Here is a 71,324-nt window from a genome sequence, read left to right on the forward strand (position 1 = left end):
AAGCTCAAGGAGGAAGGGCTCCAGAGTAGCGCCCAGATCCTCCCAGAGGGGCCCAGGCCTGCTGCTTCCACGAAGTCTTCCCTCGGAGTCCAGCCACCTTGACAACATCTTAGGTAGCAGCAGGCCATCCCAGTTGCAAATGAAAGTACCAGACCATCAGTGCTGGCTCCCTAGAGAAGCCAGGGGAGGGAGGCCTTCTGGCCTTAACAAAGTGCAAGGTTTGGAGAAGTGGAGAGGGGAGGGGAGGGGAGGGGAGGGGAGGGGAGGGGAGGGGAGGGGAGGGGAGGGGAGGGGAGGGGAGGGGAGGGGAGGGGAGGGGAGGGGAGGGGAGGGGAGGGGAGGGGAGGGGAGGGGAGGGGAGGGGAGGGGAGGGGAGGGGAGGGGAGGGGAGGGGAGGGGAGGGGAGGGGAAGGAGTTTATCTGGGAAGGGGAGAACTCCAGGACACCTTGTTCTTCACTTCCTCTCCTTCTCAGACCCCGCCTTCCTTGTCGAGGACTGCGGCAGCCTCTTTCAAGTCTAAGTAGATTTTAATTTTTTTATTACGTTACAATGGAAAGTATTTGTTCTTTATAAAATAGTATATGTAGATGGGTGGCTTAGAGCCTGGGCTCTGGAATCAGGCTGCCTGGGTTAGAATCCACGTCTGAAACCAGCTGTGTGATCGTTGGACTAAGTGGACAAATCACTTGTGCCTCAGTTTCCCCATCTGTAAAATGTCGACCCGGCTCTTAGGGTTGTTGTGAGGACTAACTGAGTTAATTCCACATGTAAAGTGGCTATTACGGGGCCTGGTCTACTATGGCTCTGTACAAGTATTAACAGTTATTACAGATACAAATTATAAAATTTAGTAAGATAAGAAACCCCTAGGAACCCATAGCTCGACCCAAGAACTAGAATATAGCCATAGTTTGCATCTGGCCCTGTCCACCTACCCTATACCTTTCCTGTGTCTTGGAGGGATCCACTATCCTGAATTTTATCTTTATCATTCCTTTGCTTTAACGAAAAGGGTTTTTATCATGCGTGGGGTGTATACCTAATCAATATATTTTTAACTTTCCTTATTTGTGAGCTTTATTAAAACGGTAGCCTATTATAGGCAGTCTTCTGGGGCTTCCCCTCAACCTTAAGTTTCTGAGATCCACACATGTCATTGCATAAGGTGGCAGTTTGTTTTCATTGCCGTGAAATATTCCAGGGTGGGGAGCTGACCACCCTTGATTTCTCCCTGGCCACTCCTGACCCCTCCTGACCACTCTGCACACTGCAGCCAGGGAGAGCTTTGGGAAGCACGAAGCTGACCGTGTCTCGCCCTAGCCTCAAAGCCTTCTGACCCTCACGCCTACCCCTGGCAGCCCTTCTCAACCCCCCAACTCTGGGCACCTGGCTCTGTCCTAACCAGGATCCAAGGCCAAGTTTTCCCATCTGGACACAGCCCTGAGCTGGGAGGGGTGGCTGGCTGAGGAGGCACAGGCTTGGTCCCAAGTCCTGGCAATGAGTCTGACTGGCTGTGTGACCCTGGGCAGTTGTCCTGCCCATTCTGGGCCTCAGTTTTCCCACTGGTGAGGTGAGTGGGCTAAAGTGGGTAATCCTTCCTCTTCAGTGTCCCAGTCCTTCTGCCTGGGGTGGTGCTTGCCTCATCTGAAGAGTCTAAAAGTGGGGTCAAGGTGGGACAGTGAATGTGTGGGGTGAGCCCTGCTCAGCACCCCTCAGCTGGGGCCTGGAATGATGCTCCCACAGTGTTCTGGGGCTCTGCTCACCTGCACCTTCAACACTAAAATGAGTCCTTTAAGATTTTGAATGACTGCATGGAACTTGGGCCATGGATGGAACCTAGGGCTCGGAACCTGGAGGCCTGGGTTCCAGTCCCAGCTCAGAGAACAATCTCTTATGCAACCTTCCTCCTTCTGCAAAATAAGTATGCAAAATACTCATGCTGGTCACATGTGAGGAAGAACTGGGTCTGCATCCCTCATAGGTAGCCCCTTTCCAGACCTGGCCAGAGAAAGCCTGCCCCAGGGGAGGAGGGCAAAGTCTTCAGCCTAGTTTAAAGTTTATGAAGAAATTAGTGATCCAAGTGCAAAGCAAAGCACCTTCTTCAGTTGGAGGAAAACAAAGTGTCACATTGTTCTCAAGTTGCCTGGCAGAAGGCCAGCCCTCCTCCCACACCCCTGCCTGCCCACATCTCACCCTGTCCTACCTGCCCCCCCCACCCCCACTCAGCAGGTTCTGAGTGGGCTCCTCTGGAGGGGCCATCTGGAGGGTCACTGGGAGGAGGAGTGACGCAGGCCAGGAGGTGTGGTGAGGCAGCCTTGAGTGGAAAAGGCGGAGGCAGGCCTGACGTAAGGAATTCTCTACCTCGGTTCTATAATTTCTGTTCAGCAAAAAACCACTTTGGAACTGGGAGATTGACCAAAAAGCCTTAATCACAGAGATCGCTTTGCGATTCAGAGCTGAAAGAGTCTAAGCATCACTATTAGGGTATCACAAGGGTCCTAGTCCTCATCTGTGTGCTGATCCTGACCTTGACCAGATGAGCCCTGACCCAGCCCTACACTGGGTTACAACCCAGATCTCGGGCATAGCCCTAACCTTAACCTCAGTCCGAGGCTCCACCCTGGCCCATTGGAGACTCAGAACAGAGCTCATATGAGCCCCAACATAGGACAGAGATGGAGTGCTGACCCCAGGCCCCAGAAAGAGCCCAGACATGGATCTCAGAGCCCAGGTGGGAGTCCCAGACAGAGCCGAGACAGGGTCCCAGATAAAGCCCAGACATGGGTCTCAGATAGAGCCCAGACAGAGGTCCCAGACAGGGGTCCCAGACAGAGCCCAGGCAGGGTCCCAGATAGAGCCCAGACACAGGTCTCAGACAGAGCCCAGACAAGGGTCCTGGATAGAGCCCATGCAGGAATCTCAGTCAGAGGCCAGAGATGGGTCTCAGACAGCCCAGGCAGGGGTCCCAGAGCCCAGACAGGGGTCCCAGAGCCCAGACAGAGCTCCCAGACAGAGCTCCCAGAGAGAGCTCCCAGACAGAGCCCAGACAGGGGTCTCAGACAGAGCCCAGACAGGGGTCCCAGACAGAGCCCAGACAGGGGTCCCAGACAGAGCCCAGGCACGGGTCCCAGACAAAGCCCTGACCCTGGCGCCTAGGCAGAGCCCTGACTCCAGCCCCAGGGAGAGCCCTGATCCCAGTCCCAGGCCAAGTCTAACCTGGCCTTAGGCAGAGCCCTGGCCCCAGGCCCAGACTGCATTATGGTCCCATTAGCCTCACCAGAGCTCGATCTGGGGTGGTGTGAGGGTGAGGGAAAGGCTGCAGGTGGCCCAGGCCCTTGCAGAGCACAGCTATGAGAGGTCTTCTCTCAGAGGGCTGAGAAGGGGGCTTTGTCTGTAGGGCATCTGGGACTTATTTTGAGGTCGTGCTCACAAACTGAGGGCCTGTCCGAGGACCCTTAATTCTTCTCTAGACTCTACCCTACCCCAGAGCGAGGACAAGGAGAGGGGCTAAAACTCAGCCAAGGATAAGAATCACTCTGGCCTTGGCCTGATTACCCTCTTTTTTTTTTCTAGCCCACCCCAGCCAGTCACATCCAGGCCAAATGTCCAGAAGCAGGTGCTCCCCCAGGGCTGTCCATCAGCTATGGGGACCCCAGACCTGTTCTGGGTGCAGCTTAAGCCTGGCATCTCTGGAGCGGCCCTGAGACAGGGGCTGCCTTCAGTGCCTGAACCGGCCGGCTTCCATCAAGAAGAGGGGGCATCAGACACAGCCAGAAACGGCTTCAAACCGGTTTGCATTTTCACCCCAGATATACTGAATCAGACTCTACATTTTAACAAGATTTCCAGGTGATCCTTATGTATAACTTCCTGGGAACTTGTTAGAAATGCAAATTCTCAGCAGAGGTTTGAACCGGACTGAACTGGTTCAAAGCCCTGGCCAGGGCTGAAACCTCTGGGGTTCTGAGCCCTGGGGTGTTCTTAATGCTGGCTGACAGGCAGGGCTGTCTCAGAGGAGCTGCTATCCCAGCCCTCAAGGAGCGCACCCGCTTGTGGTGAAGATAGACTGGACACCAATATCTCCGGTACCTGCTGGGTAATAGGGAAAAACCTTAGCAGCAGCCACTGTGGTATTCTAAATTTAATTTTAATTGTACCAGGAGTGTATAAATGAATTTTTCTTAAAAATTAGAATATTAGTGTTAAAGCTAATGTTCTATTTGATCATTCCCCATATCCCATCATCTGTCTCTTCCTCTTTTCCCAATTTTTATGATTTTGATGTGGAACTTCCAGACTTAAAGAAATACTTCTGCATACACACATATAGATTAAAAAAAAAAATCTGCAATTTGCTTTTGTCTACTAAAATACATATGCTATAAAATCACCTTTATTGAGGAATCATTTGCATGTAATAAAGTTAATGTATCCAGTTAGATAAATTTCTGCATGCTTGGTTGCTAACAGCCGCTTGGTTAGAAGTTCAAGTCCACCCAGATTCACCTTGGAAGAAAGACCTGGGGATCTATTTCTAAAAAATTAAAAAAAAAAAATTAGCCCTTGAAAACCCTATCGAGCACAGTTCTACTCTGACACACATGGGACCACCAGGGGTCAGAGTTGGCTCTATAGCAACCGGCTTGGCAGAGGAGTGTAAGCACCAAGGTCTTCATACAGAATATTCCTGTCACCCCCCAGAAGTTCTCCCCTGCTCCTTCACAGTCAATTCACAACCCTCACCCTGGGGATCTGCTTTCTTTTGCCACAGTTTTACCTTTCTTAAAATTTCATATAAATGGAATCGTACGGTATAGAGGTTTTTTTTAGTCTGACTTCCTTCACTTAGCATAATGCTTTTGACATTCATCCATGTTGTATGCATCAGTAATAGTTCCTTGTATGAGGAACCCTGGTAGCGCAGTGATTAAGCACTCGGCTGCTAATTGAAAGGCTGGCCATTGGAACTCACCAGACGCTCTGCAGGAGAAAGATGTGGCAGTCTGCTTCTGTAAAGATGACAGCCTTGGAAACCCTGTGGGGCAGTGCTCTGTCCTATAGTGTCGCTATGAGTCGGGATCAATTAGATGGCAATGCATGTATTCCATTTTGTGCATAGGCTGTGATTTTTCTTCCCCTTCATCAGCAACGAACATTTGAGGTGTTAAGAATGAAGTTCTGTGAACATTTGGGTACAAGCTTTTGTGTGAACAAATATCTTTCATTCCATCAACCTTTATTAATTGGAATTCTTCTGTAAGGAAGAGTTGTCCCTTCTCCTTTGTCCCTATTTATTCAATCATTTAACTTGTCTTTTGAGTAGCCTCTAGGTGGGTTCGAACACCAACTTTTCGGCTAGTAGTAGAATGCTTAACTATTTGCATCACCCAGGGGACACCATAGTAACAGTTACTGCAATGTTTGTTGCAAATATTTCTGTCAGTCTGTAGCTTGTTTTAGTTCTTATCTATGTGTTCTTTCTTGCTCATACATTCTTTTAATGTTGCCATGGAGCAATGATTAAGCATTTGGCTGCTAACCAAAAGGTCGGCAGTTCGAATCCACCAGCTTCTCCTTGGAAACCCTATGGGGCAGTTCTACTTTGCCCTATAGGGTCACTATGAGAGTTGACTCAACAGCAATGGTTTTTTATGGTCAAACTTATTAATCTTCCCTTTTGGTTATTTACTTTTTATACAAAATTTCATCTATTCTAAGATCATAAAAATAAATTTATAGTCTTGACATAACCTATTATTTTTTTGTTTTGTAGTTAGGATTTTAAACTTTCTAGAATTGATGTTTTGTAAATGTGCGCTATAAAGCTAACCTTAATTTTTTCCATACAAAGAATCAGTTGTTCCAGCCTTATTTGTCGCTAGTCTGTCCTTGTTGCACAATCCCATTAATAGTCGTCCGTGTGAGCTAGGACCTGTTCAAGGTGCTTTATATGCCTTTCCTTGTCTACATATGCCATCAGCTCCACAAGAAAGGTGCTAGTATTACCCTCATTTTTTTATAATAGACTTTTTAAAGAGCAGTGTTAGGTTTACAGAAAAATTGTGCAGAAAGTACAGAAGTTCCCATATGCCCTCTCCCCCTTGCACAGCCTCTCCTATTACTAACATCTTGCATTAGTGCAGGGCATTTGGTACAATTGTTGAGCCAATATCAATACGTTATTACTAAATAAAGTCCATGGTTTACGTTAGGGTTCACTCTTTGTGTTCTACAGACCTATGGGTCTTGACAAATGTATAATGTCATGTGTCCACCGTTACAGTATCATGGTTTCACTGCCCTCCAAATGCCCTGTGCTTCACCTATTCATCTCTCCCTGCTCTCACTGAGCTTCTGCCAACCACCGATCTTCTCACTATTGCTATAATTTTGCTGTTTCCACAGTATTCTATAGTTGAAGTCATGCTCACCTGCATTTTTCAAATGGGGAAGCTGAGACTCAAAAAGGTTAAGTAACTTGCCCAAGGTCACATAGCTAGTAAGTCACGGAGGCAGAATTTGAACCCAGAGTACATAGAGAGAGCTAGAGATGGGAGTCCCGCAACTCTTGGCTATTCCAATAGAAAATGGGTTTGGGGAGAGAGCTAGGGAACACCTGCACTTAGATCTGGATTTCTCAACCTTGCCACCGTTTGTGTTTTGGACCAGATAGTTCTGTGTGTGTGTGTGTTTGTGTGTGTGTGGCAAGGAGACCACCCTATACATTGTCGGATGTTTAGCAGCATCCGTCACCTCTACGCACTACATACCAGTAGAACTTGCCACTCTCCTCACCCTACCCACTCCCAGCCTTGACAATGAAAAATGTCTCTAGACATTGTTAAATGTCCCCTGGGGGGCAAAATTATCCCCAGTTAAAAACCTTAGACAACTCTATTATTCAGTGTAACTATCAATATCAGCTATTAATCATCATTAATGCTAATGGTACAAATTATCAGTGGTGATTTATGTAATATGTATCTTTGGGTTGTTGTTGCCTCTTCGGAGCTGAGGGTCAGAAGGTTCTACCCTTCCCTTTCAGTTACATCTTCTCAGCCTTCTGCGCTTCCAGTCTGTGGGGCCTCCCTCTGCCTGCCAGTGGAGGGGCTCTGCCTCGTCCTGAAAACATGCCAAGCCTGCACTGTGTTCACAGCAGGTACGTGGAAACGCTGGGGCAAGGGTAGGAGAATCAGGGGCTGGAGGGTGGCTCTTCTCAAAATATTTGCTTTTAACACTTCTTTGGCAATGAATAAAAATAGAGAACAAAAGCCCTGCTGTTGTAAAAAGATACCTAGATCCAGATGTGGCGGGGGCGAAGCATCCTGCATCATTTATGATGCGAGTCAGGCTGTAAACATGTCGCTGTCACGAGCAACGAGTCCCGCCACCTGTGAGTAAAGACCTGCACACAAACATCGGGTCTTCTCAGGCACGGGGATGTTCAGTGCCCTCAAAGATACAATCTTCTTTCAAATTCCAAAAATGTTTGCAAGACCCAGGGTAATTTAGAGTGCTGTCTTCAGCCTGGCCGGTTGGGATCCTGCATCTTAAAGTCTAAAACTCTGATAAAAATGGTCAGGCATTAGAGAGAAATGAAGTCCCGATACATGCTACAATATGAGTGAACCTTGAAAACATTATGCTGAGTGATGAAAATCTATCACAAAAGGATAAATATCATATGACCTCATTTATATGAAATATCTAGAACAGGCACATGTATAGGGACCAAAGTTTATTAGTGGTTACAGGGTGGGAGGGGTCCCTGAGTGGTGCAAAAGATTTGCACTCATCTGATGGTGAAAACAGCTACGCGCTTGACTACTAGCCCAAAGGCTGGTGGTTTGAACCCACCCAGAAGTGCCAAGGAAGTCAGGCCTGGCACTCTGCTTCTGCAAGGTCATAGCCTTGAAAATCCTATGGAGCGGTCCTACTCTGCACACATGAGGTTGCCATGAGTCAACAACAAAAACAAAAACAACCAGTGTAAAGGTTGGTGACTCGAATCTACCCAGTGGCACTGTGGAAGAAAAGACTGGCCGTCTGCTTCTGTAGAGACTACAGCCAAGAAAATCCAATGGAGCCGTTCTATTCTGTATCACATGGGGTGGCCATGGGTTGGTTTTTAATGGGAGGTGCAGGAGGGAGGGGGAAGGGGAGTCATTGTTTAGGAAGCAGTGAGTTTCTGGTTATCGTGAAATGTGGCAATGGATATTGGTGATAGTTGCACATTACTAACATAATTAGTGTCAGTAAATTGTATACACGAAAAATCTTGAATTGGCAAATGTTGTGTTATACATATCTTTACAAAAAAAAAAAAAAAGAGAGAGACCAGGCAATGAAGGCTCAAAATGATTCTAGTGGCTGTACAAGCCCTCCCATTCCTGCACTGGAGGACCCCCATTCAGCTTGGCCTAGCTCCATGAGGGACCCCTCAAGGCTCAACTCTCCCTGCTACCACAAGGATTTCTGGGAGACAGGTAGACAAGCCTTTTCATGGTGATGTGAGTTCTAGAGCCTTGATATTTCCAGACTTTACCCCACCATCCAGGCTGGCATCCTAGCGAGGGAAAGAAATGGGGTCCTGCCGCTCTTACTCTTCTTGGCCAGCCCATGCCGGAGGTACGGATCACCTCCTTTTCTCAGCTTATTCTTCCCCTCTGGCCCCTGCTGTCTCTCCCCCAGCTCCTACGTCTGCTGGGTCCCCACAGCTCTGAGCTCTCTCCAGGGCTGAGGCTGGGATCACCAACCAACCTGGAGGCGCCCCGAAGGCAGGCCCAGGTCTCCTTCCTCTTCTCTGAGGCCCTTTCATTTTTTAGGGGGGTGGTCTCTCCACTGTGTGAGGTCATCAGTGGGTCAGTGGTAGAATTCTTGCTTTCCATGTAGGAGACTGGAGTTTGATTCCTGGCCAATTCACCTTATGTGCAGCCACCACCCATCTGTTATTGGAGGCTTACATGTTGCTATGACACTGAACAAATTTCAGCGGAGCTTCCAGAGTAACACAGACAAGGAAGAAAGGCCTGGAGGTCTAGTTCCAAAAATAAGCCAATAAAAATTCTATAAATCGTAACAATTGGATCCGAAACCAATCATGAGCTTAATGCAGGACTGGGCAACATTTTTTTCCCTTGCACATGGGGTCACCATGAGTTGGGGGCCAACTCAGTGGCAACCAATAACAACTCCACTGTGTAGACCAACAGAGAATTGGGCTCAGACAGAAAATGGTTAAGAGTATTGGCTAACCGGGTCAGGGAAGGTAATTGTGGATGTCACCTCTCTGGGTCTTTGTCATTAGGACAAACACACAGGCAGACTTGCAGATGATGTGGAAGGGGTGGAGGGCTCAGCCTCTCCCTGCTGGGGATACCTTGTTCCAGCCTCAGGGCCAGGGCTGAGTTGGACAAGATGCCCTGCAGCCCTGGTGAATATTCAGCTGGTTCTGTCCCCTTTGCTGGCTCCTGCCTATGCAAACAGCCACCTGGGAAGGGGGGCAGAGGTGGTGGCAGCAGCTGAAGCAGCAGAGGATAGAAGGTGGGAGAGGAAAGAAGGCAGAGGCTCCCCAGGCTGACGGAGCCACGCTAAGCCCACTATGGACAGGCGGCTGTGGGGTGCTTCCATCCTCTGCTTGCTGAACCTCTTACCGACCGTGAGTACCTGGCTCAGACCCTCCTGCCTCTCCCACTGGGCTCCTGATCTTGGAGCCCAACGGCCAGATGGGGGCCCAGCTGGAGTCTGCCGAGACTCCACTGCCCACACCCAGCACGGGGGTCCCTACCATGCAGGCGCGGGCCCTGGCTTGGAGAACTCCTGACACAGGGGCTCCGTCCTTCCCTTGTCCAGGCAGCCTATGCTACCTTGGGAAGCCCGGGCCATCACACCCAAGGTATGCCTCAGAACTGGGGAGACAAAGTCAGCACCAACTCCTTACATCCCAAGCTACCTGTTCCTCTCAGCTTCCAGTTGCCCTTGAGTTGAATCTAACTCATGGTGACCCTATACGTGTCGGAGTAGACCTGTGTGCCATAGGGTTTTCCAGGCTGATTTTTTTTGCAAGTAGTTCGCCAGGCCTTTCTTCCAGGGCACTTCTGGGTGCACTCGAGCCTTCAACCTTTCAGTTAGCAGCAGAGTGTGTTACAAGTTTATACCACCCAGGGCCTCCTCTCAGCTATGCATCCCCACTTCTTATACGCACTCCTCCTCTGATAAGGTTTTCAGGTCCCTCTGTCTCCCCATGACTCCTTGAACTGTGCTCCAGCTCTGATGTTTCCCTCTAGGAGTGCGTGGCCAGAGCTGGCCCCAGGACTGAGTAGGGCCTGAGTAGTATTTGGAGAACCAACTGCTCCCCTCTGGCATTCTCACAAAATGGAACCCTGGTGGCGCAGTGGTTAAAGTGCTTGGCTACTAACCAAAAGGTTGGCAGTTTGAACCCACCAGGTGCTCTGCGGGAGAAAGATGCGGCAGTCTGCTTCTGTAAAGATTACAGGATTACAGCCTTGGAAACCTTATGGGGCAGTTCTACTCTGTCCTTCAGAGTCACTACGAGTCAGAATCACCTCCATGGCAGTGGGTTTGGTTTGGTTTTGGGTTTTCCTCTCACAATATGCCCTGGAGAAGTGTTTGGTGCCAAATATTGCTCTGAGGCCTAGAACGCTGGAGAATAGGCAGCAGGACAGAGGGGCCCCTCTGTACGTCCTGCAATTATCCTGCGTATTTTCCAGGATGTTCCACCATGTGACAGCAGGGACCAGGAGGGTAGCCACAACGTACTGGGTGGGGCAGCCCCAGCTCCCAGGAGCTCCTCAGAGCCATATGGACTGGGACCTCCTTTTCCCCTGTTGCCTCAGTTCCCCTGGCTTGTTGGGGGGAGGTGCCACCCCCAGCGCCCTTGCTGCACCTGATGCCAGAGACACAGGCCTCGGCTTGAACCCTGGCCCCATCAAACTAGCTGTGTGACCCCGGGTAAATTCCACCCTTCCTGAGCCTAACTTGCTGCTTTTGTAAAGAATGAAAGTGCTACCTACTTGCAGGGTTGTTGTGCCTTTGGTGAAAGCTGGTTTGTCAAGGGCTAGGCATAGGGTGCCATGCATGGACCTTCCATGCCCTCTTCATCTGGGCTGAGGGCAGCCTCATTCCTCTTACCTGTGCGAGCCCCACACTGAAAGCTTTACCTTTGGAGGGGGAACCGAGGCCCTCTGGTGGTCATTCAGCAGCCAAGGCTGGCGTCTCCCAGGGAAGGCTCCACTCTCCATAGGCGAGGCCAGTGTTGAGGAAGATGGAGTGTGCCTTTGGGATAGAGTGGGATTCAGTATGTGAGCTGGGGTGAACTGAGACAGCCTTTGGGTCGCCTTCCCAGTCCCCTTCCCCCGACAGTCACTGCTTTTTAGCTGGCCCTGAGTCCCCACATCCGGGTGATTAGTTGGGCTTCCCAGTATTTTCCTGCTTCCCTGAGGAAGTGTGGGGGCCAGGGCTGGACTACCCAATAAGCAAGGTATGCACGGGCCCAATTGTGCCTTCCCACCAATCTGCAGTGCACAATTTCACCTGTGAAATTCCTCACCACAAATTAGCAAGTAAATACAGTTAAGTGCGTGTGTACCTTGCTCAATGCAAGCTGGTGTATATTGTGCTTACCTGGTTAATTTGCCTGGTGGGGGCTGCCATTCCTTCTTCTTGGTTGGAAGCTGCCCATCAATACCCTAGTCCCTCTGGCCTCAGTGGCTCCCCACACAGGCTCTGATATGTTCCCAGAAGGACTGGGGCTCCCAGATTGGTGACAAAGGAAGGACAGGCAGAGACTACGGCTCTCTAAACACCCCAGGGTTACAACTAGGCTGCTGGATAAGAACATCTCAATGAGGCTTGCCTGCCTCCAAACCTTCCTGCATTCCTGTGCTTAGTATGTTCTGGGCAGATGAGACCGGGCCGCATACAGGCCTGGGGTCACTGAGTCTTGAAGGGAAACCGAGAGCAGTTTGGGCATCCACCAAAATGGAGACACAGAGCCTGGACGGTCGGAGACATCTGCAGCCTAAGGCCCCACAGGACTACACAGGAGATGGCAGAACTATTGAGCAGTTGAGCCCAAACTCGGTTTTGGAAAGTGGGATCAGCAGATCGGGGACTGGAGTGGCCCCCTCTCCAGTGACAGGGCTGGTAGGGGTGGCCCCACTTGCTGGGTTGGGCCTCTTCCTCATCTCCTAGCCCACAGCTCTGTAGCAAGGTCCTTGGATTCCTCCTGGGTGGTCACTCACTGTCCACCGTCCCAACTCTGGTTTCAGCCCCTGTCTCACACCCCCTGCACTCTTCATGATACCTGTATTTCAAACCAGACTGTCGTTGTTAGTTGCTGTCAAGTTCGCTCCAACTCATGGCAATCCCATGTAAAAGAGAATGAAATGTTTCATGATCCTGCTTCATCCTCATGATCGTTGGTATGTTTGAGTCCATTATTGTGGCCACTGTGTATTTGGAGTGTCTTCCACCCTAGGGGGCTCATCTGTTGTAATCCTTAGGGTCTTCACGGGCAAAATTTCAGAAGTAGATCACCAGGCCTTTCTTCCTAGTCTGTCTTAGTCTGGAAGCTCTGCTGAGACCTGTCCAACATGGATGACCTTGCAGACTACTGGGCACTGCAGTTGTTGCTGTAGTAAGAGGAGAGCCCCAGAGAATTTTGAAGTGGTGCACATAACATATTCAATACATTTATTAATCTTCCTAAGTTTCTATTCACTTATCATCTGTCTGTCTGTCTATCCATCCATCCATCCATCCACCCACCCACCCACCTATCCACCCGCCCACCCATCCACCCAGCCATCCATCCACCCACCCATCCATCCATCCACCCATCCACCCGCCCACCCATCCACCCGCCCACCCATCCACCCAGCCATCCATCCACCCACCCATCCATCCATCCACCCACCCACCCACCCATCCATCCATCCACCCAGCCATCCACCCAGCCATCCATCCACCCACCCATCCATCCATCCACCCACCCACCCATCCATCCAGCCAGCCATCCACCCAGCCATCCATCCACCCACCCATCCATCCATCCACACACCCATCCATCCATCCATCCAGCCATCCATCCATCCACCCACCCATCATCCATCCACCCAGCTATCCATACATACATTTACCCAAATATTCATCCAATACATCTTATATGTCCTGTGAGCCAGGCCATGTGATTAGGATTAGGGGCACAGAAATTCTCTGTGCTCAGGTTATTTGGGCCAGTGGACCTTAAAGGAGCGTCTGATGGGCTCGCCTCATCCGGTAACTCTTTCCTGCAGGCACTGGGTCTTGTGCACCCAGAATGTGACTTCCTCATGCAGTTGAGAGAGGATGAGCATGTGTGTCTTCAAGCAGCAGAGAGGATGCCCAACACCACCCTGGGTATGGGGCTTGGGAGGGAAGTGGGGGCTGAAGGGTGGGAGGAGGCTTCTCTGAACCCTTGATTTCTTGCAGCCTCACCACTCAGAATGCTAGAGGAGCCTTCTCATGGGCCGAGTTGACATTGCCCTGTCTCTCAATCTAGGCTGCCCTACCACCTGGGATGGGCTACTGTGCTGGCCGAAGGCAGGCTCTGGCGAGTGGGTCACTCTTCCCTGCCCAGATTTCTTCTCTCACTTCAGCTCAGAGTCAGGTAAGGAGTGCTGGGCATGGTGTGTGTGTGTGGGTGGGGAAGGAGAAGGTGGTTTCCTGTGGTCATGGCAGAACGTGGTGGACACATCCCTGGCTTGGGAGGCAGGACAATCTGGATTTAAATACCAACTTCCCCTCTTCCAGTGTGACCTTAGGCAAGTCAGTCAACCTTCTGACCCTCACCTTCCTTAGCTGTGAACTGGGGAGAATAAGAGTACTTGCTACCCAGGGCAGGAGAATTAGTGTGGCGAGTTTAGGTTCTGGGCCCAGTACCCAAAGGCACTGGCCCAAGGCTCTGTTGGGGAGGACAGCAGGGCCCCTCTGTCTGACTGCTCAGATGATACTAGTTGCCCAGAATGGATCCTGGCAAAGGAGGGCACAAGGGCACCCCCACTCCTCTGCCTCGCCTCTCTGGGTGGGTGTCTGGGAAGTTCAACCCCATCAAGGGCCAAGGGCCTCCTTTCTTCACTCTAACCTTAGAACCTTGGAGGCCTAACTCACTGCTTTCTGCTCCCCGCAAACTCCCCTGCAGCTCATCTTCAAGGGAAGGATTCTCTCTGCTTAACAGCTGGCAACTCTGAGGGCACAGAGGAAAGGGCCTGGAGTGTGTCCCATGCAGGCTGGGCCTGGAACCCAGGCCTTTGCAAGGAAGGTCACTTTCTCTGCTCCCAAAAGGGTCTGTCTATGCGAGTCCTTCCAGGGTCACTCAATGGTGTCCTGGGGAGAGGGGAGGAATTACAATCTGAGACTCTGTTTCCCTCCCTCTCCTTTCTTCCCAGGGGCTGTGAAGCGGGATTGCACCGTCACGGGCTGGTCGGAGCCCTTCCCGCCTTACCCTGTGGCCTGCCCTGTGCCCCTGGAGCTGCTGGCTGAGGAGGTAAGAGGCTCCCGGCTTCCTGGACCCTTCCTTGGTGGGTGTTTGCATGGGTGATGGACTGTACAACTGTGGGGGCTGCCATTCCCTCTGTAGCCAACATCAGATTGGAATATTAATTACAGCAGTCTTCCAGCAGATGGCAGTAAAGTGCCAGGAGGAGAGGGATCCTTATGCTAATTTGCTCAATGGTCAAGTGTAGGTCACCTTCTTACCGTTTGTTTGGAGAGGAGGGGAGGCTGAGGGCAGGTGGGAAATGCACTGTTCACGGTCTTCTTGGTGTACCCTCTCTATGTCCAGGCCTTTGAGTGCTTTTTTGCCCTGAGCAAGTTCCTTTCCCTCTCTGGTTGGTTTGCATGGCTACGGTTTGAGTTAAGTAAAGGAAATTCAAGTCCAGAGTGAGCCCAGAAATGCTCTAACTCCAGCTGGCACTTACGTGCGCATAATCTCATGTCTCTCTCCCCTCAGCCTCTAAAGGTAAGCATAGCCTGACTGTTTTTCAGAAGAAAAAACTGAGTCAGAAGGAGGCCGTGACTGCCTGAATCCCACAGGAGAATTGGAACTGGAGGGAGCACCAAGCCCTGCTCCTGCCTCCAGGATACACCCTCAGTTTCTTGTCTCTGGGGCCAGGCTGGGCTTTGATTGATCCAAACACTGGGCAAGGCGAGAGATTTTCTCTGCCTGCCTGCTTGCCTGTAGCTGTCCCCTAGATTTGGGGACGCTCTGTTCCCAAACCGGTGAGCAAGCTGGATGTCAATAAACAAGCCCAATTTCCTCTTGAGCTTTTGTCATCTGCCAGAGACATGTAGTTTCTTCTGCTGCCTCTGTTGGCCCCCAGAGCAAGAAGCACCTCCAGTCCTGCTCCTCTCCCACTCCCTCACCTCAGGTCAGGTGGGAGGCAGGTTGTAAACAAGAGCTTCAATGCACAGAGGGGGCTTTCAGTGGGAAGGACATCCCTGCCACCAAATGGGGGCGTTTTGCCTGATCCCTCAGCCTCCCTTTTCCAAAGGCCCAGGAGCTGAGACCTGCTTGTCTCCACCCTCCCCAGAAATCTTACTTTTCCACGGTGAAGATCATCTATACCATGGGCCACAGCATCTCTGTTGTGACACTCTTCGTGGCCATCGCCATCCTGGTTGCTCTCAGGTTTGCTATTCTCTTCACCTGCTCAAGAACTTTCAATGACTCCCTATTACCCAGATGACCAAGTCCAGTTCCTTGCCTGGACATTCAAGAGATTCCCAGATCTAGGCTCCCTGTATATTTCTAAATTTTCCTTCCCTTTCCCCAGCATACAAACCCACCTCTTCACACACCAGATCTCCTTCCCAGTTCCACATCTTTGCTCACACTGTTTCTATTTATTGGGAATGCTGACTTCCTTCTTTCTCAATGTATTTATATCTGTCAAAATTCAAAGCCCAGCTCCCATCTGCTTCTCAGAATCCTCTTTGTCTCTTCCAAAGGTATGCAACAGCTTGTCTTGGCTGTTCAAACCCTCTGACCATTCCTCCTTGAAAGCCCCAGCCTTCAGAGTCTGAACCCCTTACTCCAGCCCTTGATCACACCCAGCCTGTGCCTTCCTCTGTCCCATGGGGTGAGCCTTGTCTCTCTGATCCAGGGGACTCCCACGGACAGTACCCTTGTCCTCACATCTGTCTCCCAGACTCTGAGCTCCCTGAAGGCAGGATCTGGTTTCTTCCTCTGTTCCCTCAATGAGACTGAGCCCAGGGCTCTGGTTGATCAGCTGTCCTGCAAAGCTAAGACTGAGGCCTCCAGTTCAATTCAGCTTACTTCACTTCAACTCAACTCAACCCAACTTCAGTTCAATTCAATTCACTTCATTTCAGCTCAACAACTCAACTCTGTTCACCTCCCAGCCCTGCTCAGCCTGCTAAACCAGGCCCCTGCTGTGAGCATACCAGAAGCCTCTCTCCCACCTGGCCTCCTGTTTCTCATCTTCCCACCCCCTCCAGGAGGCTCCACTGCCCTCGCAACTATGTCCACACCCAGCTGTTCGCCACCTTTATCCTCAAAGCAGGAGCCGTGTTCCTGAAGGATGCCACCCTCTTCCACGGTGACAACACTGACCACTGCAGCTTCTCCACTGTAATGGCCATGATGGGGGTGGGGGGGGTGGGGGGTGGGGGAGGGTTGGATTAAAAACCCAGATGAACCTGCCCAATACTGCCCTGTCTATTGGCTCACCCTGAGACTGTGCCCTTGCCGGTTCCCAAACAAGGAAGCGCCCTGTCCCCTTCTGCCCTCTCCCCAATCAGGCCCTAAGTCCCTCTTCCTAGACCACCATGCCAATCCATGCCCCTCTCCACGGCCTGATCTCCACTCCATATCCTTTGGTCTGCTTTACGCTCTGCATTCTGTACTCCCATTTAGGCCCTGTTTTATTCCACGGGTCTCTTCATTTCATCCCTCCAAGGAGCACTCACTGTACTTGTGGCTGAGGGTGGGGTTAGGAGTGGAGAGAGAGCTGGGCCCCTCCTTCAGGAAACACACAGGGCTCCCCGGGGGACACCATGCACACAGATGATGGGACTACCAGGTGCAGGAAACTGAGAGCTGGGAGAGAACAGAGAGGGTTTCAGGGAGGAGGCAGTTTGGGAGCCAGGTCGGCAGCAATGACAGGGAGATGGGGAGAGAGGACACACCAAAGGGAGGGACCAGTGCGAACAAACTCTAGGAGGCTAGCGGACTGGGGCATGTCTGAGAAACCGACAAGTCAGATTAGGAAATGGGTGGGAAGGAAAAGAAAAGATTGAAAAAACACACACAAAAAAGGAAGTTGGGTAGAGCGCAGAGGCCCAGCACATAGCATGCACTCTAAGAATGCTGGAAATGAGCAGATAAATGAGTGAACACACTCACCAATGACCTTAATTAAAGTATTAACAATAATATATATTGAGCCTTTATTATGTGCCAGACATTGCATTCAACGCTTTACATATATTATCTCCTTTGACCTTCAAAATGACCTGAAGAGGAAAGTCTGACTTGAATCCCATCTTGTAGAGGAGGGGCCTGGGGCACAGAGAGCCTGGCAGTCAGCAAGGTCACCCCACAAAGGGCCAGCTCTCAGAGCGGCTGGGTTCTGTGAAGTGAAGCCGTGGATGAAGGCACGGTCCACACGAGCAAGCTTGTGGGACTGAGCTGTACACCAATCAGTGCTCTTCGATGTTGCCAGCTCTAGGGATGGACTCTAGTCCCTGGGAGGTTCCAGCCATTAAAATGCTTAGCTGCTAATCAAAATGTTGGTGGTTCGAGTCACCCAGAGGCATGTCGGAAGAAAGGCCTTAGTGATGTGCTTCCTAAAAATCAAACACTGAAACCCTGTGGAGCACAGTGCCGCTGTGATACACATGGGGTCGCCTTGAGTCAGAATCAAAGAATCAACTTGAAAGTCACTGTTTTTTTTTCTTGGGAGAGGGGTTTAGGGGTGGACTTGAGCTCAGGAAGGATGGGATGAAAGGGAAAGTCATAGCAACTCTTACATAGAGTTTCCATTTAACCCTTATGACCAGGCCGTGAGGTAGGTGGTGTTTTTCCTTCTAGGGATGAAAAGCTCAGGCACAGGGAGGCTCACACTGCTAATGGGTGATGGGGTTTGAATCTAGGTTGTCTGGGTCCTGAATCTGTGCTCCTGCACACCACACTGTACTGCCCCACCCCTCTGGGGCCACCTGAGGGGGAGGCGGCCTGGAGGTTCATGGTCTGAGTGGAGTGTCTTGAGTTGGGGCCTAGTGGGTGTCCCAGCTCTGAAGCACCCAGTCCCCCACCCTCAGGCTCTGTGCAAGATCTCCGTGGCTGCCTCCCATTTTGCCACCATGACCAACTTCAGCTGGCTGTTGGCCGAAGCTGTCTACCTGACCTGTCTCTTGGCTTCCACGTCACCCAGTGTGAGGTGCCCCTTCTGGTGGCTGGCTCTTGCTGGCTGGGGTGAGCACTGAGGGCTGAGTTTGGGTGCAGTGGGGGAGGCAGAGGGCTGGGAAGGCCAGGGAGCTCACACAGAGGTGCCTTCACCTCACTGATGATGACTCTGAGGACCAGAGAGGGGAGGGAATGGGCCACAGCCACACAGCAAGTACAGGGGAGGGGAGCACGCTTCCGGGCTTTCACTGGTCTTGCCTGCGTGGCTGGCCAGGGGCAGGAGGAGGGTAGGCCTCAGAGTCTCAGATGCAGACACTTCACTTGTGTCCCCTCTGTGGTCCCCACAGGGTTTCCAGTGCTCTTCATTGGGACCTGGGTGGGCTGCAAGTGGGCCTTCGAGGATATTGCGTGAGTCTGACCTGTATGGAATTGCATGGGGCAGGGAGAGGACAATTGGGAAATCTGGCTCTTCTCCAAGTTGGAAAGAGGAGGAGGAAACATGGGTGCGGCCCTCAGGGAATTCCCAGGCTGGCGGGGAGCAGGGCTTGTAACCTGGGGCGAGAGAGGGGGCTTCGATTCTCAGGGCGTGGGCTCAGAGGTAGCAGTGGGGGCCTCCTGGAAGAGAGAGAGTGTTGGGGGCCAGGAAGAAATCAGCAAACACGAGTTCATCCACCTTGGTGGAAAGAAAGGGTGAGCCCAGCACGTGAGAGTGTCCCTTTGGAAGTGGGGTGGCTAATTGGCTGAGGGAGGAGGTAAGAGAGTTGAAGCTGGAAGGCTTGAATGCTAGAGAGAGGACAGACAGTCTGAGGCCAGCAGGTACAGAGATGCGAGGAGGAAAAGGCATGGGCTACCACGGAAAAGTGTACTTTGCAGCGACTGCATCCTGGTATCCCCAACTTCAGCCCTGGTTTGTCCTCTCCCCAGGTGCTGGGACCTGGACGACAGCTCCCCCTACTGGTGGATCATCAAGGGGCCCATCATCCTCTCTGTTGGGGTCAGTCCCTGGGGCCCTTTGCTTCATTCAGTCAGCCTCCCTGGTTCAGCAAGGGGCTGTCCACAGCAGGAAACACAAATTCAGGCTGGGAGTCAGGAAGCCTGGGTTCCAGCCCAGCTCCACCCCCACTTTTCAGGGACACCGTCTGTGGGCCTCAATATTCCAGGCCCAGGTAAAGCCAGGGGGGTGGTCTTAATCAGTGCTCAGGCCCCTGCCAGCTCGGAGTTTTGATGAATGTGGTGCCCTAGTTCCAGGTCAGGCACTATACTGCAGGGAGAGACAGGTAGGCAGGGAGGTGGATCGGAGAGGTCCTGCAGGTGAGCCCCCCACCTGCTCCCACACATGAAACAGAGGCGTCCAGGACTGTTTTGCATGGTCTCAGTGAATGTGTGAATTTTTTCCAACTTAGCAATTGTGCAAACTGAGGGATACTTAATTTGTGCCACAGAAGCCTGTGGTAGTGGCTGGAGGCAGGATGCTAAGGCCGGAACCTCCCACCCTTGATCTCAAAACTTGAAAAGGCGGGGACGCTGAGCCTTACCCTCCTCTCTGAGGCTTGCATGTGGGACCCCTTGGTCTCCAGGCTAGAAGTCCTGGGGCAATGGTTTCTGTGTCCATCTACCTATCCATCCCCATGTCTCAAGGATTTGGGGTTTCTAATCCCCAGAGGGAGCCCTGGTGACACAGTAGTTAAGAACTAGTCTGGGGCCCCATCCCAGCTGCCCCAGGCCATCCCCTGACTCCTGCCCTCTATCTTCCCGCACCTCTATTTCCAGGTGAACTTTGGGCTTTTTCTGAATATTATTCGCATCCTGTTGAGGAAACTGGAGCCGGCTCAGGGCAGCCTCCACACTCAGTCTCAGTACTGGTACCTAGTGTGTGTGTGTGTGTGTGTGTGTGCATGTGTGCGGGGGTGTTGGGGGTGCTGGGGAGGGCAGCCGGGAGAGGAGCCAGTATGGTCTCTTTCATCTGGTGGGTGAGCCTGGCACCATACTGCTCCAGATATTCCCAGAGAGAAATAGATTTGGAGACCATGATATGGAAAGAATAGAGGCTCCACACAGTTACCATGTCAGATAGGCTGATAAGTACTGAAATTTATTTCTATGGCAGTCTGGTGGGGGGAGGGTGAATTAAGGAGGAAGTGGTTTTTGAAAAATGCATTTAGGACCTTGGCTGGGATAAACTGGATAAGAGCATTTGGCACAGGGAACAGCGGGATCCAGGGCCCAGAAGTAAGGAAGCCCAGGGGGTATGTGGGGAGGATGGTGTTCTCCAGGATGGCTGGTGCACAGAGTGGAAAAGGGGAGGTGGTGGGAGGTGAGGGTGAGCAGGGGCCCTGATGGAAGCAAACCATGAAGAATTCCTAATACGAGCCTAGGGCTTGTCCTCTCCTGCAGGCGGCTCTCCAAGTCAACACTTTTCCTCATCCCTCTGTTTGGAATTCACTACATCATCTTCAACTTCCTGCCTGACAATGCCGGCCTGGGCCTTCGCCTGCCCCTGGAGCTGGGGCTGGGCTCCTTTCAGGTTAGAGGCCTCCACAGGCACTCCTTCCCTCAGACTCCTGGGTCAGGAAAGAGGTGCTGCTACCCATGGGCCTTGGCTGACTTTATGGTAGGATGAAGGCTACTAGGCCAGTTATTCTTCCATCTGTTCACTCATCTATCTATTCAGTTATTCATCTGCTTGTCCATCTTCTAGCCATTCATCTCTCTATTCATTCAACTACCCGTTCACTCATCTACCCATCCGACCAATCATCCATCCACCATCCATCCATCCTTCCATCCATCCATCCATCCATCCATCCATCCATCCATCCATCCATCCATCCATCCATCCACTCGTTCATCCTTCTACCCAACCTTTACTGAGCACCTATTATGTGCCAGGCTTGCTGCTTATTACTAAGAAACGCAGGAATAAAAAATGTCAGAGAAATGGGGCTAATAGTAGAGCCCTGGCAGGCTTTCTATGATGATCACATGAGACCATATGCACATAGTAAGTGATGAATGCATCTAAATTCCCTTTCGCATAAGCTTGACCCAAGCCACAGCCTGCATGTGGGTGGGAGAGAAGTTGTAGAAAGACTACGGACAACTTGAGGCCAGGCTAAAGGGTTCTGATGGAGTCTGTTCTCTTTGGCCCCACAGGGTTTCATCGTTGCCATCCTGTACTGCTTCCTTAACCAAGAGGTGTGTGACTCTCCAGGTTCTCCCTACTCATTAAGCCTGCCCCTCCCACCAATCCTGAGCCCCCCTCTCTCCTGACCAAGCCCTGTAGACCTCAACCCACCCCAAACCTGACCCCTGTGATCCATTGTGGGAAAGTCTATACTGAGCTCCTGGATCACACTGAACCTGAATGCTTCATGTAAACATATTTTATCCATTCACCCTCTGGGATGCACCAAGTTATACTGTCCATTCACCAGCAGGGTAGAGGAGGCCTTTTAGGCATCAGGAGAGGGATACAAAAACGGGGTAAATGGATCCCCTGATTTTGTGCTCCTAAAATTGAACAAAAGGGAGAGTACGGGAGGGATAAGCAAGCTGGGGGAGAGACTTTCAGACAGAACAGAGACAGAGGAACCAAGAAAGTCAGAGGTAGATATACAGGGGCCTAGGAAAAGAGAGTCATATGCTGAGCCAAGGAGGAAGATCCAGAACAGAGCTGGGGAAACTGACAGGGGGCTGCTAGAAGAGAGTCATACAGAGAGACCAGACCAAACAGAAGGGAGAGACACAACCATAGATGGAATACATGGAGCAGGTGCTCACATGGGAACATGAAAGGTGGCAGAGACAGATGAGCAGTGAATTGAAATGCCCCATCCAAAAGACACTATACATTCTTCCTTCGGGACACAATTGTTTTGGTAGGAGAATTTAGCTCAGTGCCCCAGACTCCCGGGGCAAGGGTCACAGGCTCCCTCTGGTGGCCAAGGATTTGCTGTGGGCTCTGTGATCTGCCTAAATCTGGTTGTGGGTGCCCTGTCCTCCTACTGGGGAGCAGTACCTCTGCCTGACCTGCCATCTCTGTCCCTGCCTCGCTCCCTACCCTCTGACTGTCTTCTTTCCCTCCTGCCCTAGCCTCTCTGTGTCTCACACCACCTTATTTGGGGTCTGGGATGCAGACAAAAATATAACACCTGGGTGTCATGGGTGCAGCCCTGGCTGGGGCTGGTGCAGCCTAGGGATGGGGTTTCAACAGAGAGCTGTGAGGGGCTCTGTCAGGAAGCAGTTTTGGTTACACCCCTCTGGTGACAGGGAGCTTACCATCTCCCAGCATGGCTCTTCCTGCGGTTAGGTAGCTGTGCGGAAACTTCTTTGTATGTTGAACAGCAATCTATCTTCCTTTTATCTGTCACCACAGCCCAGCCCTAATTCCGCTCTCTACAGCCACAGCCTATGAGCTCCCTCTGCATCTGCCCACCGCCCCTGCCCCCCACGCAGCCCCTTGGAGGTGTGAAGATGCAGACAGTCTAACCCTGAGGCTGCTTTTCTTTCCCTTACCCTCAGCTCCCTCAACTGCAGCACCTCAGACAGGGTGCTGAGTGCCCCTCCTTCTGGTCATGCCCTCAGAACAGGTTTCCAGCAGCCACAGTTCAGCTCACAGAGAGAGATCAGGACTGAACACCAGAGCCAGGGATGATGTAAGTCCTGCAAGACAGACATGGAGAAGTTATCTGGCCAGGAACTCAAAAAATCAGCCCATAAATGTCTTAACTGTGTCCTGACAAAATCAGCGCTAAAAGGTAGAGAAAAGAGCTAAAGGAAATGACCAGAAATACTCAGAGGAAGGAGGAAGTAGTATCCTTCAGAGGTGATACTTAGTGGCTATGGCCAACTGTGGCTTCTCCCGGCCCATCTCTGTTTTTCCCACGTGGTCTCTCCCTGCACCCTCATTCTCACTGGGGTTGAGTAAAGAAGTGGCAGCGGACCTTCTTGACATCCTCTCCCTTGTCCCCGGAGGTGAGGACTGAGATCTCTCGAAGGTGGCATGGCCATGACCCTGAGCTTCTGCCAGCCCGGAGAACCTGTGCCAGATGTACGATGCCCTCCAGCTCGGGGGTGAAGGTGCTGACATCTGTGTGCTAGGTTGGCCACATGGCATGACAGGAGTCCACACCTGACCTTGGGCAACTACGAGGGGCCTACCATCCTCCAGGGGAGCAAGAAGGACCAGCACCCCCAGAAAGCCCTCAGGCCACCCCCCTCCAGTCACTGCCGAGCCCTGGGCAGGACCAGCCCTGAGCCATCACTCCTCCTCCTAGGGCCTGTGTAACTGAGGGATACCTGGTTGAGTGAGTGAATGCCTCTCTACAGGGGAGAGGCTCTACATTCTCTATTTGGACCTCAGGTGCGGAGAGTTGTGCCCTCCACATGTCTCAGTTCATATCACATTTGTATCGTTTATGTGTGCGAGGACCCGCTGTGGTTTTATTTTTTAAAACATTATTATCTTTTAGCCTCACTCTCATTCCCCTCCTTTACAGGCAACCATTCCAACGTGTTTAATGTGAATACTTATGTTTCTGTGTGTTCTTGCAAAATACGGAGTGTTTTGTGTGTCAATATTTTTATTTACATGAACCGTATTGGTTACATGCCTCATTCTCTTTCTAACGTTTTTCCCCTTGGCTGTTTTTACAAGATCCCCTGTGTTGCCCTGTGTGCATCTGGTTCCTTGCTTCTGACTGTGGGGAGGTACCACATGGCACCATTGCCCATGTGTTTCCTGTCCCCGTCTCTCCCTCCCTCCACCACCACTGCGGGTCACCCTCCGTGGACCTGCAGGGGTATTTCTGTGGGACACATACTCAGGATAGAAGTGCTGGGTCACCAGTCCTGTCGCTTCTTAAATTGATAAGCAGTGCCAGATTGTTCTCCAGAACGACTGCAAAAACTACCAGCACTCCCACCAGCAGCTCAGAGGTTCCTCAGTCCTCACAGCCTCACCAGCACTTGTGTTATCCAGCTTTTTAATGTTTGCAAGTCAAATGTGTGCAAAATGACATTTCATTGTTGTTTGAATTTCTCTGATAGCTAACGAGTGTGAGCATCTCTGCTTGCCTGTGTTAGCCTTTTGAGTTTGGTCTTCTGCAGATTGCTTGGGTCCCTTTTTCCATTTTTCTCTGGGGTGGAGATTCTTCAACTCAGGTCTTGTTCTTACGTTCTCTTCACCTGCACCTTCCTATACCCCTCACCTGTGCCTGTTGTCTGCCACCCCCCACTCCCAGGTGAGGCTCCCCTAATGTACTCCATCATCCTGGTCTATTCTTCTTCCACCCTTTTTCTGTGGGAATAAGACCTGGGCGCTGTCCTTGAGCAACTGTTGGTGGATGGGGAAGGACGGAATTTCAGTACAGAAAACAGGCAGAAATGAATATTATGCAGGTCAGAATTAAATCTCTCCCCTTCTTTGCCTGTAGTTCCTGGGTAGTGCAAACTGTTAACAAGCTTGGCTGCCAACTGAAAAGCTGGCAGTGTGAACCCACCCAGAGGTACCTCAGAAGAAAGGCCGGGTGATCTATTCTGAAAAATCAGCCATTGAAAACCCTTTGGAGCACAGTTCTACTTGGACACACATGGGGTCGCCGTGAGTCAGAGTCTACTCAACGGCAACTCGTTCTTTTCTGGCTCCTTCTTTCTTTATCCACAGTTCTGCTGAACTCAGCTCCATTCCCTTGCCTCCAGGAAGATTTCCCTCACTACATCAGCCTTTCTTGCCATTCTTCTTCTTCCCCCACTCCCACTCCAAGAGTTTAAATCTCCTTCTTCAACCCTTGCCCACCTGGACTAACTACCAGATGCTGTTTCCTCATCCGGGCCCAAGCCTGGGTTCCTCCCCTCCCATGACTCCCTCGGTGGTGGCTTTCTCTTCTGCATAAAGAATTCAGTTGTCTCTCACTGCTCTGGATAAGGTCCCCTTCCATATGCACCGGCAACGGAAGGAACTGGGAATCCCTCACCAATGTCGGTGCATAAGGCTGCAGGCATGTGCCTGGTGGTGGAGCTGATGGAATCTTCCTCCTTACATTCATGTGAGTTCTGGTGAAAAGAGGCACAGCGGTATGAGACCCAAGGTCAGGTCGTTGGCCGTGATGCCCAACTGCCTAGATGAAAGTCCTGATTAGACAAATGTCAAGGTGTGGCCCCAGTCTGGAAACCTCATTATTCGTTCCTTTCTTTAGTCTCAGATCATAAAAGTAATTCATACTCATTACAGCGCATTTGAGATATATATATCTATATATACCAAATGCATTACCACCACACCGATTCTGAGTCATCGCAGCCCCGTGTGTGCAGCGTAGCACTGTGTCTGGGTCCGGAGGATCTTCTAGGCTGTGGCCTTTTGGAAGCAGATGCCTGGCCTGTCTTCTGAGGCACCTGTGGGTGGTTTTGAACCACCAACATTTCAGCTAGTAGTTAGGAGCAAACCATTTTCGCCACCCAGGGGCCTAATTCATATTCATTTGCAGGACATTTGAGAGCTATAAAAAAACCCAAGCCAACCCATTACCATTCAATCCGTTCCAACTCCTAGTGACCCTACAGGGCTGAGTAGAACTGCCCCATAGGGTTTCCAAGGAGCAGCTGGTGGATTCAAACTGTTGACTTTTTGGTTAGCAGCAAAGGTCTTAACCACTGCTCCACCAGGGCTCCTTGAGAGCTATTAAAAAAACAAACAAAAAAACCAACCAAATACGTTGTCATTGAGTTGATTCTGACTCATAGCAACCCTATAGAAGGACTTAAAAAAATAAAAATCAGCCATAGTCTCATTACCCAAAGAAAGTCATCATTAATTCTTTATGTTTTTTCCTCTGCTTTTTTGAAATGTGTTGAGACCATACTATATTCATAAATTGATATCTGGTTTTTTTAGATTTAGAATAAACATACATGAAATACAGTCGGCCTATAGGCACATGAAAGTGATGTTCAGCATCCTTAGTCATTAGGAAAATGCAAAACCGCAGTAAGATATCACTTCACATCCACTAGGATGGATAAAATAAACAAAATACAGCAGTTACAAGTGTGAGTGACGATGTGGAGAAATTAGAATTCTCATACATTGCTGGTGGGAATGTCAAATGGTGCAGCTGCTTTGGAGAACCGTTTGGCAGTTCCTCAAAAACTTAAAGTTACCATATGACCCAGCAAGTCTCTTCCTGAGATACTGAGTGAGAATTGAAAAGAGAATTGAATTCAAGAGAATTAAAAATGCATGTCTATAAAAACTTTACATGTACATATGTCTATATAAAACTGGTAGCATTATGCATAATAGCTAAGATGTGAAAACAACTTCATGTCCATCAAAGGATGAATGGAGAAGCAAAATGCGGTATATCTGTACACTGGCGTATTATTCCACAATGAAAAGAAATTCTGATACATAGTACAACACGGATGGTGCTTGAAAACACTGTGCAAAGTGAAAGGCTATATGTTGTATAATTTCATTTGTGTGAAATATCCAAAATAGGTAAATCTATAGACACAGAAAACAGATGAGAGGTTCCCAGGGTCGCTACAATTCGGAATCCACTCGAGGGCAACGGGTTTGGTTTTTTTTGGTTAGGGGCTGAGGGGGAGGGAAAAAACGGGGAATGACTGCTAATGGGTCTGGGTTTCTATTGGGGATGGTGAAATGTTCTAAAATTAGATAGTGATGATGGTTGCAAAACTTTATGAATATATAAAAGTCACTGAATTATACACTTAAAACAGTGAATTTTCTGGTATGTGGATTACATTACATTTCAATAAAGCTACTACTAAAAAAAAAAAGAATAAACTGATGATTGCTAAAAACATTTGCAAACTTTTTTTTCTGCTACATAATTTGTAAAGCTTATGTAATACTCTATAGGGTCACCATGAGTCAGAATAGACTCGATGGCATTGGATATGTGTGGTGTGTGTAATACTCTTCATTCGGCTAGTAATTTTTAACAAACCTTTGATCGGTGAATATTTATGTTGCTGCCAATTTTTTTTTCTGAAAGTTTACAGAGTGAATTAGTTTCTCATGAAACAATACACATACTGTTTTGTGACATTGGTCACCAAAGCTGTGATGTGTCAACACTCTCCCCTTCTGAACGTCAGGTTCTGCATTGCTGCCAACCCTTTTATAAATAGTTGTGATGATAAACTTCCATGTGGAAAATCCTTCATGTACAGCTCAAAAAGATAAAAAAAAAATCCCAGGAGAAACCCCTAGATCTAAAAACTTTAAGCTAAGGCAATACACATATTAAGTTTTTAGTACCTGTCTTAGGCTGGTTCTATAGAGAAGCAAAACAAGTAAAGCATATAAATATACAGAGAAAGAGGTTTATATTAAGGAAATGGCTCATGAGGCTGTAGAAGCTGGAACACAGGCCAGGCTGGGGGTTTCTCCTGATTTACACACACCGGCAGGGGCTGGCAAACCCAAGATGCAAGTCAGACAGCAGGGCTCTGGCTCAGGCTGCGAAAACCCACAAATCCCAAGGTCAGCAGGCAAGATGGCAGGTAAGCTGCTAGCTCAAGTCCCCAAAACCAGAGGTCAGATAACAGGAGCCAGCTGCAGGATCCCTTTGAGCAAAACTCGAAAGCCTTGCCAGAAAGTCTACTTGTATTTGATGCAGGCCACACCCCCAAGGTAACTCCCTTTCAACTGATCGGCTGTTCACAGCAGATCCCACCATGGAAATGATCACATTATATCAAATCTTATCATGGAAGTGATCACATCATCATACTGCCAAACTACATGGCCCAGCCAAGTAGACACACAGCCTTAATGATCACAAAACCTGTTGGCAAATTGCCTTCCAGAAAAATTGATCTATTATATTTTTGCCAAACAGTGTGAGTGTGCTGGCTTCTCTGTGTCACTATTGTCATTAAAAAAAAAAAAAAAAAAACTGTGCCAGCCTGATAGAGTGGTCTCTTGTAATTTTAATGTCCATTTCACTGATTGGAGGTGGACTTAGTGGGCTCGGCTGCTAACCCAAAGGTTGGCGGTTTGAATCCACCCAGAAGTGCCTCAGAAGAAAGGCCTGACAATCTGTTTCAGAAAGGTCACAGTCTTGAAAACCCTGTGGAGAGCAGTTCTACTCTGAAACACTTGGGGTCGCTATGAGTTGGAATCAACTCAAAGGCAATTGGTTTGGGTTTTGGGTTAGCAATGGCAAAAGCAGAAACTCGCTTTGCGGATTGTCCATCTATGTCTGGAAGCCTACCCCTCCCAGTGCTCCCTTTCAGCAGCATCATAAAGCACCAAGAGCCTCAAATTCCTGCTCCTCCTTGCTGACGCATTGTGGGGACTGCAACCAATGTCACAAAGCAATTTGTGTATGACTTTTTGAACGAGAAGATAATTTGTGCTGTAAAATTTCACCTAAACTGCAGGCACACACACCCACACACACAAGAATGAGGAAAGATTGAGTTAAAATGAGTGGGATAGGAAGAAAAAGATGAAGAGAGGAAAAGAAGACCTTTTTGGAGGAACAAAGGTGTATATCCCACTGTGAGAGTCTAGGGACTCGGAATGCAACAAGGCTTCCTGGGAAGATCTCTTGATTAGGAGCTGTCTTGTGTGATTGTGGCAAATCCTTCCTCTCTCAGGGCCTCAGTTTTCCCATCTAGCTGTAGCAGGAGGGAATTGGTCTGTAGGTGACTTCTGAGGGCTCTTCAGAAAAGACCTCGGATTGCAGTGAACGAAGTGGTTTGAGAGGAGCAATGCTGGTTTCGGCCACCAGGTGGCAGATTAACTGCAGTCAAGAATCTTGGTTGGGCTGACCCTTCTCCCTGGATGAGATGGAAGATGGACACAGGGCTCCCAGGGCCTGGTTTGGGCACGGTGAACCTCAAGGGGCTGATGGAAGAAGGGGCTGCTAGTCTGGCCAGCATGTGTGGGGATAGGAAGGGTCTGGAGGTGGGGGAATAACAGGGCAGCCCCCAGCCCCTCCAGACCCTGACCTTGAGAAATAAGATGCTAGGCGGGAGTAGGGGCTGAAGAGGCAAGAGAAGAGGCTCTTATTGGAGTTTTTACGCAGGACTTAGGCCAGAAAGGCGGGGGGCACCCCGAGCCCCTGGCTTTGGCTTCTTGCAGGAAAAGCAGGATTTCCCATCACCCACTCCCACATCTTCCTTCCAGCCAGCCTCGCCTCAGAACCTGAAAGGAGAGTTTCCTAAAGCAAAGGAAGAAACTCGACTTCTCTCCTGTTGTGGACAGCTTGTGGGGAAGGGGAGGTGAGGATAAAAGTGAGGGACTAATTCCCTGTACAAGAGGAGCCCCAGAGGCCAGGTGGAGCAGTAGACTCGGCTGCTAACCAAAAGGTAGGCAGTTTGAATCTACCAGCTGCTTCTTGGAAACCCTACGGGGAAGTTCTAGGCTGTCTTAGAGCATTGCTATGAGTTGGAGTTGACTCAACAGCAGTGGGGTTAGGGGATTCCCAGGAATGTTAGAAAGATCCGTAGGGATAAACCTGAACTTGGATGTAAGGGCTAGAGTGTGGAGTCAGACTATCTGGGCAGTGGGAACTCAGAGGACAGGGTGAGGGTGAGGGCAGGAGCAGTCAGGGAAGGCTTCCTGGAGGAGGGGACTTGGGCTTGTGGTGTAGACCCTAGAACTCTACCAGGTCATGTGGCACAGTGGTCCCTCCCACCATCTGCTGGGCAGGAAGCAAGAATATACCTGATCTGAGCTCTGGGAGCAACGGTTGGAGGAAGGGTCTGTCCAGTGGGCATCAGACCCAGGCTTTGTTCTCCCAGGGACTGACACAGCATTCCTGTTAGGGCTCTGGGCTCTACTGTGTCATCTGTTCATTTGTTTGGTAAGTATTTATTGAGGCAGTGGTGGTTCAGTGCTAGAATTTTTGCCTTCCATGTGAGAGACCTAGTTCAGTTCTCAGTGGTGGCTTGCATGTTGCTATGATGTTGAACAGGTTTCAATGGTGTTTCCAGACTAAGAGGGACCGGGAAGAAAGGCTTGGCAATCTACTTCTGAAAATCAGCCAATGAAAACCCTTTGAATTGCAAGGGTCCAATTCGTGACTGATCACGGGGATGGTGCAGGACTGGGCACTGTCTCTTTCCACTATGCATGGGGTCGCCAAGAGTGAGGGACTAACCTGATGGCAGCTAACGACAACAGCAGCAACAAGTATTTATTAAGTACTTGCTTAGCTGGCAGCACCTTGCTAGACCCTTGAAATACAGCTGGGAACCACTGAGGAATGTTTCCCCACAAGAGGCTTCCAGTCTGGTTGGGAGTATCCCTGTCAGGGCTCTCTGTTGCAGGCCACAGAACCCATTCTGGCCGGGCTAAGCAGAAACACAACATAGTCAAGGATGACAGGTAGCTCACAGGTCTCCCTGAGGACCTGAGCTCAGGCCCAGAGCAAAGCAGCCAGGAGCAGTGCCCACCCTTCATCATGGGGGTCACTGTGATGAATTCCCACTTCCCTACTTTTGGTCTCATACACAGCTGCTCATACCAATAACTCTGGGGACAGAATGCCAGAAATGCCACATGGCTGTCCTGAAAAGCCAAATTCCACTGCCTCACTTGCCAAAAACTTGCTTCCACCTGGCGTTGGCTTTCCCTCATGCTGTCTTCCAAACCTAGGTCCCACAGGGCTGCAAATGACAGGCACAGCCTGGGGCATGAGCCTGCCCCCTAGCAGCAAAGGAGGGCTGGGAAAGCAAGTTTTGATTCTACCTTGGGGTGGAGGCTCATACTGTGGCAAGTTCCTTCAACACAGGAAGAGTATTCAAAATATGCTGGCTGGCCACAAGCATGGCAGACGCGCAGGACAGGGAGACAAAGATACCACTCAAATCATTGCATGATCATAATGGTGGCAGGTGCACAAAGGAGAAGTATAGTACCAAGAGAACAAATATCTGCAGGACCAGGCCTAGTCTAGGAGTGTTAAAAAAAAAAAAAAAAAAAAAGAGCTTCCTGGAGGTGTGACATTTAAACTGGGATTAGAACTGTAAGTATGATTTAGCCAAGTGAAGAAGTGGACAACAATACAAAGTAGATGAGACAGCATGTGCAAAGGCCCTGAGGTTAGAAGGAGCTTGGCACTTGGGGGGACAGAAAGTAAACTACCAGGGCCGGATTGTAGGGTTACAAAGGGAAGGTGGCCCAAGACGGTGGCCAAATCCAGGCCACACAGGGCTAAGAAAGTCATGTCTAGGAGTTTAGGTTTTATCCCAAGAGCAGTTGGAAGTGTGGGATATAATGAGACTATGCTTTAAGCATGATTCCTCCGCCTGGTATGTAAAGACTCAACTGAAGGCAGGGAGGTTGACAATGAAGGCTGGGACTAGGGTGAATGTGGTAGAAAAGATAAGGATGGACTCAAAGGATGTCTGAGAGCAGTATCTGCAGGATTTGGAGACAAATTAAGGTAAGATTTAAGAAAAAGGGAGGTTTCTGGGAAGATTTCCAGGTGTCTGGAATGGGCTGAGGCAGAGAGATGGGAAATTCAGGGAAGGGAACAAGTTTTGGTGGGACAAGCACAGGGGCTCAGCGTGGACATGTTTGGCCTGGAATGCTCATGAGACCTCTTCAGCTGGGTGCCAAGGAGCAGGCTGGTGCCGAGAAGAGAGGTCGGGGTTGGAAGTGAGATCCATGGGTTGTTGGAATATTGGTAGAGTTCAACACCCAGGGCATGGATGAGACCACGTAGGAGAACGATTGATGAGGAAGAGGCTCATCCAGAATGGAGCCCCAGGGGGTTCAAAACTCAAAGTCAGGCAGAGAAGTAGGATCCCCCAAAGGCAGTTGAGAAGAAGCCACCAGAGAGGTGGGAGGGAAACCAGATGCCTGTGGGCTCGTGGGGGTCAAACAAAGAGAGCGTTTCAAGAAGGAAAGACTTGGCACACGGTTTGAATGCCGCTGAGCAGCCTTATAAGATGAGGTTTGAAAAGCGTCCACTGGATTTGGCAACACAGCTAACCCAAGAGCAGTTCTGGCAGAGGATGGCGGGGGGAAGGCAGATGGGAGGGTGCTGAGAAGTGGGTGGGATGGGTGAACGTGGTGGAGGCAGAACGTGTAGACAAAGCTTTCTGGTGCTAGTCCCTGAGGGGAGGAAATGTGAGAGTGGGGTGAGGGGAATGAGTGTGGGGCCCAAGATGGGCAGTTGTTTTGTTTTGTTTTAAAGGGAGAGTGTATAAATGCTAATTAGATGGGTCTGGAAGCCATTGAAGGATCTGAAGTGGGGAGGGCAGGTTATGGAGCAAGATGGCTGAGAAGGAATCCGGAATTCCAGAACCTTGGCCAGGAAAAGGATAGAGGTTGGTGAGTGCAAAGAAGAGGGCTCAGGTGGGGTGGGTGACCTGCCACTGAGTGAGAAAGACATGCAAAGGGACATGCAAGACTAGGCCAGGGTGGAGAGGACCCAAGACCGGCAACAGGAGGCAGGAAAAGACCCAGACACTTGCCTTCTGCCTCTGGACCCCCTGTCTCCAGCCCAGCAACCCTGCTAAGGCCTCAGACTCTGATCACTGGGGCTGCCAGAGGCCCAGAGTTTGGAACCATCAGGAGCCAAGTTGCCTTCTGGGGCAGAGCCAGGCTTTGGAAACCAGCAAGAAACCACAAATGTTAGTTTTTTTCTGACAGTGGGGCCTGTCTCTCTCATTTCTGCTGTTCTCTTCGTGTGGATATTTCACTTCTGACGGGCTGGCTCCCTCTCACTCTCTCTCTTGCACGCTTTCTTCCCATCTCTTTCTCCTCTCATAAGAGGCCCCAGCTTCCAGCTGCAGGGAGGTGACACAGCAGCCCATCAGCTGGCCCTCTTGTCTCTACAACACCAAACACCTGGGTCCCGCAGCTGGATGGAGGTGGCCAGAGCTCTTGTACCTGTACCCAGATGGCAAATTGCCCCCACTCGTCAGAACCGACCTCTCTAAACCCTCTTCCCTCTGCAGTTCCCATCCCCCAGACCCTGTCTCTCTCTCCTCCCCTAAAGCCCCCCAGATACATCAGGCCATTCTAACCTGAGTGGGTACCTTCTGGAGATGGGGTGCCAACCTGAGTCCCAAGCTCAGCTCTGCCACTGAGGGAGGGCTGTGCGACCTTTGACCTGCCACCACCCTCTCTGGGGAATGACAGGTGGGGCTGCATGACCCAAGTTCACAGCCTTCCTGGACTCTGCTTCCCTGTAGGCACCCCTGGGAGTAGGGGCACCTGCAAGGGCTGTTCTCAGGCAGCGGCAGGGCGGAGGGGTGGGGTGATTGGCGCCTGGTCTCCCTCAGAGGCATTGCATAAGCAGCCACAGCCCTGCACACATTCCCATGGTTACGGGCTGGGGAGGCTGGCAGTAGTGGCATCGCCATGGCACCGAATGGGCCTCGGTGAGGGCTGGGCGTGGCTCGGCTGGGCATAGCGCTGGCCCAGGGCTCAGAGCTCATTGGGCAGACGGCTGCTGATGGTCTCACCCAGTACCTAGCGCCTGTGCCCTGCAGCAGCTCCTTTGCCCCTTGCCCAGCTGCTGCGAAGGTCTGAGGGTCCTCTGTGCCTTCCCTGTCTCCTCATGGAAGACCTGCTGAGGCTCTTAGCCCAGGGCCCAGAGCAGGGTGTGGGCGGCCTTGGGGGCAAAGCCTCCAACACCAGCTGCCTCAACACTGACCAGGCTCCGAGTCCTGGCCTTGGCTCCTAGCTGAGCCCTGAAACTGCTCCCAGCCTAAATCCCTTCTCCAGCCTGTCACTCAGTCCTAACCTGGGGTTAGTTGGAGCCCTAACTGAGCACAGCCTCAGCCCCTACCAGAGCCCAGCAGGAATCTTGTCCCTGACCCTGGCCTCAGCCTTACTCTTCTGATCTCCTGCACACGCATCCAAGTAGGGCTGTGCCCTTGGGTCTTCACAGGGTGGGTGTGTGTGGGGCGGGGGGGAGCGGGTGGGTAAGAGACCCAAGCCCAGCCTTTGGGAGGTATGTGGATGCAGAGAACAGAGATGTGTGGGACTCAGACTGCCAGGGGTGTGGGATCCAAATGTCAAAGGTCAGTGGGGGTCAGAACAGTCAGGGAATCTGCTCCCCACCTTGGCAGTGGTGTTTTGGGCCTGAGAGAACAGGTAGGATTTGAAGAAAGGAAGCACCAGGGAGGAAGAGCAGCTTGCATGAAGGTAAGGTGGCCAGAGCACATTATGTGTGGTTGAATCAGATCTTTAAAAGCAGCACACCCATGGGTATGTAGAGTTTCTTCAGCTCCAGCCCTGCCCCGCTCTAGTCAGGAAGCATCCTGGTGATGGGGTAGGGGTGGGTTAGCAGCGCTCAGTGGAACCCTTTAGGGCTCGTGCTGGAAACAGAGTGAGCCTTTCCATACTCTGGCTGGGCACACAGGAGACCCAGCGTGTGCCCCCCCATGCTCCAGACCCCGTATCCAGCTGCCTTCTCCTTAGCTCCATGGAATGTCTAGCAGGCACCTGTTACTTGAGGGTCACAAACCTGCTCCTGTGGTGTCTCCAGCTCTGTGACCGTCAAACTAGCAGTTCCCACCCAGGTCCCAGGAGTAATTCTTAAATCTCTCCCTTTTAGTCCCAGGCTGCAGCCAATCCATCAGGAAATTCTGAAGGCCCAGCCTCCACAATGTGTCCCGGATCTACTTCTGGTCACCAACTCCTTTGCTATACCCCAGGGCAAACCACCCTCCACTTTCGCCTGGGCTCCTGGCTGCTGCCCACTTGCCCCATACAGGACACTGCCCACACAGCAGCCAGAGTGATCCTGGCACTCCTCTGCTTTGAAATTTGATTAGAAAAAAGCATAACCCAAGTTCCCTTCCATAGGCTGCAAGGCTTGTTGTGTGCAAGACCTCCCCAGCTCACCCCCTTTCCCTCTCTTCCCCGGCACTCTGCTCTGACCTCTCTCACTCTCCCTGGAACCCTGAGCTTGTACTCATTTCATCACAACTGCTGCTTGGAACACTCTCCCCCCAGCACCTCCCATGGTTACTGCCTTCTACTTCTTAACTCAGAGGGAATGCCACCTCCTCAGAGGGGCCTGGCCTAACCACCTGGTGACACGGTTCATGGTCATTACCATATTTTCTTGTTTGATTTTCTTCTTGGGACTTAGCAGTAATTGTATTATCTGCATGTTTTTGTGTTTATTTGTCTTATTTACTGGTGTATTCCCAGCACCTAAACAGGGTCACAGTCACATAGTGGGGACTCAATAAATATTCACTGACTGATCCCACTGCCCCCCAACACACACAGCTCAGTATGGTTCACAGCAGCAAAGATGGGGCATCTTTCTCTTTCTATCCTATGCCTGGTGCACTTCCCTTAGGGAAAGAGGGAAGATTTTGGAAGAGCGGGGTTAGATAAGAGTCCTTGTCCTAAAACTGTTCCTTCTGCCATCTTCCCTCTCCTTACTGTCAGACCTGCTTGCCACCACAGAGGAAGCTGTGTGTGCAAGTGTGGCTTTTTACACTCCCAATGTAGGAAATCAGTGTGAGCTCACACAGGTATGTACACTGCCTGGCTGAGGCCCAGGGTCCCAGTCCGGATCCCAGCCCTGGAAGGGTGACGTGTGTGCAGTGTGTCCCCTCGTGTGCAGGCACGTGTGCGAGCATGTGCCGAGCCTGCCCTGACAAGGCCTGCTGGCTTCCTGGCAGCTGGAGTGCACGCTGCACTGACAGGGCCTGTAATCACGGGAAATTACGGAGCCCAGAACTAAAATTAAGGCTGCTGTTGCTGCCACAAGACCTGTTTACAGAGCCAAACGCCCGGAAGAGGCCTCAGGAGGAGGTTGTGCTGGGAGGTGGGGCTTCTTCGGGGGGTGGAGGAGTGAGGGGATATTGGGGCAGGGGGGTGGGTGGGAGATTATGAGGTGGGGACTGGGCAGGGAGGCTCTAGAGAGAGAAAGAGAACCATCTGCTATTGTCAGGCACTGTGCTAAGTGTGGAAACCCTGTTAGTGTAGAGGTTAAGAGCTCTGGCTTCTAACCAAAAGGCTGGCAGTTTGAATCCACCAGGAGCTCCTTGGAAACTCTGTGGGGCAGTTCTACTCTGTTGTATTGGGTCACTATGGGTTGGTATCCACTTGACAGCAACGAATTTGGTTTATTCCGCTTACTCCTTGGAACAGCTCTGCCAGGTAGGAACTGTTCCGATTGTACAGATGAAGGAACGGAGTCTCACAGAAATTAGGTAATTTGCTTCAAGTCATGAAGCTTATAACTGGCAGAGCTGGGGCTTGAACGCAGGGGTGTGTGTGACTCCAGGGCTAGGGCTATGGCACAGGGGAGGCAGAAAGTCTCCAGACTCTGTGGAGTTAAATGGGAACCAAACCCAAACCAAACCTGTTGCCATAGTGTTGATTTTGACTCACATGACCATATAGGACGGAGTAGAGCCACCCCATAGGGTTTCCAAGGCTGTAGTCTTTATGGAAGCAGGCTGCCACATCTTTCTCCCTCAGAGCACATGGTGGGTATGAACTGCCAACCTTTTGGTTAACAGCTGAGCACTTAACACTGCATCACCAGGCCTCCTTTTAAATGGGAACAAGTCCTGCCAAGGTTTGATTCTCCTGTATTTGGTGTAAGGAACATCAGAAAGAAGCTCCTGCCTCCATAAATGTCCTCTCTACCCCCTCCTGTCATAGGGTCTGTAGCATGACCATTAACACTTTAGGGTAGACCGTTGTCCTGTGGGAACCCACATACCCCTGCCCAAGAAGGAGCATAAGTGATCTGAGCAGCTTTAATACCAATGGGGCCCCCTTCCTGGTGCAGAGCAATGCCTCCCCCAAGCAGAGCTTACCCTGGACATGGCAGACTCAAACCTCCTCTTGTTCACATGGGAGCCTGAGGGAGACAGTACAAAGCTGCACCTGGAACCAGGCTTGCATTCCCAGCTAAGGACGTGTGGCCCCATGCAGATCTGGCCCTGAAAACTAGCCCTCCCCAGGACCATCGGCAAGTTATTAATGAGTGGGATGGGTGCATATCTGTTGAGGCCCTCTGGGATTTGGCCTCATTGAGTTTTGTGTCAGGAACTCCTTCTCCAGTGGACACCAGCACCACCACATTACCTGAGCTGGCCTCTCCAGGCAAGCAGCAGCCCTCCTCACCCCTTCAATCCTGAAGGTATGGGGGCTGGGGAGAGAGAAAGCTCAACCCAGAGGCCCCATACAGCATATTTTGGCACACAACCAGCCTGGCTTCCAGCCAGCAAGCTCCTTCAGCTGTTTCAGTAATGAAAATGATAGCAGTTCCAGGCACTGTTCTAGGTGATTGATATATACCACCCACTGCTGTTGAGTCAATTCCAACTCATAGTGACCCCATAGGACAGAGTAGAACTGCCCCGTAGAGTTTCCAAGGAACCCTGGTGGATTTCAATTGCTGACCTTTTGGTTAGCAGCTGTAGCACTTTACAACTATGCTACCGGGTTTTCCTTTGATTATAGATATATGTATATATACACATATATATATCTACCCACAGATATGTACATAAATTATATATATGCACACACATATACACAAACACAGATACATATATATAATATATACAGCATGCATAATACATAATATAGCCACACACATATATTCCCACATACACACATATATAATATAATATATACACACATGTATACACACAGGCACAGGCACATGTATAGTATATATGTTATATAACATATATGTCAAAAATTAAATGGAATGCATAAAGACTGATATCATAGGCATTTGTGAGCTGAAATGGACTGGTATTGGCCATTTTGAATCAGACAGTCATATGGCCTACCCTGCTGGGAATGACAAATTGAAGAGGAGTGGTGTCAAATTCATCATCAAAAAGAACATTTCAAGATCTATCCTGAAGTCTAACACTGTCAGTGATAGGATATTATCCATATACCGACAAGGAAAAACAATCATATGACTATTATTCAAATTTATGCACCAACTACTAATGCCAAAGATGAAGAAGCTGAAGATTTTTACCAACTCCTGCATTCTGGAATATATCAAACATACGATCAAGATGCATTGATAATTACTAGTGATTGGAATCTGAAAGTTGGAAACAAAAAAGGATATGTAGTTGGAAAATATGGCCTTGGTGATAAAAATGATATCAGAGATCGCATGATGGAATTTTGCAAGACCAACGACTTCTTCATTGCAAATACCTTTTTTCAACAACATAAATGTCACCAAATGGAATACACAGGAATCAAATTGACTACATCTGTGGATAGAAACAATGGAAAAGCTCAATAGCACTAGTCAGAACAAGGCCAGGGGCCAACTGCAGAACAGACCATCGATTGCTCCCCTGCAAGTTCAAGTTGAAGCTGAAGAAAATTAAAACAATCTGTGAGAGCCAAAGTATGACCTTGAGTATATCCCACCTGAATTTGGAGACCATCTCAGAACAGATTTGACACATTGAACACTAATAACTGAATTCCAGGCGAGTTATGGGATGACATCAAGATCATACATAAAGAAAGCAGAAGGTCATTAAAAAGAAAGAAAAGACCAAAATATACGTCAAAAGAGAATCTGAAACTTGCTCTTCAACATAGGGTAGCTACAGCAAATGGAAGAGGTGGTGACGTGAAAGAGCTGAACAAAAGATTTCAAAGGGCGGCTCTGGAAGACAAAGTAAAGTATTATAATGAAATGTGTAAAGACCTGGAGTTAGAAAACCAAAAGGAAGAACGCACTCAGCATTTCTCAAGCTGAAAGAACTGAAGAAAAAAGTCAAGTCTTGTGCTGCAATTTTGAAGGATTCTATGGGGAAATCTTGAATGACACACACACACAAAAAAAGACATAGGAAGCATCAAAAGAAGGTGGAAGGAATACACATAGTCACTGTACCAAAAAGAACTGGTCAGCGTTCAAGCATTTCAGGAGATAGCCTATGATCAGGAACCGGTGGTACTGAAGAAAGAAGTTCAAGCTGCACTGAAGGCATTGGTGAAAAGTAAGGCTCCAGGACTTGACAGAATACCAATTTGGATGTTTCAACAAACTGATACAATGCTGGAAGCATGCACTCTTCTATGTCAAGAAATTTGGGAGACAGTTACCTGGCCAAATGATTGGAAGAGATCCATATTTGTGCCCATTGCAAAGAAAGGTGATTCAGCAGAATGTGGAAATTATCAAACACTATCATTAATAACACAAGCAAAAAACATTATAAAGAATGCCGAAGAAAAACTAGATAACTGGGAGCTCCTAAAAATCAAACACCTGTGCTCATCCAAAGACTTCACCAAAAGAGTAAAAAGACCACCTATAGGCTGGGAAAAAGTTTTTAGCTATGACATTCTGCTCAGTGCCTTATCTCTAAAATCTACATGATACTGCAAAAACTCAACTGCAAAAAGACAAATAACCCAATTAAAAAATGGGCAAAAGATATGAATAGACACGTCACTAAAGAAGACGTTCGAGTAGCTAACAGATATATGAAGAAATGTTCACGATCACTAGCCATTAGAGAAATGCAGATCAAAAGCTACAATGAGATTCCATCTCACTCCAACAAGGCTGGCATTAATCCCCAAAACACAAAATAATAAATGTTGGAGAGGCTGTGGAGAGATTGGAACACTTTATACACTGCTGGTGGGAATGTAAAATGGTACAACCACTTTGGAAATCAATTTGGCGCTTCCTTAGAAAGCTAGAAATAGAACTACCTTACGATCCAGCAATCCCACTCCTTGGAATATATCCTAGAGAAATTAGAGCCCTTACACGAACAGATATATGCACACCCATGTTTATTGCAGCACTGTTCACAACAGTAAAAAGATGGAAGCAACCAAGGTGCCCATCAATGGATGAATGGATAATGGTATATTCACACAATGGAATACTATGCATTGATAAAGAACAGTGAGGAATCTGTGAAACATTTCATAACATGGAGGAACTTGGAAGGCATTATGCTGAGTGAAATTTGTCAGTTGCAAAACGACAAATATTGTATAAGATCACTATTATAAGAATTTGAGAAATAGTTTAAACTGAGAAGAAAACATTCTTTCGTGGTTACGAGATGGGGGAGGGAAGGAGGGTGGGAGAGAGGCATTCACTAATTAGATAGTCGATAAGAACTACTTTAGGTGAAGGGAAAGACAGCACACAATACAGGGGATGTCAGCACAATTGAACTAAACCAAAAGCAAAGCAGTTTCCTGAATAAACTGAATGCTTCAAAGGCCAGCGTAGCAGGGGCAGGCGTCTGGGGACCATGGTTTCAGGGGACATCTAAGTTAAGTGGCATAATAAAATCTATTAAGAAAACATTCTGCATCCCACTTTGAAGAGTGGTGCCTGGGTTCTTAAACACTAGCAAGCAGCCATCTAAGATGCATCAATTGGTCTCAACCCACCTGGATCAAAGGATAATGAAGAACACCAAGGACACAAGGTGATTATAGCCCAAGAGACAGAAAGGGCCACATGAACCAGCGACTACATCATCCTAAGACCAGAAGAACTAGATGGTGCCCGGCTACAACCGATGACTGCCCTGACAGGGAACACAACATAGAACCCCTGAGGGAGCAGGAGAGCAGTGGGATGCAGACCCCAAATTCTCATAAGACCAGACTTAATGGTCTGACTGAGACCAGAACGACCCCAGTGGTCATGGGCCCCAGACCTTCTGTTGGCCCAGGACAGGAACCATTCCCGAAGCCAACTCTTCAGACATGGATTGGACTGGACAATGGGTTGGAGAGGGATGCTGGTGAGAAGTGAGCTTCTTGGATCAGGTGGACACTTGAGACTATGTTGGCATCTCCTGCCTGGAGGGAGATGAGAAGCTGGAGGGGGTTAGAAGCTGGCGAAACGGACATGAAAAGAGAGAGTGGAGGGAGGGAGTGGGCTGTCTCATTAGGGGGAGAGTAATTAGGAGTGTGTAGCAAGGTGTACATGGGTTTTTGTGTGAGAGACTGACTTGATTTGTAAACTTTCACTTAAAGCACAATAAAAATTATTTAAAAAAAAAACACATGCAAGTAAAATTTTGCTGAAGATAATCCAAAAACGGTTGTAGCAGTACATTGTCAGGGAACTGCCTGAAATTCAAACTGAATTCAGAAGAAGACGTGGAATGAGGGATCTCATTGGACATCAGATGGATCTTGAGTGAAAGCAGAGAATACCAGAAAGATGTTTACCTATGTTTTATTGACTATGCAAAGGCGTTTGACTGTGTGGATAACAAATTATGGATAATCTTGTGAAGAATAGGAATTTCAGAACATTTAATTGTGCTCATATGGAACCCGTACATAGACCAAGAGGCAGTCATTTGAACACAACAGAGGTATACTGTGTGTTCAAAATCAGGAAAGGTGTGTGTCAGGGCTGTATTCTTTCACCGTACGTATTCAGCCTGTATGTTGAGCAAATAATCTGAGAAAATGGACTATATAAAGAAGAACATGGCATCAGGATTGGAGGAAGACTCACTAACATCCTGCATTACAGAGAAGACACAACCTTTCTTGTTGAAAGTGAAGAGAACCTGAAGCATTTACTGATGAAGATCAAAGACTACAGCCTTCAGTATGGATTACACCTCAACATAAAGAAAGCAAAAATCCTCACAACTGGACAAATAAGCAACATTTTGATAAACAGAAGAAGCTTGAAGTTGTGAAAGATTTTACTTGGATACATAATCAAGGCCCATGAAAGTAGCAGGCAAGATATAAAAGGATGCATTGCACTGGGCAAATCTGCTGCAAAAGACCTCTTTAAAGTGTTAAAAAGCAAAGATGTCACTTTGAGGACTAAGGTGCACCTGACCCAAGCCATGAGTGAATTTTCAGTCTCCTTGTATGCATGCAAAAGCTGGACAGTGAATAAGGAAGACCGAAAAAGAATTGACATGTTTGAATCATGGTGTTGGCAAAGAGTATTGAATATATCATGGATTGCCAGTAGGAACAAGTCTGTCTTGGAAGAAGTATAGCCAGAGTGCTCCTTGGAAGAGAGGATGACAAAACTTTGTCTCACATACTTTGGACATGTTATCAGGAGGGACCAGTCCCTGGAGAAGGACATCATGCTTGGTGAGGTAGAGGGTCAGTGAAAAAGAAGAAGGCCCTCGACGAGATGAATTGACACGGTGGCTGCAACGATGGGCTTAAACATAGCCATGATTGTGAGGATGGTGCAGGAGTGGGCAGTATTTTGTTCTGTTGTACACAGGGTTGCTATGAGTTGAAACCAACTGAATGGCACCTAATAACAACAATATATGCACACATATATATATACACATGCATATATACCTACACAGGTACACATATATAATATATATACTCTTAAAATATATATATATATACTCTTACTATATAATATATATGCACACCCATACACACACACATATATTACCCACACACATGTATTCACACACATACATGTATACTTACACATACATAGACATCCATACACATACCCGAACACATACGCACAATATGTGCACACGAACACACATACTTATGGGTCCCTGCTGGAACAATGATTAAAAGCTTGGCTGCTAACCAAAAGGTCAGTGGTTTGAACCCATCCAGCGGCTCTACAGGAGAAAAGATCTGGTGATCTATTCCTGTGAAGATTACCCAGCTTTGGGAACCCCACGGGGAAGTTCTCCTCTGTTCTATAGCGTCTCTATGAGTCCACGGCATACAGCAGCAATACATACAGACATGCACACACACGTATCCCACCAACCCACTGCCGTCGAGTTGATTCCGACTCATAGCGACCCTACAGGACAGAGTAGAACTGCCCCATAGAGTTTCCAAGGAGTGCCTGGTGGATTTGAACTGTCGACCTCTTGGTTAGCTGCCGTAGCACTTAGCCACTACGCCACCAGGGTTTCCTTGACACATATATACACACGTATAATTTTTTATGTATGTACATATATATACATACACACACATATATATGGAGTCCTGGTGGCACAGTGGTTAAGAGCTCGTCTTAACCACCAGGCACTCCTTGGAAACCCTACAGGGCTGTTCTGCTCTGTCCTATAGGTTTGCTATGAGTTGGAATTGACTCAACAACAACAGGGTTTGCTTTTTGGTATATACATATATGTAGTCCTCAAAAAATCCTTTGAGGAATTATCATCCCCATTTTACAGATGAGGAAATGGAGCTTACAGAGAGGTTAAGTGACTTGCCTGCGCCATGTAGCTGGTAGGAATGGAGCCAGGATTTGCAACCAGCAGGTCTGGCAGCCAATGTTCTACGCTAACCAGCACACTATATTGCCTCTCTCAGGTCCCTATGTCCCTTCGTCCTTCCCAGGCCAGATACATACTGTGCAGACTTCCTGGAAGGCAGCCTTCTGGCTTTGTATGAATCCTGACTTGGCAGTTGCCCACACTCACAGCCCCTGTGAGAAGACCGGTGGTCTCACTCAGGAGCTTCTGCCCACAGTCCCCCCCAATCTCTGGGGTCTGCTCACCACCCTTTTTGGCAGCCCTACAGTACCTGATGAGGACAGTCCCAATGACCATGGACGTACTCACCCAGCAGACCCACACGCCCTGAACCAGGCCCAGAAAGGCAGGAAGGAACCCTTCATGAGACCAGGGCTTACATAGCAGCATTATCTTGTTCATCCTTTTGTGTTTGGTTTGTGACCATCATTTAAAACTTTCAATGAACTAGAAGAGAACAGAAAATGTCACACATTGTGATGGTGAGCATTGGTAAGTCTTGTTTCCTGAAGCTTTTATTTCAATTTTACATATATGCTGGGTCACATCACAGTGAAGAACGCATTTCTCACTGCGGGTGAAATAAAAACAAAGGTTTGAAATACATACTCCTGCAGTTGCCTTCTCTTCTGTGTCTTATTTGGGTTCATGCACGGGCCCCAGACAGCCCATGATCTACCATCGGGCTGAGCCCAGAGGCCCCCCGTCCCTCCCCCATGCACAGATGCAGGCACACAGGGAGGTAGTCAGCTTCCTTGACTGGGTGATAATGAAAGGGACCACTGTGAGTTGTGTGATGTACACACACCATGCGCCAGGCGCTGCGCTAATACTTACCTTATCCTTCAAGCTTCATGAAGTAAGTACCAGGTTCTCTCCATTTCACAGATGAAGAAACTGAGGCTCAGGGAGCGTACTCAGCTTGCTCAAAGTCATAGCCTTGTACGATCACAACTGGGATTCAAATCCAGATCTGAGTGACTCTGGGATCACTGTCTCCACACCTGTCTGTGTCCCTGTCTCTGAGCTCAAGGCACCCAGGTGGGCAGTGATCAGAAAGTGCCCTCCCCTCCCAGCCCACATCTCATCAACTCCTCCTCCTTCCTATATCCCAAGTGGTGGCTCCTCCTCCCTTCTATACCCCAAGTTGTGGCTCCTCCCTCCTATACCCCAAGTGGTGGCTCCTCCTCCCCCCTATACCCCAAGTAGTGTGTCCTCCCCCCTCCTATGCCCCAAGGGGTGGGTCCTCCCTCCTATACCCCAAGGGGTGGCTCCTCCCTCCTATACCCCAAGTGATGGGTCCTCCCTCCTATACCCCAAGTGGTGGTTCCTGCCTCCTATACCCCAAGTGATGGCTCCTCCTCCCTCCTATACCCCAAGTAGTGTGTCCTCCTCCCTCCTATACCCCAAGCGCTGGGTCCTCCCTCCTATACCCCAAGTGGTGGCTCCTCTTCCCTATTCCCCAAGTGGTGGTTCCCCGCTCCTATATCCCAGGTGGTGACTCCACCCCCCTATGCCCCAAGGGGTGGCTCCTGCCAAGTTCTTCCTAGGCTCCACCCCCTCGAGGGCCCAGGGAATTCTGTGGACCTAATTGGAAGCAGCTTCGCACTCCTGTGACTCCAGGGCAGGGTGACACTGGGGAGGCTGGCTGGGGGTGTCGGGGGGACCAGATGGAGGGGAGCCTGGACCGGATGCTGGTCGAGCCTGTTGAGCAACCCTTGTGCCTGCACAACCACACAGCCCCAGAGGGTCATTTCCACCCTTTCCGTGCCCCCCTACTCAGCCTACAGCCAAAAGCGTGAGGGCAGGTGCCACGTTCCTTGTGCTGTGGGTGATTAATTACCACATAGGAGCCGGACGCATTCACGGAGCTGTTCAGAGCCCGGCAAGGCTGCCTGCAGGCTCGGGCTGCCCTCCCTCTGCCCTGGCCCATGCCCTGGGCTCAAAACTCAGCAATCAGAGCTACCAGGTCCCTTTCACTCCACCATTTCCCTCCCAGAGGCATGTGGGGGCTAAGTTTGGAGTTAGTTGGACCTGGGTTCAAGCCAGGGCTGGATTCAGAAATTGTGTGGTCCGTAGCTCTGTGAATACGGTGGCTTTGCCTCTGCCTGCAGCAGTGTAACACAAAATAAACACTACTCTTTTCCAAACCCTGCTGTGGCTCCCCATTTCACAGTAGTCAAATATCGGAGGCCTTACAATGTCCTACACACAGCTACCAGGCCCTACATGTTCTCCTTTTGGGGCTCATCTTCTTTCTTTTTTCTTTCACTTATTGGCTCCAGCCATGCTGGTTCCTTGCTGTCCCAGCCTCAGGGCCCTCACATTTGCTATTCACTCTGCCTGGAGCTCTCTCCCCTAGACACGGACATGGCTCCCTCCTTCCCTCAGTGAGGCCTCCTGGCCAAACAGCACCTTCAGCCCCAGCCTCCTGCACATTTAATGCCTCTTCCCTGTTTTATGCTTTTTCTTGATGACACCCACTACTAAAATACTGTAAAAGTATGTATTTGTTTATTGTCTGTCTCCACTAGAATGAACACCCTATAAGGCTGGGGTTTTTGGAATAGTTTGTACTTCAACAGTGTCTGGTACAAGAGAGGCAATCAAAAATTATAAATTGAAAAGAACTGAAGTTGAATTAAAATATGGATAAGGAGGTCCAGAATTTTGATTTCTCGCATGACTTCCCTGAAGCTTCCATATCAGATTCTTTGAAACCAGAGTCATCTGAAGAAATCTTTATCTGATGCTGTGGCTTTGCTCTGGGTATTTCCTTGGACATGGTCCAGCTCTGATTCAAGCCCAGCTCTGCTCCACCGTCACCGGCAGCCCTCCTTACACAACAAGCGTGGTTGGGGCTGTCCTGGGGTGTGTCCTGCGCAGATGTTGTGAGTACCCACGTGATGAGACACCACCACCCCCTCCTAGAGCTCACAGCTTGGTGGGGAGGCCCACAAGGCGGAAATGACACCTGGGGAAGGGGGGAGCACTGAGGGCTATGGGAGACCACAGGAAGGGGTAGAGCTCCAGACAGAGAGCAGCTTAGGGGGTCACCTAACTCCTCCCAGCCTGTTTCCCCTTGGTGATGCCTAACTTCTGGGCCAACTTGCAGATCACACGAGATGATGAACTTGAGGACACTTTGCACACTGAAAATTGATACCCAAACATTAGTTTTCAAATTTTTGCTCCCCACAAAGAGCCAGGAAGAGAAGGCAGAGATTAGTCAGCCCATTTTACAGCTTTTACCATGTACACTTATATTTAGCTTTTCCTGTGTGTCACTTCCTCCTTCTACCCCAAATTTCAGTCACATTGTGAACTCCTGAAGGGCTGGAAGCCTATCCGCTTCATCTTGCCTCCTTCCTGCCCTGTCTCAGCTGAGCCCAGCCTCAGGCTTGGTAAATTAGGACGTTGAGACTCAGAGAGGGCAAGTGACTTGCCCAGAATCACACAGAGAAGCAGAGTTTGAGCAGAGGCTGGAACCAGGCCTTCTGCCTCCTAGCCCAGGCTATCCTACTGTCATGTATATGCCCTTGCCTCTAGCCTGGGTTCCCCTGGAGGAAGTCATGACCCCTGACCTGGCTGAGCCTTGTCCACTTCTCCAGCATCCCTGGGGCCACCAAACTCAGGGCCGAGGGTTGTGGGGGTTGACTGGAGGCGTGGGAGTCAGGGCAAAACCAGTTCTCACCAAGGTTTTGCACGCTCCGCTCACTCTCCCCGCGGCCTTGGATCCTCTCCTCTCCCTTTAAGACTACAGTTCTCTCTGAACAGCTCGGAGGAGGACTACAGCCCACCCTTTGGGGACAGACCCTTCCAAAGCTCAAGAATGCTGATCTGTAGGGCCAAGGGGCTGTTGTGAAATTCAGGGTCATACCTCTTCCCATCATCCTAGAGATGAGGAAATCTGAGGCCCAGAGAAGGCGAGAGGCCTGCCCACGTCCTGGGGGCCAGAGGCAGAACCAGGCCCAGAGGCAGAGCTCCGTGTTACCATCCAGCCTGAGAATATCTGCTCTCTCAGGGTCTCTAGTGTATTCCCTCGGAGTAGCATTTGGGACTCCTGGTGTCTCGCTAACCTTGCATGTCTCCAGTGATGGAGGACTCACTACCTGTCTATGCTTTCTTTTGGGTTCTCTCCATTTCTACTCTCCTCACTCCCAGGCCTTAGCAGGCAAGGTCAATGCTTTTCACCCCCTCTGATTTCCCGCCTGGCACTCCCAGGTCCTCTCCTGCTTCTTGTCTATCCATGTTTATAGAATGGGCCTTTTGTCCTCCTGGCACCACTTCTCTCTCCCTACTCAGCACACCAGGGGCTCAGAACAAGGTTTGCTCATCTTTGTCATTCATCCACTCAGTCATTCACAAATTGTTACTGACCATGTAGTATGTGCTAGGCACTGTTGTAGGCACTATTGTTGTTGAGTTGATTCTGACACATACCAACCCTATAGGGCAGAGTAGAACTGCCCCATAGGGTTTCCAAGGAGTGGCTGATGGATTTGAACTGCCAATCTTTTGGTTAGCAGCTGAGCTCTTAACCGCTGTGCTACCAGGGCTCCATTCTAGGCACTAGGGACACACTAATGCTAAAGAACACACTAATGCAAGCAAAACCGCCAGACAAAAAGGATATGAACATTCTCTAACTTGGATCTCTCAGTGCCCATTACAGGGTATCTTGCACCAGACCGATAACCAGAAGGGCAGACTGTCAAGGCAATAAAGAGACACAAGAGAAAACAATATTTCAAAATGGAAGGGATGAAGCGCATGGGAAATTTCACATACCACTGGCCCTGTGGTTAGCTATGGTTTTTCTCCACCAGGAAATGACAAGGCTGCCCTTTTACCCTCCTCAGGACTTGGAGGCCGAGGAGCCCTTGGGAACATGTGGAACATCTGTTAGCCGTCTTTTCTCACTGAGAAAGACCGGGCCAGGGCTCATTTGGCAGGGAGTGGGGATGGGCGGACGAATACACCCAGCGGGAGGCCTCACAGACTTCTTCCTACCGCAAAATCCCAAACTGCAATTCCAGAGCCTCCAGCCTGGTGTTTCCCAGCCTCACCACCGAGCCCTTCTCATCTGCCCCCGCTTCTGGCCTCTCAGTCTGGGCTGTGTCCACCCTGTCCACATCCTCTGTGGGGCAGGACATCAGCTCTCCTTAAGGACCCTCAGGGTGAGGGTCAGAGGGGCACACAGCCAGGCTGGGCCTTGGTAGCTCTCTGGAAACAGTCCTGGGAGACAAGAGATGGGAAGCTGAGTGTAGGCTGAGCTGAGGAGACTTCCTGCAAGAAGGGCCTGGGCTGGGAGGAGGTAAAACAGTGGAGGCAGTGAGAAGAATAGGGGTAGGAAGAACGGGGTGGGCAGCTCACACTGCAGAGTTACTGTGAGAGGACATGAAGCCTGCATCCCTGCTATGGGAGTGGACACTTGAGGAAGCTATTAGGATGGCACCGCTCTCTGTCTTAACCAGTTGCTATCGAGTTGATTCCAACTCATGGCAGTCCCAGGTGTGTCAGACTAGAATTGTGCTCCACAGGGTTTTCAATGGCTGATTTTTTGGAAGCAGAGTGCCAGGCCTTTCTTCCCAGGCACCTCTGAGTGAACGCAAACTTCCGACCTTTTGGTTAGCAGCTGAGTGCGTTAGCCATTTGCACCGCCCAGAGACTCCACTTTCTATCTTAGGCATGCTCATACTGAGTGTCCGTTGTCTTAGTGCTCCGGCCAGGAAAGAGACAAATAAATCTTTAGGGTCATAACCAAAAATCCAAACCAGCTGCCAAGTAGATTCTGACTCATGGTGACCCCATGTGACCTATTGGAAGCAGGTTGCCAGGTCTGTCTTCTGAGTAGGTTCGAACTGCCAACCTTTCAGATAGTAGTTAAGTGCTTAACTGCTTGCAGCACCCAGGAATTTCTTTAGGATAGTGTTATTATTTCCCATGGATTAGGGTCAAATTGGGAAAATGGGCAAAGCCTCTATTCTTTGTATAGACTAGACATGGTGGTCTTTGACAGAAATCAGTTTTCTCAGTGGTAAGTTGTATTTGCTTTCAGGGATTTAGGAGAAAACCAGATACAACATTTCCGGTACAGAGAGACCAATCAGAGATGGAGTACTCACTGTCTTCCCCATGGCCTTTTAAGGCTAGAAGTGCTGTCTCCCCTCTTAAGTCAGCAGAAAGTCTACAAAAAAGAGGAGTTCTTAAACATCTAGCAAATGTCTGAGGCAGCACATTGAAAAAAAGTTCTAGGATGTAGTAGGGTGCTGAAACTTCTAATCTTGGATTGGGGGAGTGTTGTGTTTCCAGGGAATAATTATAAAGAAAGCTAGCCCTTTTCTATCCCTTACTATGTGCCTCCACTACCCATCTGTCAGTTTGTCAGACTGTGGTGGCTTGCATGTTGTTAGGGTGCTGGAAGTTATGCCGTCAGTATTTCAAATACCATGGTGGGCAGGTTTCAGCAGAGCTGCCAGACTAAGACAGACTAGGAAGAAAGGCCTGGCAATCTACTTCTGAAAATTAGCCAATAAAAACCTATGGATCACACCAGAGTATTGTCTGATACAGTGCTGGAAGACCAGCTTCCAAGTTGAAAGGCACTCAAAATACACAGTGGCTGCAACAATGAACTCAACCACACCAACGATGGTGAAGATGGCGCAACACTGGGAAACGTTTCATTCTGCTGTACGTGGGGGTCGCCATTAGTCGGAGCTGATCCAACAGCTAAGTAGCAGCAGGATGCCTGTCACTGTTCTAGGCATGTTACATGTGTCATCTTATTTAATCCTCACAACAATTCTGTGAGGTAGGTACCATTATCATCCCATTTTACAGATGAGGAAACATCCCATTTTACAGATGAGGAAACCGAAGCACAGGGAGGTTAATTGACTTGTCAGAGTTGATATAGCGGGTAAGAGGGAAGAGTAATGGCATCAGATGGAGTAAGGACTTGAAGAGAAGACTTCTAGAGAAAGGGTAGGGAACGAAGGAACAGGCACATAGGTTACCCTCCAAAGTCTTGCCCCCCAGTTTGGAGAGGCTTTAGGACACTTATGAACTCTTCAGGAAAGAACTACTTAAATCTCAATTGGGGTCCAGTGAGTATTTAGCTTAAGGAAGATAAGTCCTACAAGACTAGTGGTTATTCAGATAATAAAAAAAAGGCAGTTGAAGTGGGAAATTGTAATAAAAAGTAACAGTTACAGAAGCTCATGCCTTAAATATTTTGGAATTATTTAAAAATGTGTAAATTTATTAACATTCTTGATGTGTGGTCAAGGCCTCATCTTTGAGCAGGAGTCTGCTGACTGGAGCTCTACTCCATCTTATTTTCCATAAACCACACGCACAACACCTCATATTTGATTTTCTGTTCTGATTTCCTTAAGAGTAGTGAGAGCATAGACACCCTTTCCTGGCTGTCATAAGGACTGGGTGCACTTTATCCAGCTCACTTTCTTTCTGGGTACAGGGTAGGATGGCCCTTCTCTGCCCACTTGAAGTTAATTGTGGCCATGTGACTTGCTTTGCTAGTGGAAAGTAAGTGGAAATGAGAGGTGTCATTTCTGGGCAGAAGCTTTAAGAGACAGTATAGGCTTCACCGCACATTCTCTTCCTTCAGCCTCAGTTATTGGCAAAGATTTGTATATTGGCCAAACCATCAGTCTAAAGCAGAGCCCCAGTTAAGCCGTGACGGACATGTAGCATGAGTAAGACAATAATCTGAGTACTATTAAACCTCTAAGATTGGGGGTTATTTGTTACTGAAGGCTAACCTGTTCCATCCTAACTGATACACTTATGAAGTAGTGTAAGTACAGTGTTATTCCGGGCTTTTAGATATACTTAGATATATTTCTCCAGTATTTTAATGTGGTCTCACCCAGACCTCATTTGACAACAATTCTTTTAAGCTATTTGCTTTGACTGTGGACTATCCTGGGAACTCAACCCTTACTCACGATCTTGCTTCTGTGATGCATGTGGAATGTCAAAGACACATCTAATGTGCGTGTACGAGGCAGTGCGCTGTGAGCATGGTACACCAACTGCAGCACTCTGAGGGCAGGAGCAGTGTCTGACCCCTCCCCTAGACATTTCCTCTGTTGGTAAGGTAGTTTTTCACAGGCCCTGAGCATCCCTGCTCATTCTTGCTGGGTCTGCCAAGAATGCAAGGCCCAGATCACTCTTTCTCTTGGGCCATTTCTCAGGGTTGTGTTTTCTGTGAACAACCTTGAGAGATGATGTAATGTCTCCTGCTAGACAAAGAGTACACTTGATTCCACTTGCTAAAAAAATTGGTAAATCCCCCAAGCTCAGTGTTTCTTTCCTGTAAAGCAACCCACTGAGCGTGCAGGGACTGATTCTGAGCCCTTTTCATTGCTTCCTTGGGACTTGGGTAGCTTGAGAGAGCCGAAGGAAACCAACATGAAGATCCAGCTACTGCTTTTTCTGTAGTAACATCCTTTGTCTCTGACCCAGGAGTCTCCTGTCTTCTGCCAGCATCCATGAAACAGTAATAGGCTAACTTGTTAGCCTGTAAGTTACATAAAATCTCAGACTCTGTACTGTTCTTGACACTCCCAACCCCAATTCATGACAGGATTGGCACAGACTAGGCCAAGAGGAAGTAAGCATGCGTGAATTTCACTCACTGATGTAGGGATCAAGTGGCCCTAAAACTCCTGATCAGGGAGGGCTCTCACTTCTTACCTCATTCTCTGGTGACCATCTTACTTCCTGGGGCCTCTGTTTTACCCTCTGCAGTGGAGATAACAATTTGGGACCCTCAGCTCACACTCAGGGCTGTTAGTGTCGGGCATTTGGGGGAGGATGGCTGGTACTCTCTGGCAATTACCAGTTAATTTCTGTCTTCCCTTGTGATACTTCTAGCAAACTTGGATTCTTTCCAGAGAGACTTAGGTAAGAGGAAAGAAGAACTTGCTGTTAGTGGAAAAGGAGGAACAGAGCCAGAAGAGACCCAGCTGGCTTTGGAGCCTTCCCTTCTGCAGGTCTTTACAAACAGGACAGGAGCTTGCATGTTTTAGAGAGGGAGAACTCGACTGTTTGCCTTCTGAGGCTCCCTTCCAAATGGGAGACATGACACCACCTCCATGGGGCTGACAGGAAGGACTTGCCTTACTTTCCAGCCAAGGATTTGGGTTTGCTTTGTCAGGGCAGCAGAAGTGGCGTAGCAAAAGTACGTGGTGGCCAGAAGCAATGTAGTAAGTGTTCACCCTCTCTCCTTAGGCAGCACTAGAATTTGCCTCCAAATAAATAAACACTGAGTAAAGCTAAGGTGCATTGATGCACTTCACATTCAATAAATTTAAAGAAAGTAACTCATTGCAAAATCGATACCAAAAACCTGACAGCTTGACTGTGGCCTCAACAACATATGTGTCCTCTGTATCCCTTTGGCACACTTCAGGGCAGGAGGCTGGCTTTGGGAAGACTGCTTTGTCTGTGCTTACAGGTTGGGTTGGAAGGGAAGAAGAGAGAGAAAAAATGTGGCTGTAGCATCCCTGGGGGAAGGCGATGAGGACTGAACTAGGGAAGTGACAGGAGAGGGGACTGCATGGATGAGGGGACCTGGAGGAGGTCTAATTCTCCATTGACTGACTGACTATGGGGCTCCAGGATGGTGTCCACTAATCCACCTTGCCAAGGTCTTCCTCTTCTGCAGAAGATGCTGGGAACGGTTGCCCATTCTGGTCCCTGGTACTTACAGATAGAGATCAGGTCAATCTCAAGAACTCAGCCTGACCCTCAAATCCCAGGCCCTTCCCGCCCCCCGCTGAGGGCCTGTCACCAGAGAGAAGGATAACCCTCACATGTCCGAGTCCTCATTTCACTTGCAGCTGGGGGCTAATCCAATTGCTGGCTCTAACCTAATTCTCCATTGTTGCTAGAGTCCTTTGCCTGCCGATATTAAAACTCTTTTCATTTAATTGTGCAGAAGATAGATCCTCCTCAGCCATCAGGTGGTAAATATAGAATAGCTGATGTGTAGCCCTAATTTCTTCCCTGGCAGGCCTCCCGCAGCTCTGAGTAATTAGGGACCAAGACGCTCTGGAAGGAGAGAGCCAGGAAGGGCGGGGAAATGGAGGCCCCTTCACTGAGGGAAAGGGGGTAGGCAGGGAGTCAGGCCTTCCATGGTCAGAAGGTCATACACAGATCAGAGGATGTTAGTCTGTGCTCCTGGCCTGGTCAGTACGTCCATTTCCACAGGGCCAATCTTTTAACTCCTGAGTCTCTCACTTTATCTGTGACTGGAGTCCCGGGATGTTGCATGAGGATCAAAGGTTTCTGTACCACAAGGGTGGCCGGGGGGTGCTGTCCTACTGTAAAGAATGTGAGGGGTTGTAGGATCCCACAGAGTTGGAGAAAGGGAGGGGTGACTTGGATAAGCCCTTTTTACCTCATCACAGACAGGAATCCTGGGGTCTCTACAAAGAGCCACAAGGGAGTCTCTTGGAATCCAAACAGTGTTTGGATACATGCAGAGCCTTTGAGATGATTGATTGCAACCACTTGTAGAACACTGGATCATATTACTTCAGAAGTGTTATTAGTTAGGATAGGATAGGCCAGCCTGCAGTAACAAATAACTCCTGTTTTAGAGAAGAGAAAACTGGTCCCTGTCATACTAGGTTACCAGCAAGGCAACGAAAGTGTTGGTGATAGAAGGCAGGGCTCTTGATTCCCAGACCAGGTAGAAAAATATGTGGAACATCGTGGTCACTGTGTGTTCCCATAGGAAGGGAGAGGCCATGCTCTGATCAGACATTAGCAGGTTCAGGGTCCTCTTCTATCTGCCAAGCAAAGGCCACCTGAAGTCACTCCTGCCCATCCTCCCCCACAGGCACATAAAGAGTGGCAGGGCAGACGGTGGCCACACAAGGAAGGTAGTGATCAAGGGCAGGGCCACAGCCTAAGTTATTGACCTCACACATGGTCACAAAGGAGAAGGACATATCCTAGGGAGAGCCACTGGTCACTAGATATTGACTGCCTCTGTGGTCTTCACGGTGGCTTCCTAGAGGTCTCCACTTTCTCAGACTTTGGAGAACATGGCGGCCTACCCAATCTCTTCAGTCTGCTCTTGGCCGCCATGCTCAGCTCCCAGGACCTTCCAACTCCTCATGCTGTGCCGTTGCGGGGAGCTTTCCGGGACTGGACCTGCTTCCCTGGAAGAGGTTTCACTGCACTTCAGTTCCCCGAACACTTCCCATTGCCCCTCACAGGCTGGGTACTCTGAAGGGACCATTTCTCCTCTCAGGTGGGAGTTCTCAGGCAGTCCTTTTCTCTTCTTTCCCTCCTGCCTCAGAGCAAGGCACAGACCTGGAATTTTGGGGGGGGGGGGGGCGCTCTTCTCTTCTAAGAACTTGAGGGATTCTTGAGGTTCCTCCCCTCCAGACCCTACAACCCCAAACTCTGAACCCTCCAACAACCTCTCCTCCCTTTAAAGCCTAGATTTTTCCCCTGCCCCCTACCTCCTGCCCCTTCTACCTGCTGGGCCAGGAGAGGGGCCCCCTGGAGCTTGGGGTAGATGCTGAACCCTCTGACCAGGGCCTGTCACATCCAGGAGGACCTGAAGAAGATGGAAGATGGTCTGTGGTGCCCGAAGTCCCATTCCAGAAAGCCAACACTGCCCTTTCTTCCAGCATTTTGGGCCAAACCTGCCAACCTGCTGTCTTGTTATACTCTTCTTGGCGGCTCCTGCATTTCAGAACAAACAACTGCAAGGCAGCAGCGCATGTGATGCTGAGAACGCAAGCCCTGATGTTACCAGTCACAGGATTCCTGCGCGTTAGGGCCAGAATGGAGAGCACAGCTCTAATCCCCTCTGTTCAGATGAGGACTTCGAGGCCTGGGGTGGCAGGTGGGACAGGGCATTTCCCAGGGTCAGGCGGTGATGCAGGCTAGGACCCTGGCTTTCTGCCTCTAGTCTAGACTCTAGATTTTTCTGCTCATGTAGTCAGAATGATGGACGCTTAAGCACATTTGGGTCAGAAGGACAGGATATCAATTCCAGCTCTGCCCTTTGCCAGTTGTGTGACCTTTCTGGGCATCGATTTCCCCGTATTACAAATAGGGATGACAAGAATATCATCCCATGGTATGAGAATCCACTGAGACAATTTGTCCAAAGGCCCAGCACAGAGTCTGGCACGTGGTAAGTGATAATTAGCTGTCACACAAAATTCAGCCCCACTGCATTGCAAACTCCCCCTAAAACCAGTGTGAACCATAATGAGCGTCAGCTATTCAGGCAATGAGCAGGCATTTAATTTACTCCCTCAGAAAACTGAAGGGTTCTGTTTCAGGGGACTATTTGGATGGCTTTTCCAGAAAGAGAAGGTTGCCCAGATGACGTTTTTCCTTCGGCAGACGTTTCCCAGCCCAGAGCAGGGGCAAGAGAATCATTCCATTAATCTGGAGTCTGCACCTGGGAAACCGAGGGAGCCTCCAAAGTTAGGTTCTCTTCTGGAAAGTCTCCAGGCAACTTATGACTGCCCTGGCCTAGAGCTTGCCCTCACCCCCACCGAACAGGGTATTCAGTGCTGGGGGGTCTGCTGTGCTGCCTTCTTCACAGCAATGAGCCTGCCCTGTGGATCAGGACTTGCAGGGCTTTAAACAAAATCACTGATTCTCCACAGTGCCAAGAGGAGGGTGAGGCAGGTGAGGCACTCACCTGAAGTGCGAGACTTAAGGAGGCACCCAAAACTCAATAAGCAAGATAAGTACTATTTTAATAAACCAAAATTAGCATTAAAAAATCCATGATGAACAAAATAGCACGTTTTTAAATGAAGACAGGATCTGAACCTGAACTTGCAGGGCTCTGAGAATGAATGCCTCACTCACCTCACCCTAATACCAGTCCTGATGCCCTGGCCTCATCCCAGACCAGTGGAATCAGACTCCCTGGGACCCAGACAGAGGTGGTATTTGTCAAGAGCTCCTCAGGTAATCCTGCTGTGCAGAGGGTTGAGTATTCTTGCTTGAATGAAGTAACGAATGAACGTGGGTTTGTCTAAGCGTTGTGGAGGAGAGGGGTTGGGGGTGCTTTGTGATCCTTAAACAAGGGGAGGCAGCTGTGTATGAATTACCTGCAAGTAGACAGGAGAGGCCTCCCGTCTGCCAAACGACTAAAATTCTGCTCTTCCACCTGCATTCCTTTGGGGCTTTCTCTGTGGGCTGTCTTTTAAAATTTAGAAACTCCTAGAATGCTTAACCAATACGGTAAATTAACTTCTTCCCTGTTGAGGGCACTGTGCTTCACTATTCCCCACTCTAGGTAACCAGCATCCTTCTTTCTGCTTATTTATGCCTCCTGCTCTTCTAGGAAGCCCTCTCAACCCCTCCCACTGCAGGCATCTCTCCCTCCATTCTTTCTATCCGCAAACGTTTGAGAACCTAAGTGCCTGGCTCTTGGCTGGATTCTGGAGATACACATTGAATTTTTTTAAAAGTTTAATGTTTAAAACTTTCATCAAATTTTTAGATTCAAGTCTTAAAAAACTTACCAAATTTACTTGGGGAACTCAAAGTAATTCCAGCACTCAAGTAAAGTTAAATTCTACTAGAAGGTTTATATAAAAAAAGCAGTAATCTCTGGTCCGCCTTTTTGAGTTCAGTCTTACCTCTAGGCTCTGTTGTTGTTAGTTGCTGTTGAGTTAATTCTGACTCATAGTGACCCCGTGTACAACAGAACGAAATGTTGTCCAGTCCTGAGCCGTCTTCATGATCATTGGCGGGTTTGAGTCCGTTGCTGTGGCTTTTGTGTAATGCCTCCCAGGTTGGGGGGCTCATCTCCCAGCATTATATTGGACAATATTCTGCTGTGATCCATAGGAATTTCTTTGGCTAATTTTCAGAAGCAGACCACCAGGCTTTTCTTCCTATTGTCTGTAAGCTCTTCTGAAATCTATTCGCCTTGAGTGACCCTGCTGGTATTTGAAGTACCGATGGCATAGCTTCTAGGACCACGGTAACAGGAAAGCCATCAGAGCACAAGTAGAGTCTAGTAGAGGGCTCTAGGCTGTAACCACCCTTAATTCTTCTGGGTGTTTCCGCTAGTATTTAGCTCCATTTTTCTAAATATATGCTTACACCAGTATATTTTGATTGATCAAAATTTTAGGCATTAGCTTTTGACCTCCTGCCATGGTAAATAGAGAATAAGATCTCCCATCTCCTTCCTACTTCCTCTCCTCCATCCTTCCAACATTGTTATTTTTCAATTTTTCATTCAACAAAGTACTGTTGAGCCCAGTTATATACTACGACTGTGCCTTCTTTTCTATGTTACTGTTATTTGGTGACGTCAGGTTGATTCTGACTCATCGTGACCCCCTATGACAAGGAAGAGCTGCCTCGTAGGGCTTTTTTGGCTGTAATCTTTAGGAAAGCAGGTCACCAGGTCTTTCTCCCACAGAGCTGCTGGATGAGTTTGAACCTCTAGGTAGCAGCCAAGAGCTTAACCATTGAACCACCTGGGCTTCTTACAACTCTTTCCTATACATCCTATTACAGTTAAAACCCAAACCAAACCCACTGCCAGAGAGCTGATTCTAACTCACAGCAACCCTGTAGGACAGAGTTGAACTGCCCCACAGAGTTTCCAAGGAGCGCCTGGTGGATTTGAACTGCCAACCTCTCGGCAGTTAATAGCTGCCTTTTTTATTTGCCTGCTGCCTGGTATCTATTGTCACTTTTTTCAACATCTCGGCCACTCGCCTATCAATAAGAGCTTCTACTCAAACATAACAGTTTCATTTTCCCTTATGTTTTCTTGATTTAATCTGGATTTGTTGCTGGCTGGACCTGGTGCTCAAATGTCTTCTTAGGACTTCCTGCCTGTTCATTCTGAGACACACCTTCCTTGCTCTGCTGTTCAACTTTTTATTTCTTCAGTCTCTCTTCTTGTTCTTCCTCAGTTTGTTCCCTTGCATTTATGCTGCACGTCCTCCAATAGCTTCCTGAGAAAGGGGCATGGGAGATAAAATTTTCAGCCCTTTTGTATCTGAAAATGTTTTTATTCCTAGCCTCACACTTGATTCTTGATTTCCCAGAGTACAGCTTTCTAGGTTGGAAATATTTTTCTTCCAGAAAATATTTCTTCCAGAGTTTTGAAAGGATTTCCCATCGTCTGCTAACTTTCAGAGTTTCTGGTGAGCAACCCAATTCTGATTCCTGGTTGCTTGTGACCTGCTTTGTCTCCTTGGAAGTTCCTAAGATCTCTTCACTACCTTGATATTCATGTTCATGGCTCTTTTTTCATCCACCATGTTAGGCAACGTGTGGGACCTTTTATTCTAGAAACTCATGTCCTTCATTTTCGGTAAATTTTTGTGTGTAATTTCTTTGATAATTTCTCCTTCCCTGTTTTCTCTGTCCTCATTTTCTGGAATCCCCTTTAGCCAGATATTGGATTTTCAAGAATGGAACTCTCTTTTTTTGTTGTTATTGTTATATTTCTTCTCTATGTTCCGTATCTTTTTTTTAAGTTTTTTTTTTTTTAACTGATAGAGTCCTTATACTTTATCTTCCATCTTTCTGTGGAAATTTTGGTTTATTATTACTCTCTTTTTTTTTCCGTCTAATTTCCAAGAGTTCTTTTTTTGTTCCCTTTTCAAAGCTTACTTGTATCTGGGTACAATATTTTTGTTTTATTTTCATTAAGAATATTAATCATAGTTTGTTTTTCTTTTATTTGTTATTTTCTTCTGTTCTCTGCACTGACCGTATTTTTTCTATGTTCTTTTTTTCAGTTTTTTTTTTGTTTGGGCATCCGTCTTTAATGTTGTACATTAATGTTAGATTTTCTTAAATGTCTAGTGATCCTTGGCTACTCAGTTATTTTTAAGTGAGAGACCCTTGGATGCTGGTTGGGAGCCCCGTGTGCCTGGGCAGGGCTTGGCTGCCTATCGGCTTCACTGGAGGTGGTCAGATGGCAAGCCTGTCTTTTTGCCTGGGACACCCAAAACTCAAATTTTGCTTATCTTTCTTCGTGGGCTTGTTTATGTCACCTGAGATGAATCTAATGTTCTGCCCGTGTGGGGGCTACTGGCCTTCTGGAATCCAGGAGTGATGAAGGTGAAGAACCTAAGAGATAGGTGCTGCAAAAGTGTAATCCACAGGACTTGTTTTTTTCCTTAAGTTACTAATTTTTTTTTTTTTTTGTTTACTGCTTGCTTAATTTTCTGACTCATGATGACCCCATGTGTTACAGAGTAGAACTGCTCAGTAGGGTTTTCTTAGCTGTAACCTTTATGGAAGCAGATTGATAAGACTTCCTTCTGTGGTACTGCTGGGTGGGCTCGAACCACCAACCTTTAGGTTAGTAGATGAGTGCAAAATGTTTGCCTACTCAGGGACTTTAATTTTTTATGTACCCACCACGAATTCTCCCTAAACTCCCAAACAAAACTTGAAGCTGCTCTCAAATCTGTCAATGTCCTCAGTTAATCTATCGATTCCATGTTTTTTTTTTTTCTCCTTTTTGGAGACATGCCCCTTAGAGCCTCCTGTTCCCTCCTGGAGGGGCTGCTGTCCAGATCTGCTCCCTAGTTGTCATTCTAGTATTGTCCTTCCCCATCTTCCTTCTCTGTTGTTAGTTGGCCTCACTTTTTCCTAGATCCAATGCCTTCCTATTCCTTGGATAACTTCCTTGTTTTCGTATAGCACATTCTCCAGCAGCTTCCTAGGAAAAATAAAAGGGAGATAAATTTTGTGAATACTTGCATGTCTGAAAATTTATTTATTTTACCCACTTGATGGATAGCTTGGCTAGGTATGAAATTGTAGATTGCAAATAAAATTCTATCAAAGATTTTGAAGGCATCTCTCTGTTGTCTTTTAGTTTCCAGTGCTGCTGTTGAGAAGTATATGAAACCATTCTTATCCCTGATCTTTTGTATGCCACCTGTCCCCTCTCCTTTGAATTTTTCAAGTTTTTTGTCCCTGGCGTTATGAATTTCATGATAGTGATCCTTGATATAAATCTTCTATGGGTCATCATTGCTGGATACTCATGGATCCTTTCAACATAGGGACTCGTGTCCTTCATTTCTAGAAAATCTCCTGTTATAATTTCTTTGAAAAATTTCTCTCCTCTATTCTGTGTGTTCTCACTTTCTGGAACTCCTGTTATTAAGAAGTTAATGATTTGAATCTTCAATTTCTTGTTTTCTAGCTTGTCACTTTTTTTCCTATTTTCCAAAAAATGTTTTCAATTTAATCTTTTAAGTCTTCAACTGAATTTTTAATAGCAGCTACAATATTTTTCTTTTTGCTTTCCAAGAGTTTTTTCCTATTCTCTGAATATTTCTTTTAAAAATGTTATTTTTTTAAAAGAAAATTCTTTTTTTTTAAAGTACGCAATATCTTTTCTTAACTCTCTGAAGATAGTAGCTATATTGTTAGTGTTTTCATCCCTGCTTGTCTCTATTTTCTCTAAGTTTCTGTCTCTTCTGTCTTATCCAATACCCTATTGAATGCCTTCTTTTCTCCCCTCTCCCTGTTGTGTGTCTTTCGTGTTGGAGGCATTTTTTAAATGTCTGTGATGACTCTTGGTAGGAGTTCATGTTTAAGTCAGCAGCACTAACAACCTAATGGGAAACTCTGTGTACTCGGACTTGTCCTCAGGTGGGCTTCCCTATTGGTGATCAGTGACAAGCCTAAAAGCACTATCTCTAGGTCTTTCCTCTTGAGCTGGCTAGCTTCTCCAGAGTGGAATTCTCTAATTTCCCACTAGGAGTGTTTAGCCTTCCACAAGTGGAGTAGCAGATGGAGGCTGGAGTTCCACAGTTAGTTATGCAATGTCTTGTTTTCACTGTAATGTCTCACCCCCACTCTCCACACCTCACAGTCCTGGTGTTACCAGATCCTCTGGGTTAATTTCTCCACAGTAAACTTTCCATACTCAGCTATGTGTGGAGAAAACTTGAGGGTGTGGGTCCTAATTCCACTTATTTATATTTTTTATTGTGGTAAGTACATGTGTAACAAAACATTTGCTATTTCAACAATTTTCACATGTACAGTTTAGTGACATCAATTACATTCATTCATTCCTGAATTTTTCCATCACCCTTAACAGAAGCTCAGTGCTCTCTAAGCATTGAGTCTTCCTTTCCCCTTCCCTCTCACTTATTCCTGGTAATCACTAATCAACTTTTATCTGTATACACTTGTCCATTCCAGATGTTTCATATACGGGGCATCATACAATATTCGTCCTCTTGGGACTGACTTATTTCACTCAGCATGATGTTTTCAAAGTCTAACTCCTTTTTTTTTTTTTAAGAAACTTTCACCACTCCTCTTACTTTTAGTCTCACTTCTGCTTTCAGAGTTATCTGGTAACTCTACCTCCTGAGCCTTTCTAAGCATGGCAGCAGAAACAACCTGCTAGCTGCCTTCCCGCTCCACAGGCACTTAGGTTTCAGCTTTTTCAACTTTGCCAAGGCAGTTACTGCTTCTCCATTCACTTTCCCTTTTCCAGAATTTGTTATTTCCTATTGTCTCACCTCTGGTTATCTCCATCTTTATCTGTGATTTTAGTGGGCCTTTGCAGTGGTGGGGGAAGGGATTATAAGTCTTTCGAAGATCACCTTGACAGGGCTGCATTTGACCTCCTGGTACGTGTGCATGCTGAAGATTCCTGATTCATCTCTGCAGTTTAGCTCTCTCCCTTGAGTCTACACTCGTATGTTCAGCTGAGTCCTGGACATGTCCCTTAGGGTGGGCCAGCCCAGCCACCGAACCCAGTGCCGTTGAGTCGCGAAGCACCTTAAATTCAACATACCTCAAGTTGAACTCATCACTGCCACCTCCAAACCCACTCCTTCTCCATGTCTCTCCAATATTGAATACCTCTACCATGCTCCTGGTGGTGCAGTGGCTAAAGAGCTTTTGCTGCTAACCAAAAGTTCAGCAGTTCAAATCCACCAGCCACTTCTTGGAAATCCTATAGGGCAGTTCTACTCTGTCCTACAGGGTCACTGTGAGTCAGAATCGACTAGACGGCAATGTGTTTTTTTTTTTTACTCTGCTCCTGTGGGCCAGGAAACAGGCCCCTTCTGTACCCCACCAAGATAATCATCACTCACAATGGTTTCCAATTTCTAGTCATCTCTGGAGTCCTCCTACTGATCCCCATCACCACCTGGACCAGTCTAGTCCAAGCACCCTTTCTAACCTGGACTGCAACAGTCATGTGACTGGCCTCTTTCCCACCAGTCTGACTCAGAGAACTGCCTCTCGATTTGATCGTGTTGCCCCCCAGACACACACTAAACGTATCCAGTGGGTTCTCACTGCCTTCGAGATATAGCCTAAACCCTGTAATTTGGCCCATAAGGTCTGACCATCTGGCCCTGCCGACCTCATCAGCCTCACTCTTTGTTTCTCATCCCTAATCCTCTGTACTCCAGAAACCGTGTATCATGCTCTCTCTCCCCTCTAGGCCTTGGAATTCATTCTCTCTTCTCCCTGGTCCTTCCTCTGTCTCCTCTGTCCTCTGCCTTCTCCCTGCCTCTTTCGCTTTGCCTGAGCACTCTTGTTAGGCTTCTCATTAAATGTCAGTTCCTGCAGGAAGCCTTCCATGACTCTGCCCCCTTCCCCACCTCACCAAGACTGATTATGAGTTGGAATCAACTCGACAGCAATGTTTTTTTCTTGTTCTTGCTGCAAAGTCCTGCCTGTTCGCTTGTCCTGTCTTCCCATTAGACTGTAAGCTCTATAAAGGAAATACCTTGGCTGACCTGCCCAGCGGGGTACCTACCCACTCTGTCTCCAGAGCCAGCCCAGTATCTGGCATAAAGTAACTGCTGAATACACACTTGTTAAATTAATAAATTAGTGAATCAATACATGAATGAAGAAAGTCTGTCATGATCTGGGCGGGGGTGAGTCTTTGGTGTGAGGAGGGAGAACCACCTCAGGTGTTTTCAGGAGACTGTGATTAATGAGAAGCCCGCTGGAAAAGTCACTGCACCTCACTCTGCTCTTGCCGCAGTGGGACCCAGGTCTGTGATCACCTTTGATTCTGAGAAGAAGGGATTTGGTGAGAAGAAAGGAGAATCTGCAAAGCATCTCACCCCTCCCTGGAGCTTCTGGGAACTGCATTCCCTTTTCTTGTGTTTAATTTGCCTGTTCACCTCCCTCCCCACCACCCCTCTGCCTCCACAAATCCCCACTCCCCCCACCCCCAAGCAGCTCTAATTGATACCCAAGAGAGGCTGGAAGCAGCTCCAGGCCTGGGTGGTTGGGGGAACCTGTCACCCTGTGTATGCTAACTTCGCCGCCTCCAGCTCTGCGAGCAGCTGAGAGAGGAGCTCAGAGAAGGGGAGCTGGAGAGAGACTGGGCCACATCATGGGCCCAGAGACCCTGGCCAGTGCCCTTAGCCCCTTCTCCATCCATCTCCCCCCACCCCATCACTCATCACTAGTCTTCCCTGCCTCTTTCCCTTGCCCCTTCGCCACTGCTCCACAGTCTCTAAAGTAAACATTACCTAGGAATAGCTTGTCACCCCACCCCCTTCTCTTCATCCCCACCTCTCTGCCTGCCTGATCTTTTGTCGGGACCACAGTTTATTTGTCCCCAGTGCACAGGGGACATCTAGCACACTGCCTGTCCTGGGTGGAACTGGGGCAGTAGCAGGGATGGTTAAGAGCTGAGACTCAGGAACTGGGCCGTCTGGGTATGGGAACCAGAATCCCTTCACCACTCTATGCCTCAGTTTTCTCATCTGTAACAAGTGTAAGAAAACAATAACACCTCGTAGGATAGTTTTAAGGATTAAATCTGTAAGTATGCCTTAAGTGCTTAGAGCAGTGTCTGGTGCGTCTAATCCTTACAAAAGGGTTAGCTGTTAGTGCTAAGCAGATGCTCAGGAAGGACTGACTGAGTGAAACTGTGTCACATGCTGGAGAGTAAGCCCTTCCCTCCTTTCGGGACAGCCACAGCCTCCTTGTTGGCCTCCCTGCCTCCCAGCTGACACCCACCCAATCTATCCTCCATACTGCTCAGAGCGCCCTTGGCTAAGCTCCTCATGATCTGGCTCCTACCTACTTCTCTGCACCCCACTTCACACACACACACACACACACACACACGCACACGCACACACATACTAACACGTGTGCACACATGCAAACATGCACACACCATTTTCTGCTTGGCCCAGAACCCTTCTGCATCAGGCAGTTCCCACACTCCAGGACTCTGCTCACAAAACCTCCCACTGCCTGGAAGTTGCTGCCCCTGCTTTTTGTCCCATGAAGTCCTCATGCTGAGCTTGGCTTTGTTATCACCTTCTCAGGGAGACTTCCCTGCTTTTATACCCCAAATTCTGGGGTAGGTGCCCTCTTCATACTCATAACTTCGTTATGCCCCCACTGGAGGCTTCCTGAGGAGAACTCCATCATAGCACATGTTGCCCAGAATCATAGCCATCTGTTTACCTGTGAGTCTTCCGCATTAGTTAGTGAACCATGGAACCCAGTTTGAGTACACGGGACAGGTATGAATTCCACAGGGCACAGTCACCTCCTTCTGTATGCTGAGCGTCCTGTCCCAGCACAGGCAGCAGTGGTGCCAGGTCCCACAGGTAGAAGCAGCTATTTTTCATGCCCCAAAGTGTATGTACCCTTCTGTGTACATTCTATTCTGTATGCGTACCCTTCTGTGAGTGTACCTTCTGTGAGCATACCCCTCTGCAAATGTACCCTTCTGTGAATGTACCCTTCTGTGTACGTTCCCTTCCGCGTGCACACCGTTCTGTGAGCATATCCTTTTGAGAGTGTACCCTTCTGTGAATGTACCCTTTTGTGCACATACCCCTCTGTGTGCATACCTTTCTGTAAACGTATACATCTGTGCATATACCCTTCTTTCACATACCCTTTTGTGCACGCACCCTTTGTGTATGTACCCTTCTGTATATGTACCTTTCTGTACGTGTACCCTCCTGTGAGCATATGCTTCTGTGTACATACCCTTCTGTGAATGTACCCTTCTCTGAACATACCATTTGTGCACATACCGTTCTCTGTATGTACCTTTCTGTGCATGCACTCTTCTGTGTACATACCCTTCTCTGCATGTACCCTTTTGTGTACATATCCTTCTGTACATGTACCCTTCTGTGTATGTACCTTTCTGTGTACATACCCTTCTATGCATGTACCCTTGTGTGTACATATCCTTGTATGCATGTACCCTTCTGTGTACACATCCTTCTATGCATGTACCCTTCTGTGTATGCACCCTTCTGTGTAAATACCCTTCTGTATATGTACCCTTCTGTGTACATACCCTTCTATGCATGTATCCTTCTGCATACATATCCTTCTGTGCATGTACCCTTCTGTGTATACATCATTCTGTGTATGTACCCTTCTATGTAAATACCCTTCTGTGTATGTACCCTTCTGTGTACATATCCTTCTGTGCATGTACCCTTCTGTGTATATATCATTCTGTGCATGTGCCTTTCTGTGTACATATCCTATGCATGTATACTTTTGTGTACATATCGTTCTGTGTATGTACCCTTCTGTGTGAATATCCTTCTGTGTATGTACCTTTCTGTGTACATATCCTTCTATGCATGTACCCTTGTGTGTATATAGTCTTCTATGAGTGTACTCTTGTGCGTACATATCCTTCTATGTGTGTACCCTTCTGTGTACATATCCTTCTGTGTATGTACCCTTCTGCATATATCTCAAGAACACACAGAGACATTTTCTGGGGTTCAGGAACACGTCTACCTGAAAGTGCTCACCACCTTCACAGTCGCCATCCTCTCCTACTTCCACTTCACTCTTCCTTCCCTCATTCCACACCCCTGTATCAAAGGCCTGAGAGTCAGAGGTGAAAGGGAGACATCTTGCCCTCAGCAAGCTTCCTGTCTGGTGGAACATAACACATAATATGCTCTCCATGACCATCTCGTCCAATTGCCCCATTGTACCGAATGGGAAGCCAAGGCCAAGAAGGAGAAACAATTTTCCAAACGACACATCGCAAGCTGAAGGCAGAGAGAGGACAAGACCCTGGTTCTCTTTTGCTCACCTGTGCATATGTGAAGCCTCACCCTTTGCCCTTCTCCCATCATCCCTTCATCCTCATCTTGCATTCCCCACAGGCATTCAGGCCCTTTCTGCTGCCCAACCACTTGGGCCACCCTAAAGGAATGGGAACTGAGGGCAAGACATCGGTGAATGGCTGTCCTTCAGCTCAGAAGGGGAACACCCAGGCATCTGACCATGCTGGCAGGAGAGCCTGATGGGGTTAACGTGGCTTTCCTGGAGTGTTCCCTGGACAGGGTGGTGTGGGCAGTGTTCAGGGTCAGTCAAGGAGGAACTTGTGTGCACCTCTCTCTCATCTTGTGGGACCTAAAGGCTGACTCTTCGTGATTGAAATGCTGCCACAGGAGGCCCCTTCCTCAGGGTAAGGCTGTGTTCAAGGTAAAGTCTCCCAGGAGGACTCCTCCTGACGCCTTAGCAGTCACTGATGATGTCAGTATGAATCAGATTCCCACTGCTCTCTCAAGTACAGGCTTTAATGATGGGGAGCTGTAGAGGAAGTGGACTGTGAGGTTTCAGGGCACCAGAGAGGGAGATACCTTGTCTGAAGTCACACAGCCTGGGCCAGGCAGAGACAGGTGGCCTGGGCTCTTTCTGAGTCCATATGCCCCAGCTATAGCTGATTCTTGGAGCCCCTGCACCCCTCTTTGTCCTCTGCCCACCCCAGAATGGAGACAGGCTAGATGGATACTGTTAAGAAACTGTTGGAACAGGCTGGGTTAACAGGAGTACAGTCCCCAGGAGAAAAATGACGAAGTCCCTTCAGACCATTTCCACCCCACCCCACTATGCCTCTGGCCCGTTGCAGATCCCCAAATCCTCAGCTAAGCACTTCTTTTAGGGAAATGTGGGAGGAAGGGGTAGAAGGGGTAGAAGAATGCCTTCCTGCCATTGCCCCCTCTCCTCCTAGTGAGGAAGGAGTTTTTGTTGTTGTTTTCGCAGGGATTTTGGCATCAAGGGTGAACTCTGGTTGCCATGGCAACTCCAGCTGAGGAAAAGAGGGAGAAGGCCTGAGGGGGTTGAATGTATTCCACTGTCAGCTGGTTCTCCAAGTGGGGATCTGCAAAGGATGCAGTCTCAGGGGCCAGGGAAAGGCCCTGACCCAGGAAAGCCCCTGAGTCCCGCAAGTCTCCCCTGCCCAGCCTGGCTCCAAGCTGGGTTCTGTGCACGTAAGCATTCCTCCTTCTGGGGCAAAGCATGGGCCTCCCCAGCTGACCTCCAGACTCTGGGTCTGGAGAAGGATGGCCTAGTAAGGGGATGAGGAAAGTGAAGGGGAGAGCCCCCCAGAGAAACATCAGAGGGCTGGAGAGTTGCTCTGTCCCTTTTGTTCTTTTGGGGCAGCAGGGAGCAGCAAGTGGGGCAGGGGCCAGGAACACAAACTCAACCACTACAAGCTTCCCGCTGGGAACTCAAATAAGTACAGAGCACTGGGTGCTGGATGGTTAAACATGCCGCAACACTTTCTAAAAAATGAATCCCGTTTTGCCTTTTTTCTTAATACATGTGCCCCTGTCATCCTCTGGTTCATTTTTCCACTTTTGATAGTGACACAGTAATCGAGAAATGGTTTTCTACTAATAATGGCACACGCCCAGTGACAAATTGCAGCTGGCATTAAGGCTAGGGGGCACTGGGGAGTGGTGGGGACTGTGGCCAAGTGAAGAGCTTTTGGCTGGCTGGAGCTTTTTGGTTGTTGTTGTTGTTAGGTGCTGTTGAGTTGGTTCTGACTCATAGCGACCCTATGTACCATAGAACGAAACACTGCCTAGTCCTGTGCCATCCTCATAATCATTGTTATGCTTGAGCTCATTGTTCCAGCAACTGTGTCAATCTATCTCATTAAGGGTCTTCCTCTCTTCTGATGACCCTCTACTCGACCAAGCATGATGTCCTTCTTCCCAATCTGCTCCAGCTGACAGATATCATGTGGCCATGCTGGCCCAATGCTGCCAGATTGTCCACTTGCTCCAGAAGCCAGAGATTCTCCCTGTGCCCACCTAGATCCAGGTCTTCTCAAGATCGTAGACCAGAGGCCCCTGCTATCACCTTGAACAGTTAGGACTGGCCAAGCCCTTAGAAATTATCTCATTTATCTCCTCCTGCTACAGATGGGGGAACTGAGGCCCAAACGGGGCAGAGATCTGATTGGCCAAAGGCACTGAATGAATTAGTAGCAAGGCTGCAGCTGGAGGTAGCCAGGGCAGTACACAGAAGGTCTACCCAAGAATGCATGTGCTTCCGGGAGCTCATGACGGGTGCCTTGCTCCATCATGGAGATCAGATGGGCCGAGAAGACCTGGGGATGATGACAATTTTAGCTCACATTTATTGAGAAAACCACCAGTCTGTGTGATTTACATGTATATGTTGAATAAACAGGGGTTGGATCTATGGAAAACACAATTTTGTTTTTGTATCCCACAGACCCTTTAAAATGCATCAGTAGGGAAATCTTCTCCTGCCTCATTAGATAAAAACTCGGTCATGTCCCACGTCTCTCCAGGCTGCAGCCCAAGATATTAATTAAAACTCTGAAATTGGTTTAATGGCATATCTTTTCCCCTTGCCCTGCTCAGGTTGGGAACCTGTAGGAAAAGGGGGACATGGTTGGCTTCTTTGTTTTTCTTGTGCTTCTTCCCTCCTTTTCTGGCCCTCTGGCTTGTTAGCCAGATTCTGACCCCTCCTGGGGGTGGGTGGAGCAGGAGGGGAGCGGGAGGGTGGGCTGGTAAGGGGAGGGAAAGTCTTGTTTGAGCTGGCACCATCGGGAGCTGGCTGGGCACCCTCTGGGCCTGGCAGACAGGCCTCTCCCTGCAATCCCCAGGTCGGGGTGTTCCTGGGAAGGGGATGGTGTCCATCATGGGTAGCAATGCCTACTCCCCAGCCTGCTGTCAGCCTCGGGGGCTCACATCATCTGGACCACCCTGTGAAATTTGATCCGGGTCCAGTGTGTTGTGCGTTGACCACCTACCTGCTGCGTGACCTTGTTTCAGTTATTTAACCTCTCTTGGACTTGGTTTCCTCATCTGTAAAATAAAGAAGTTAAAGACCTTGCATAGTTGGCTTCCTCCTGGCCAGGAGCAGGCAGGTCCTCTGAGAGGTAGGAGGTAAGCAGGGAGTCGGCCTTTCTCCTGGTGTCCATCCATCTGGGCTCCAAGTAAAAGAGCAAAGCCACTTCCCAGCTGCTTCTGGACTCCAAGTTCGTGTCTCCACCCTGCACCACTATCCAGTGGAAAACATTAGAGACCCTCCTGCCTGCCATGCCCCTTCTAACCCCTGTGATCCCCACTTCTTGCCCCTCCATGAACCCCGAGGTCAGAATGCCCTGGCTCCTGACCTCACACTCACTTCCTCTCCAGGGCCAATGAGGTTGAAGAGAGGAACAGCTGGCCAGTGAGGTAGTGGAGGCCTGGGGCATGTGAGGAGCAGCGAGGTGGATGTGTGTCAGGTGGCTCTCTGAACTTTCTCCTGTGTCTCCTGCCCACTCACCTGCCCCCACCCCAGTCACCCAGAACAAGTCCCTGCTCATGGGGCACTGACCATAGATGAGGTGAAGGCCAAGTCAGTGTGGGATGTAGGATGTCAGGTAAGGAGCTCAGCTGGAAGCTGCACTGGTCTTGGGTGGAGGAAGATTTGCCATGGGAGAGTCTAGAGTGGGCAGAGGCCTTCTAGCTAGGAAGGGAAGATCAGCCCAGGGACCCTGTGTCTTCCTCCTGCCCCATCCAAGAAATGGGGTTTCTTAGTCATATAGTGCTGCTATAACAGAAATACCACAGGTAGGTGGCTTTAACAAAGAGAAGTTTATTCTCTCACAGTCCAGTAGGCTAGAAGTACTAATTCAGGGCGCTGGCTCCATGAGAAGGCTTTCTCTCTCTGTGTGCTCTGGAGGAAGGCCCTTGTGATGCATCAGTCTTCCCTTGGTCTGGGAGCATCTCAGCACAGGAACCTCAGGTCCAAAGGACGTGCTCTGCTCCCGGCGCTGCTTTCTTGGTGGTATGAGGTCCCCCACTCTATGCTGGCTTCCCTTTCCTTTTATCTCTTGTAAGATAAAAGGTGGTGCAGGCTACACCCCAGGGAAACTCTCTTTACATTGGATCAGGGATGTGACCTTAGTAAGGGTGTTATAATCCCACTCTAATCCTTTTTAGCCACAGGCAGAGATTATGATTTATAACACATAGAAAAATCAAGAAATGGAGGAAAACCACAAGTGGCCTAATCAAGTTGATTCACACATTTTTGGGGGGACATAATTCAATCCATGACATGGAGGATAGCCTCTGTCCTTCCTTGTCTGTGTCCCTGATCTCCTTGTGTGTTAGACAGGCTGATGGGGCAGGGCTATAGGGTGGGGTAGAGACTGAGTAGGAGACAGAGCTGGTCACCAGGAATCTCTGTTCCTCCTTCAAGCCAATGTAGCTCAGGCTGAGAAGTCACAGCGGGCAGTCGTCTTTACACCCATTTTCCAATGAGATGGGTCAGATCAGGAAATGCTCTAGGAAGCCTGCCCTGACATCTACCTCCCCT

The 71,324-nt window shown here is 48.8% G+C and overlaps 1 protein-coding gene across 1 annotated transcript; it reads left to right on the plus strand.

Annotated features, from left to right (window-relative positions):
- The first annotated feature begins 9,153 nt into the window (after window positions 1-9,153).
- Window positions 9,154-23,551, plus strand: GHRHR (growth hormone releasing hormone receptor). Its single transcript, XM_064290117.1, has 13 exons — window positions 9,154-9,659; window positions 13,318-13,420; window positions 13,563-13,670; window positions 14,449-14,546; window positions 15,592-15,689; window positions 16,520-16,652; window positions 18,344-18,497; window positions 18,776-18,836; window positions 19,353-19,422; window positions 20,199-20,290; window positions 20,823-20,952; window positions 21,582-21,623; window positions 23,403-23,551. The coding sequence occupies exons 1-13, from the start codon at window positions 9,603-9,605 to the stop codon at window positions 23,526-23,528; spliced, it is 1,272 nt and encodes a 423-aa protein (XP_064146187.1). The 5' UTR covers window positions 9,154-9,602; the 3' UTR covers window positions 23,529-23,551.
- Window positions 23,552-71,324: the final 47,773 nt, after the last annotated feature.

The sequence above is a fragment of the Loxodonta africana genome, chromosome 8, assembly GCF_030014295.1.
Source record: "Loxodonta africana isolate mLoxAfr1 chromosome 8, mLoxAfr1.hap2, whole genome shotgun sequence".
Taxonomy (NCBI): Eukaryota; Metazoa; Chordata; class Mammalia; order Proboscidea; family Elephantidae; genus Loxodonta; species Loxodonta africana.

Excerpts from the sequence above, each read along its gene's own strand:
- GHRHR (XM_064290117.1), top strand. The coding sequence starts at position 9,603 with ATGGACAGGCGGCTGTGGGGTGCTTCCATCCTCTGCTTGCTGAACCTC. Across the intron at positions 13,671-14,448 it reads TCACTTCAGCTCAGAGTCAG|GGGCTGTGAAGCGGGATTGC; the intron begins GTAAGGAGTGCT and ends CTTTCTTCCCAG. Across the intron at positions 18,498-18,775 it reads GCTGGCTCTTGCTGGCTGGG|GGTTTCCAGTGCTCTTCATT; the intron begins GTGAGCACTGAG and ends TGGTCCCCACAG.